Raw genomic sequence first — 57,578 nt, forward strand, 5'->3', positions numbered from 1 at the left:
CATTCTGTCAGATTAAAGCAGATATCATTTTTAGGTAGAATGAGCTGTGTTCATGTAATTTAATATTTTATGTGTGTGCTGCTGTTAGACAGATATGTATATATCTGTTTTCTGTTCAGGGTTCGAAAGCTTTCTAGTTGCCCTCTTAGAAAAGTTTGTTTTTTTTGTTATACATAGTTCATTCTATTTATTTAAATGTTGCTTTTATTTGAAGCGCTCAACCTATCAAAGATGCAGATGGCAATTTAGAGCTATGGAACCAGGCTATTTTTTTTACTTGGCACTTAAAAATTCTTCAGTCACTAAAAATCCCTGGGAAACACATTAACCTTTTTTCATGCAAAATATTTTAAAATGATTATTTATTTGCTTTTTGACTTTTTGACACAGGCAGATCCTTGTACTTAGTAGCTCAGAAAATGTGCTGTCATCATCATGTTTGGAAAATACTTTTTTTTTTTCCATCTCAAAGGAATTTACTATGATTTAGCTAGATCATGTCATTGCATGCTTAATTACTGCTGATTATTAAATATTAAAACTGTCTCACTGTCACAGCTTGTTGGTGGGTGTGTGGCTGTGAGGCGTTCATATAAATGACTAATAAATTATATGTCTGCCAATCCTGCACATGACAAATGAATGGTTGTTACCTTGGCTCAGGCCTGCAGACTAGGGGGTCACTAGCTGCGGGGCAGACCTTTACTTTAATTAAACTACCTGTCACACTGAGCGTCTAAATGTGGAGCCAGTCTGGAATCACTGCCAGGAAATTACTGTACTTTACCTTCCAGTCTACAACAGAAAAGGGGGAATAAAGACACCTAAAATAGATTTATTTATGCTAATGTTAAGCATATTTTTGTACTTCTCTACAGCACATAAAACAAACCAAGATGCAATATATTCCATGTAGTGTTAACAAATGGCCACCAGAGGGCAGCATAGCTACTTAATGACAAGCTCTTGATGCTAGACTAAAAAGGAAAAAGAGGAGCCATCTTTACTTTTAATGGAATAGGGTGCAGCCATTGTATAGTGATTTCATGTATCTGCTAAGTAAAAAAAGAAAGAAAGAAGGAAAGAAAGAAGGAAAGAAAGAAAGAAAGAAAGAAAACTGATCCAACATTGGTTGGTGCAGGTTCTTCACTTCCTACTAAAACTGCAAGCTTTTTGATGGGAACAAAAGGGGAATAGCCTACCTGCATCTTAAAGTGCATTTCAGTACCTGTATGCCTATGCAGCTCCATGGTTACCTGACAAAAGCTTAGTGCACTTCAAAACCTTCAGTCAGATGTGGAGAGGGCTCGGCTCCACGGGCAGCTGCCTCAGTGTCATTCGTCTCTCTGTCACTGTGATTCCAATCACTCGGATTTTAACAAGATTACCGGGAGCGAGTGGAAGCAATGGAGTACCAGTGTAATGTAATTATCAAGTGATGGAGTGCTTGAAATGGCTGTGTTATCACTTGCAAGTCGCTTAACCCCTGTCAACACGTGAAGGATCACAGCCTCGCTCCCTGTGTGATGATGAACAAAGATTTATCAGCGTATATGGGCATAACCGTGGGTTAATGTTTTCATTTGACATTTTTGCAAACACAAACAACACATGGGTGGATGCAGATCTTTGTGTCAGAGCCCTTTATCTTTGTGGATTTGTGTGATGTAATTAGCTGAAGTACAATTACAGCAGGAGCTTTAGTAGAAAAAAATTAAATATGAATGTACTTCAGTGTGTAGGAAAGCAAAGACCTCAACCTAGAGTCCACACACAAACACATGCATGCGCACACACTCGGCAGGCACATACACGTTCAGCCTCAACCTCATGGTCCTAGAGTCTCTCCTGACAACCAGATTTCTCTCTTTTGCCACTTCCTTTTTACACAAGTATCCCAGTCTCCATAGCAACTCATCTCAGTTTTAGAAACATGGACAAAAGACACATGGAAAAAAAAAAAGGACATGCACAAATAATACATGTGGACGCACATTAATCAATAGAACATGCACACAACTGCACACACAGTATCTCACACACATACCCACAGATGTGCATAAGCAGAGGTGCAGAGGCACTAAAGTATCACCTCATCTATACACCCTTCATCACTGAGAAAGCAGGAATAGTGTTTTGGATTTGGATAAGCTGATGTAAAGCTGCTCAAAAATCGTGTTTTCTCCGTGGTATTGACAAAGTTTTATTTCCTTAGTCACAGAGGGATGTAATATCAGCGTCATCGAGGCATTTGTTCGTCATAATGACATCACTCCAGCCTGAAAATGCTGTGTCATGGATTGGTCATGTCTCATCTAAGATGAGACAGAACTTTTAAGATATCTTTCACCTTCTGTCTAAAAAAAAATCAATGTAGCAGAACCAGAAACATTGTCGTTTTTACTCCGCAGATTGTTCTTCAGGCTACAGCGGTCTGGTAAGACCCACACCTCCAGATTTCTTTCCACTTTCAATTGTGTCGTCTTCACGCCCAACCAACGCTGCCTCAGGTGACATCACTTGAGGCAATTCATCAGATTTAGCGCAGTTCCCTCTGCAGTCCCAAAAAACTTTATACAGTTTATTTCACATATACGGTAGCACTCCCCAAGACCTGTAAACAGACTAGTATATGTAAAATCATATGTAGTGTATAAGAAGCAATCCCAGATATAGCAATATGCCACCACAAGTAAAAGTCCTTAACGTTTAAAGTGCACTTTAAGTTTCAAAAGTGGAGTAATACTTGCACAGAATCCTCTCTGGCAGTGTTGTGTAGTAAGTGTAGTTAGTTACTTTCCATTCCAGGGAGCCTTCTACCTTAACTGACTTGTTGTTGTTGGCCATAGAAGAGAAAGACTTTACATGTATTTATATTTGTGTGTGTGTGTGTGTGTGTGTGTGTGTGTGTTTGTGTTTGTGTTTGTATGTGTTAAGACAGAGACAGAGTAGGGTGTGTAAGTTGTTGAAAACCTTCAACACCACGTCAAGGAACCGACTGCGTTTGAGCAGAAGGGAGAAAGACTGACAGATGGACAGAGAGAGCGAGGGAATGAACAAAAACCTTGCCCCTCTGTGGAGCAGTGGATTGACAGATTTACTGTGTGTGTACAAGTTTCTGTGTAGCAGCGGTCAGGGCGGTGTGAAGGGAACACCATTAAAATCGGCTTGTTTGTTTAGTCAGGAGCGTAGGTGCAGAGTTGAGCCTGAAAATAAGTGTTTGATGCATCGATCATGGCAACTCACTGACTGTCTGCCGAGCCAAAGCCAAATCTGCTGGAGTTTGAGTTTGAGTTACAGTCTTTCAGAGGTTATCACCTGTCAATGTGTGCCTGTGCAGGGTTCATGTATTTGTACGTAGAAAAAACTTTTTCCAGAGATGGACAGCGTCCGACCGGTGTGTGTGACTCATGCTCATATCATTCAGATGTGGCATCTCTGCAGTGTCTGAGTCACCATGCAGTAGTGACAGAGGGAGGAAGAGCACGAGGGAGGGACAGAGAGCCAAAGGAAGAGAGCAGATAACAAAGGAGGCTGATATGATGAAAGAAAGATCATGACATTATCTTATCCTTTTCATCTGACTCTTTTCTGCAGCCTACACTCAGCTTACTTTAGTCTGTCAGAGGCGTAATCTAGTTGTATGACTGATATCTTGTCAGTCTAGTCTGTCTGATGTTTTAAACTTTAACAGAATATCTGGCTTAAATGATGCAGTATATATTTCTAATAGTCAATTATATTTGATGCTGAAAGTAGGTTTTTTCTTTAGTATTTTTTAAAAATATTTACAGAATATTTCTGATTATGTAGAGAAAATTAGCTGAATGAAGAAGGTTATACCAGTAATCCATGAAAAAACATTAAATATGCAACAATAGTTTTTAAAATAATTTCTTAACTCTATAATTCTATGTTAAAAAATGCAATCCAAAATAATAAAACGTAAGCCTATTTTGTGTAATATACGAGTCTTGATATAAAATCAATGGGAGTTGTAGCTTTAGCTCTCTGTGAAATATCAAGCTGCCCATTTTACCATCATCCTTCCAAAGCAAATGTCAGAGGCAGTGTCTCCTGTGTGCTTTATCCTATTTGTTTATTGTCTGTCCCTTTTCTCCCCACACCCTCGTCCCAAGGTGTCTGATCTCACAGGCTCCGCTCTTAAAGGCACCATGCATCAATATTTTATAACTGCGGTGACACAAAACAAAATCCATTAGACAAATGCAAATGTGTGCTGTTAAGTTCTCATTAAAATGGCTGCAGGAAGGGAATAACAAAGAGTGAAATGAATGACTGTTTGTATTAGGCTTTTTTTTTCAGTTGAGGCGCAAGTGCATGGTTACTGCTGTGGATGGAGAGTAATTTCCTGCAATTGCAAAGCAATTTCTAACCCTAATGGGTAAATTGCAGGATGTGAAAAGGGGCTTGGTGTTGTGCCATTCATACTAGCAATTACAGTAAATGGTTTAACATGATATAATAAAAGGCCTGTTTTTAAGATTAAAATTGTTGAAGGCGTTTTTTTTTTTGGTTTTTTTGGACGGGTCCGTGATTATTTAACACAGTTGTAGAAAATGGATTAATCACAGTCAGCTCTTGCAGGCAGGAGCGTGAACTGAGCCATCTCTCTAAAAGGGCAGACGGTGATAGTGTTGTTCTTGTATTATTGCTCCACTTCAAGACCTCTCTATCAGATGTGTCACATCACTGTGACTAATGAAATCAGATGGACAAGTATCAGCAGCAGCGTGAAATCAATAAAGCATCAAAGGAAGTGTGTGTCTGTAAACATGTGTGGTTTACCAAGTCTATGTTGAAATGTCCGGTTCTCCTTATTTTATTGATATAAATTTCATGTTGTAACTGTTTCTGTTAAAGCTAGAATTAAAGTCAATTACAGAATGTGAATGTAGTGATAATATAAAACAACATTGCTTGCACCAAGTTATTATGCTTCCTCCAGTCCTATTAGACATGAAAGCACCCCCCCCCCATCTCTCACTTTTTAATGAGATTTGGAGTGTGTGTGTCACCCCACTGTGAAGCCATCGGTGACAGGCAAGAGGACAAAAGGAGGCCTGATGCGTGGATTTTGGGAAATACCCCCCTCCTAACCAGACACCCACACACATACATTCATACACACACACACACACACACACACACACACACACACACACACACACACACACACACACCTACTGCTAGCTCCCATCTGGTGATAGGGCATTAAGAGACAAGCCTGAATAAAGAACTACTGGCGCACACACACACACACACACACACACACCCACACACACACACACACACACACACACACACACACACACACACACACACACACACACACACACACACACACACTCTTCAGTTCAGGTGCTTTAGCTGCATTAATTGAGAGAAAAAGGCTTCCTCTCCTTCCTCTCCATGTTCCCAATGTTTTAATCCTCGTCATCATACTGCAAACTGTGCTCTCTTCTTATCAGCAACAAGTAATTTTTGTTTTAGAAAAACAAAATTAAACCAATAAATGAATAAATTAAAAAAAACAAACTTTAATATGAAATCCTCAGATGCTCCTAAAAGACCATTTACACAAGCTTCCTTGTATCCCTCCAGACATAAAATATGCTTTACTCTGAATAACGGAGGAATTTGTCATAGAACCAGCAGTGTCCTTTAAGTATTTTAGGATGACGGCATGCTCATTTCATCCTCTTGAAAAAAAGTAATTTTTTTCCCATTTCTTTTTCCGTCTATTTACCTTTGGAATACCTTCATTCTTAAAGACAAAGACCAAAGGAAGAACATTTTGTCTGCCACCATGTGCAGTGTGCACATGCCTATATCTGCACGTCTTCCAGCTCCGTGTACATAATCTTGCATCATAATGTCGTGTTTTAATTGTCTTTCTGTGCGTGTGTATATGTATGTGTGTGTGCGTGTGTGATCTTGAAGGAGGCCTGATGAAGGAGAGTTTCTGACTTCCTAATATTAGAGTGCCTCGCCCCAGAGGCTCCCCCTTGACAAGCCTATGACGCACTTCCTTACAAGGTGGTGGCTGCGTATGTGGAGAGAAGGAGGAGGGTGGGGGTGGGTGGGGGGGGGGGGGGGGGGGGGGGGGGGGGGGGGGGGGGGGGTGGATGGGCTGGGTGGTGTTGGGGGTGGTGGTGGTGGGGCGGGCAGCTAAATATCATACAAAGCTGTGCTGATAGTGCTTGAAGGCTGGCATGTGCAACCAATCATGCTTCCTGACTCGTGCAGGAGGAGGATCCTGCTGCTGTTTTCTGAGCCAATCGGCACTGATCCAGAGCCTGTTGTGAGGGTGGGTGGGTGGGTGGGGGTGGCGGGCGTGTTATCCAGCATTAATATAGAAGTGCGATGTATAGAACATAGAGGATCATTTAAGGTCTTGAGTACCGTGACGCCATGCTGTGTTTTATCTGCATTTTGCATATCTATGCACAGCTCAGTGAACACGCCTGTAGTCGTGTTATGCAGTGATCCTTCATTGAGCACCATGGACAGCTCACGTGTGGATGTATGTGACTCCAGTAGAAGCTACACAAAGTTAAGACAGTATTAATACCAAAACAAAGCTGTGTTTTGTTTGCAGTTGTAATTAAAGAGTGATCCTGAAAGATTCAAATTATTTGTGAGATTTAGAACAAGCGAGGCTAATGCAGTGTAAATGCTCTGTTTGTGACACTTTTGGGATAATAATTCCTATCATTAATTAATTCAAGCCGAAAGTGATATTCATGTATCCATCTCGGCCTTAAATCGATATCCTATCCAAAGACATCCCTTCTCATCATCCTGTGACCAGCTCAGAGGTGCTGGAGGCACATTGTGCAAATCAGGAGCTTATTTATGAGCCACATAGGATCTCAGGGGCCCCCAGCACAACATGAGCGCAGCCCCCCCGAGTCATTAAAGAGTGATTTTGGCATCTACTTCCACTCCCCTCAACCCTCCTCCCCTCAGCCCCCTTGAGGCTGTAGCAGCACCTGCCCCCCACCCACATTTGAACAGCCATTTAAGATGCTGAACATATGCGCACGCATTCTCTCAATTTAGCATCCATGCTGTCAGACACGCACGCCCACATGCTGTATTTATATATATATATGATGCAAATGAAAACATTAAAACTCAAGAGAACTTTGAAAGAGCTGCTGGATGACGTCTTTCCGCTCAAAGACTTGCAGGTAGATACGCTGGTAGAATGGATGATTTTTTTTTTTTTTTTTTTTTTTTTTAAACCTATTTTGGTGGGGAGACAAAGTGGCAAGTTTTGTATAATTGGTGGATTGATGGTCAGAAAGGGTTATGGGTCACCTCCCTCACTTGCACGCAGACAGGATGACGGTTCTGGCTGGTTGACTGTGCGAAAACACCATTTAGGGGTGGCTGGTGACACGTTTATTGAGCCTGTCAAATTAACAAAAGCAATGAGCTGAGCCGGGACAAGAGTCACAATAACACACACACAGACACACACACACACACACACACACACACACACACAACACAGACAGAGGATGAGGGACACAGAGCATGTTTTTAATATCACCTGATGCAGAAGTTGTGCATCAATCAAACACTGATCTCTGTGTCACCTTGGGCTTTTCAGAGCTCCTGCAGAGCTGTTTGACGTCAGTGATGTTAGGAAAGAAAATGCGGTCTGAATTTTACTTTACTAACACCGCTCTGCACAGTGCAGGAATCCATACAAAACGACTTTAAAAACAGACAGCAAGGCTCAAATACAGAGGAAAGATATGAGACGTCTGCTGTATGTGTTAAATTATGCCATTTATCATTATCTTATACCCTTGATCCTACATTAATATTTATGAATTATATATATCTATAGCATTTTGTAAATTATTTAAAGACCCTTTTTAGACATGTTTAATATGTATAAAAAATACTTTGCATTAAATAGGAATTTGTGCATTGTTTGGCTTTTCTACAAAATTGGAATTATGAGTAGAAAGACGATTTTCTCCTGCTTGACAATTATCTGTGTGTGTGTGTGTGTGTGTGTGTGTGTGTGTGTGTGTGTGTGTGTGTGTGTGTGTGTGTGTGTGACACTTGTGTAAGTTGCATACTGGACCACGATTGGTGGTTTCCAAACTGACGTCAAAAAGTCCTGCTTAAAAATGTACTCATTAAATGCAGGTTTTTAGTGAGCACAGAGAATCATTCCCCCTTTAGCAGATGAATGTGAAAACAGCCTTCAAGTGTCAAACTGTGTACAAACATTATTCAGGTTGACAATCCAAGTGAGGTAACAATTAGTGAAACACATTTCTGAGTAAAGGAGGACTTGAATATTTCCTCTCTGGTCAAAAACAGGCTTAAAAGGTTGAGAAGATTCTGGATCACTAGAAGTAACACATCAACCAGTGGCTTTTATGAATTAGACACTGACTTTGTGGACACTTTGTGTAGCCAAAAACATTTTCTGAGGTAAAGGTGTATTTTTTGTGTCATATTTATCAGCCCTGATATCAGCACTATATCGTTGGCTGTGTGTAAATGATCCCATGTAACAGGACGCCTTGTAATCATTATTGTTGGATCTTAGTTTTAATCTTTCATTCATGACTGTGCTGTCATAACAGGAAGTAGATGTTTTTCTTGTAGTAGAACAGTGAGCACAATTAGTCAGAAGACATAACTAAAGAAGGCTGCCCTCTCGGCCAAGTCTTTCTTTGACGCTTAATGCTTTTCTCAACCATTTTGTATAGGGCACATTTTGAGGTGTGATATGTGAAGATTTATGAGATAAAGATTATTATTTTGTTGAAAAAATTTGTTGTACTGAACTTAACCTGACCCATCAACAGCACTCTGCTGAGGCATATTAGACCAAAAGAAATTCCCAGAGTGCACTACATATGCAACATAATAGTTATGAAAACTGAAAAATAGGATATGGAGTGATACTGACATTGATAATAATGATACAGGAAAAGTCAATTGATAAACATCACTCTTGGGTCAGTGCAACTCCTGCCCGAAGGATGTGTCCAGACTATAGGAAATACAAAAAGAGGACCCATCACGCAAAAAAACTTTTATCTCAATGATTCATTTACATGAAAGAAACAAATATAATTTATCTTTACTCAGGCTCAGGTGTAGTGTTTTGTTTGGTGGTATCTCCTCTGATGACCATCTGTGAGAACTGAGCACCGAAGCTTTGTTGGTGGAGGTAGGGGTCGGCTCCTAAATCGAAATAACACCTCCAAATAGCTCAGTAAGTGCTCCTCCTCCCTCTCATCTCCATTAAGAGGTTAGAACAGTCAATAGGTCCAGCCGAACACTGGGGACTTACCCTATTGATTTCACCGACAGCGAAGGAGGGCAGCCATTAACTCTGCACTTCCTGTGGCCTTGGTGGAACAGCTAAGACTCAGTCTACTGAAAACCCCACTGTAATTATATTACACACTGAGCCCATATTTTTTTTTTTTAGTAAATTAAATTCTTATTGTATGTTGTGAATTTTCTCAACATACTCTTTCACAATATATGATAGAGAAACAACCAATTGAGATGCAACATGATGCATGCTTTGGAAATCAGGCCTCATAAATGAAAATTTTTACATCCTGCATATAATTAGCATATGAAATCTGTCATGTTTACCACAAAGTGCAGGGTAACGTATTTTGTCTGGCCTTACAGAAACGTAAACTGAGAAAAATGCACAAATATTTTGTCTTTTCTTTCTTCAGCGTGTATTAGTTCTCCACCTTCATGCTCTGGTCCTTTTAACTTTTCATATTTATTTTGGCAGATTGATTGTAATATGCAACTGTGATTTCTGTTGGAACAGTCATTTTTGCATGTCACACAGAAAAAAATAAAAAAATGGTGATGATTTTTGTTTGGTCTTGTACCAAACTAACACGTTCCTGGAGAATATGATCTGTCTCTATAGCACAACAATTCTTATGGTGATAAAAATGAAGAAAGAAATTGCAGCTCCTACGATTTGGATATTGCACTTGGCCATATTGCTATTCTATGGCATTAGCTTTTTTTGTGGATCACTGATAATGATCGTGTAGTTTTCTATAACTCCGCTTAGATTTGTAGTACACTGTAGAAGGTGCATATTTTTGTGTAGGCCTACTATTAAGTATTAGAGACCAAAAACAGCTAGAAGGGAGTGAATATTGGAGTTATATTTGCCAATTGATCAGAAACTGGACTCCAAATCAATCACTCCATAACTGCTGGATGTGTAGCAACTCTTTGCTTCACCATGTGTGTTAAATGTTAATAACAACACGTAAATACATAATTTGTCATGTTCTTCAGTACAGACTAGTTTCTTGAATGGTCTTCCTTTGTTGCCAATACAAATACTCAGGACACACACAAATTTGTTTGCTTTTTTTTTTATCAAAAAGGATATAGAGTATTTCATGTTGACATCAACAAACCTCTCAATTTACACAGCAACAGAAGCCATAGAATCACACTTCAGAGGCACAAAAACAGGAAACTTTTAACTACTTCAGGTTGCACATTTGTCATTTTTGAAAATGTTGAATCACTTGGTTAAGTTTCATCCATAACTTCGATGAATCTTGTTACAATGAAATCAGGGGTGTACAGAGGGAGGAGGAGGTACATGTGGTTAAGTAGGGCAACGAGGGTCCAGCCACTTAATGATAAACATGAAAATCAAACTAAAACCTGAGAGAGAGAGAGAGAGAGAGAGAGAGAGAGAGAGAGAGAGAGAGGAGAGAGAGAGAGAAGAGAGAGAGAGAGAGAGAGAGAGAGAGAGAGAGAGAGAAGAGAGAGAGAGAGAGAGAGAGACAGAGATATCCATGTGGACTAAAACAGAAACATGAAGACGAGCGCCCGCCTCTCAGACGGAGCTCGTTTTATCATTCTCATCTGGTGAGCAGCCCTGTCACAAACTCCTTGCACTTTCTTGTTGTCAAAGACGTTTGTGTTGGACTCTATTACTATATTTTCATACATACAGTATATTTCAATGCTTTTTTTCTTTAAGTGTTTATTTTCTACATTTGTTATCACAAAAAACACGACTTTTAAACAAATGCATAAAAAACAGTTACATAATGACTGTTCATGACGTTTGACCAGAACTGTTACTATGGATTTATTGCTTTGTACACTGAGTAATGTTTGGTGCCACCTGCACACTGGGGGGCCGTAAGCTGAAACTTTGCTGCTGATGGTCTGTACTACCTTTAAAAATATGTGACTTCCAGCTAAAACCCAGCTCTGCTCTTCACCTTTGGTTAATTGTGCAAAGAAATTGAAGCATCAGTAACAGTTTCTGAGACAAAGACAAAGAAGTTTGAAAGAAAAGGGAACAAAAACAAAAGGACATACTACAAATTTCACTTTGTTCCATGCATAAATACACATCCACGCACATCTATATTGTGAAGTGCTGACTTAAAGTCTCCACAGACAGTGAAAAATTAACCAAATTGGCCCCTTCAGACCTTGTCAGTCAGTGTAAGTGCAGAATGAGAACAAAACAGATCCTGAAGATAGGACGTGTTCACTTGGTTCCTCCCATTGAGGAGCCTGAAACACTTTTCATTCAGTAAAGACAGGTCATTACATTATACATTAGTTCATGAAATGTCTCATCAGTTCTGTTCTGTAATGGAAATGGACAAATGGCTGTCCAAATTGCACACATTTGCGATTGCCTTTCGTAGTGTATCTTTTCAATAACTGTAAATATCCTGTTTTGGTGAACTCTATGCAAAGTATAGATAAACGTAAACATTCAAATACTTGTTTGGGAATGTTCACTTTAACTTCTACAATGTCATTTGACATTTTTAAGTCTTATCCCTTTAGCTTTAAAGGCCCTGAAAATGTATTTTCTCAGCTTTTCACTTTAACCAATTTCTGTTTAAGTTAGCAGTTTTGGTTATTTCATAATTTCATTCATTTTTTTGTTCTATTCACTGGTTCACAGTGGGCGGAGCTCAGCTGAGTTTAGCAACATTTAAATCTGATTTGATGGTTGATGGGTTTTGTCACTGTCAGTCAAATTTGTTCAAACCAAACCCACAAAGTCCTGATGAAGCAGAATGAGCAAAGAGTTATTGTGTGTTCTTTTTTTCTTTAGAAATATTTAAATATTGGATGTTATAGAGAAATACTTAGTTTTCAGGGGCTTTAACATTAAAAATTACACACCTATCCCTTTTATCATGTAAATATTTTAAACATATAGGCTTGCTGCTCTAATATGATAAGACTCTCATATTGACTTCGGCTGGTCCGTAATTTCTCAGTCTTTATTGCACAAACTCTTCTTAAGGTCGTGTATGACCATGAATCTCTTCTCGAACAATATTGAATTTTTATCTTTAAACTCTTACACATCTTTACTCTTTGCACCTATAGTTATCTCTATGAAGGACAAAAAATTACATAAGTATGAATGAATAAATAAATACATTTTGATAATGAAAATTACATTTATTTATTCATTTCTGTATTTCTGCATTTATATAATCATTTATGTATTTACTCATTTATTTATTGGTGGATTTCTAGATTTCTCTACATTTATTTATTTATGGGTCTGTATGTTAATTAGGTAGGCGGTCCTACCTCAGTCTAACACCAGACTGGTTATAGTGGTGTAATCGATTGGGTGCCTTGACTTGACTGGTACACAGATTCTTTGCCAAATCTTATAATACATTATCTCAAGGCACTTTACAGAGTAAACTTACAATATTATAGAGAGAAACCCAACAGCTCCCTCCACGAGCAAACCACTTGGTGACAGTGGACAGGAGTATCTCTCTTTTAACCCCCAACACCCTGATTGCGCCCACCCTGAGTCCGATTCTGTCAGACTTAACATGTCCCGCCTGGGCGAGTAAAGAGGAGAGAAATGGGGGAGAGAGGAGGAAGAGGGGGGAGAAAGACTAGATTAATGTACAGAAATAGTATTTTTCTTTACCAAAATGTATTTATGTATTTAATTGTCTTTCTGCATTTATTTATTTATTCTTATGTTATTTTTTTCCTTCATGTATCTCTTTCATATGTTTTATTTAAGACAAGTCTTTCAACAATGCATTGGTACAACTAGACTTTTTGTGGCTTAACAGTAACATGGAGTATGATAATGAGAATGGCTTTACTCCTGCACTACACTGCTGAGATGTGGCGGATCGCTAAATGCTAAACTGAAACTCTTAATGGCAGAGGTACAAAATGGATCACATATAGCAAAGTGTAACCAAACAGTCATCACAAGTCGTTACGCCACTCTCAAATCAAATCTCTACAGCAGGTCACTTACATGTCAAGGACGTAAAGTTACACACACAAGAAGCCGTGGATAAGAAAACAAAAATCATCATATTGTGCATTAAGAGGTCACACTACTCTGAGTGCATTCAGGAGAGATACAGTACAATCTATATCAACAGAGTGTCTAGTTTCTGTTTACAATGCTGTGCAGTGACATATTCATACACTGTAATGGCTGGCTTGTAGGACGTCGGACTGTAACAGTTAATTTTTATAAATAAGGGGCTGGCTCTGATGGACAGCTTCTATGTAACCCTACAGGCTTCAGTGTGGACAGGAAGCCTTGGCTGATGGGGATGAAAATGTTCACGTCTACACACGATTGCACTCCAAATAAATATATCTATTATCAATATGCATAATAATACATTTACATACTGCCAATTTGATATGTGTTACACCTCTATTAATCAAATATTTTTAAATTTTCTATATATTTGAGTAATTTTTACAGTAGGTTGATCATTTTTTAGATTTTCTTTTTAGAATTTGTGCAAACAATACAACAATGGATTGTAGTTTTCTTGTTTCTCATTTGTTGATATTTTTCATGACTAAACTGAAGCACACTCAGGAAATGAAGTCTACTCATGTCAGTGAATGCGTGTTTGGTCTAGGAGTATCCCTCATCCTGCCTGTATCCGTAGCCTCCTCCCTGTGCTTCTTCTTGGACGTACTCCTCTGTCTTCTCCCAGCCGGCAGCCCAGCCTCCATTTACCTGGGTGGTCGCGCCGTACGTCTTAGCTGGACCTCCAAAAGCACCATAACTCTGAGTAATGTCGCCTGTCTCTTCTGCCAGCTCGTCCTCATCGATGAAGCCACACTTCTCCTCACTGGTCAGCTCTGGGTCGGCCCACGGCTGTTTTTCCCCCGAAGCAAAGAGCCCATAGAAGATCACGCCCCCATAATGCACCAGGGAGGCAATCAGGAACACATACTGCCACTCCTCTCGAGTCTGAAAAGGACATGAAAACATAGAAAAACTATTCATTTTTCTTATCATCAACAAATCCCATGAAAATAACTTAAAACAATAATGAATTGATCCTGCTAACAAGGATTCCTTGTGTGCTGTAGACATTATTGTGCAAAACTGGTTAAAAGCAGCCACACCATTGGACTGGGCGACATGTTCCTTCATTATCATGAACACATACTGTCCTGTGGCTGCAAATACTCACCAGTGCACTAAATGTGTGTTAATACGCAGCTGAAAATAGTCCCCAACAAATGCACATTTTCCTCCTGTTTGAGTAAATTGCTTTAAAAACTACAGTTCCCAGCTGTTTTATAAAAGCTGATACAGAGTACATATAGTACCATCACACAGTTTGGAATAAGATGATATATTAACAACATTCAAGCTTCTTGAGGCTAAACAAAAGCAGAAACTATATGTTAAAGGACTAAATTAATCTATAATTCATAGGCTAAATGAATAATACATGTAGCCTATATAATTACATATTTTTACCATCTGCAACAACTACACTAGGCACTAATGTAATATTATGATACCCTAAGTCAAGCTTAACTTAAGTAGTACATTTTTAACAAAAAATGAATAAAGCTTTACAGTCACTGAAATTTATAATGTTCTCCATGTTTTGTTAGTGCATCGGGTCCCAAAATCAACAAGCCCGTGTTACCTATTATGAACTGTTAAAATGTCTATACAATCTAGTATAGTTCAACATAGAGGGAGTACGCATTGACCAGACAGATAAAAGTGCTGCTGAAAACAATAAATGCACTTATTGATGAGCCTTCGTGGGAACATCTAACGTATTTCACATTCATAACATAAACATTTAATAAATGATTTATAACACACTGTAATGTAGTTGTATGTAGCTATATGGTCATTTTTAAAGAACAGAATTTGTGAGCAATTATGAAGACTTGGATGCTTCACAGGAGGACTTATAGTTGTTGTCAAGTACATTAATGAACACTTGGATCTGCTTACAACTACATTATAGTTTACAAACTGTGTATTAAACAATGTATACTGTATATATTGCTTACAAATAATTCAAATAAAGTGTTGCCAATTTATTTAGATCTCCTTTAAGACTTATTGCTCACATATGAAATGAGAGGATCTTTATTATGTTTGTAATGTTTGGAGCCTGAAGGGGAAAAGACCTTACCTTATTCTTTGTCATAGCACCAACAATCAGTGGGCACACCATCCCAGACAGGGTACCCACACCATTAGAGATGCCCATTAGGATACTGGCATAACGTGGCGCAATGTCCAAGTGATTGACGTTAAAACCTAGTGGATTTAAAAAGAAAAAAAAAAAAGGGTTACATTAAAATATTGTTGATAAAATTAACCATGTGAATTATGACAAAAGAAGGAAACACTGTGACCGTGTAAGTAAGTAATAAGAGCAACAGATTGAGGACATAGTTGTGGATAAAAGCAGCGCAAGTGGTGACCATCGTGTTGGAGTAATAGGCAGTAACTTGCCACACATCTTCCTCCTCCCCCACTCTGACTGGCTGAATGAGTAAGTGTCCTCGCCGAGCTGCCGGCTGCCCGGCAAATCCCCCAGGACAGCTAGCACTGAATTATTAAACACTCCAGGAGAAGGCTCAAGAACAACGGGCAAGAAACTGATTTTGCTCTCAGTCACAGACCTCTGCATCCTCTGTAGCCAAGCATAAACATAAAAGATCTGTTGAATAAACGGCAGCAGGAAGCTGAAAGGTTGATTTTGCCAGCAAGTGAAAATGTGGCATGATTGATATCTGAAAAATGATGTTATAAAGAAGTGTTTAGCGACACAGCTAAGTTTGATTAAGCTCTGTGCTGGTGTTATTTGAATGATGTGAAAAATTTGGAAAAATAGCACTCTAGAGTAATACATGCATCTGCAACATCATATTATCAAATAACAGCAAACACACCGGTGCTCGCGACATTGACAAAACTACGTAATTTCAAATACATTTAAACGTTTGTTATAATATCATAATATAATAATACTCACAGCTGAGCCAGTGGTCAAATAAATAATAAATAAATTACTAAATGATAAACAACTGCAATGACACAGCAACAGTCTGTTATCAACTGCTAAATTATAGGAGTAGTTTGACATTTTGGGAAATATGTTCTCTTTCTTGTCAAGAGTAAGATGAAAAGATCGATACCACTCTGATGTCTCTACAGTTAATATGATGGAGCCAGGAGATGGTTAGCTTATCTTAGCTTAGCATAAAGACAGGGAGCGGAGGGAAACTGCTAGCTTGGCTCTGTCCAAATGTAAGAGAGGTCTTCTTGGAAGTCAGTGCCTCCGGCCAAGAAATATTCCAGCACACGACACCCCCATAATACCACAACAACTTTCTGTGACTTAAAGAAGTTACAATACAAAGCTTTACAATTGCTGTTTTTTTTGTTTGGTTTTGTTTGGTTTTGTTTTGTTTTGTTATATATATTTTTTTCAAACCTCTGGACAGCTACAGGCTGGCTCTTTCCCCGTTCCCAGTCATTACAGTGAAGCTATGCTAACCATCTCCTGGCTGTAGCCTCATGTTCATATAAGAGTGATATAAATCTTTTCACCTCAGTAAGAAAGGAAATGAGAGCGTTTCTTTAACTACACTTCTGAATTTCATTGTTCACTTTATTTACAAAGTGAAAATCACACCAAGAAACAGTTCAGTAAACTGTTGTTGTGAAAGGTATTCTACATATTCATATGTATATATCCCATTCAAATCAAATGTGGCTTATTAACCTTCTCTTTAATCGCAAATCCTCTTGCCCCTCTGTTGTGAAAACTATACAGAGGCACACTACATTAAATCCAGTATAGCTGCCCACTAACAGTGATCCCATCATTTCAGCTACAGTACATTATATCCTAAATTGTACTTAACTTACGTTCTGAATGAGCTGATAATGTGTGTTTTACTTGTACTAACCTGATATAGCAAATCCACTGAAGCCCACTGCCAGCACCAGGAAGGAGATGGCCACCCCTTTGCTGTGGGAATATCCTACCACCAGCAGCAATGTGGCCTCCATGCCAAATCCTAACAGAGAGAGACAGCAGGTCACACACACACAAACGCACAAAAACACACAAACCCACGGGCTGTTGGTCATGGCGGTGCCAATTGAATTAAGCATGATACATGGTCTGCACTCAATTACGTCAGTGACGGATACAAAATCAATGCGCAGTCACAATCATCAACTCAACTTGTGTACAAGAATTGAACAGATGGATTTTTGCAAAAATACAAACAGGAGCATCTCTTAAACCCATCTGGCAGTGAAGAGTGACTGAAAAAAGAACAGAATGGATCCAACACCATGAGAATAACACCCTGTAACAGTGCAGAGAGAAGGTGTGGAAAATGATTCTCAGCTCCGACTTCTCACCTCCACAGTTCATCATTTTCCTGACAGTGGTAGTTGTCACGATGTTCCTGGTGCGCAGGTAGTCGGCCAGTTGGCCGCCGATGGGCACAATGATGGTCATCACCAAATGGGGGAGGGCAGACAGTATGCCGACCTGCAACCACATACAGAAAATCAACTGAATAAGCTGCAGCACAACAAACTTTTTTAAGGCAACACAGTAGAAAATTATTTTCAAACTACAGATGTTGCCAGTTTAAAACTATTTCATCTATTTTTATATTTATTATAAAGGTCCTAACAATCATTTTTTAATCAGCTTCTTCCTACATGGACATAAAATAATCTGCAAAAGTTAGGACAGTTTTGGTTCTTTCAAATGAGAGAGTGCTGTATTTGTATTTTTCTCTGTGCTGCTCTCACTGGTTTGAAGTGGTCAGGACTCAGATGGAAAAAGGTTTTTCATTCACCACTCAAGATTTAGTGACATTTGAATCAGGGACAATAAAATAATTCCCTCATTCACTACTCCCCAAAAAACTAATTTACAAAATAATTTATTCTGTAGTGAGCAGTAAATGCACATTTCAGACGCTAGTGAATCATCATCACTTTGTGTCATCACTGACAAGTACAGTGTCGGCCAACCGTTCATTTTGCAGCTATGAAATGTGATGAGTTGAATTGTGAGATTTTTAGCAGAAAGTAGTGTATGTCTCATGGACACAACATTTTTTGTTCTACTGTGAGAGCTGAGGGCACCATGTAGTGGTTCATTTTGGTATGAAACCAAGCTTCAAGAGGCTTTAAGGGACTGTGTACAATACTAAACAGAAATTGTGACATTTAATGTGTTGTATTATAGCTAGCAGAGGTAATGTATACCTGGTGTTACTTTATTCACTGCTGATCTTCCTAGGCTGTTTTAGGAAACACAGTCACACTGACATTGATTTTGAAGTGTTGCATGCTCAGCATGCGAACGCTACTGTGGCATTTTTTTCCATATCATTTGAATTTTATTGATTGCACAATTCATGCTCCACATCTGTCACTTGTCTACTGACTTGTATTGTAAGTTCACCTTGCTTATCTCAAAGCCAAACACTTCCTCAAAATAAGCAGGTTGGCTGATTAGCAGCAGGTAGAAGGTCCAGCTCCTGCAGAAGTTGGCCACAATGATTGCATAGACAGGCATAGAGGTGAAGAACTTCCTCCAGGGGGTCTTGAATTTCTGGAACAGATCATCACAAAGGATTAGATTTTACATTGCCTTTTGTGTCTCTCAGATGAAAGACAGGAGATGGTGGAAATGGCTGATGGTAGTGTAACTTTGTATTGTGTTGGTACCTCTTGTACCAAAGGATTGAAAAACATATATATTTATTGTTTAAGTCTAGTTATCAGGAGGCTGTGTCCTCACCTCAGAAGGACCCGCTAGCTGGGCACTCTCTCCAATGCTCTCCTCAATGTAGCAGCGTTCCTCATCAGTAATAGTCGGATGTTCAGCAGGGCTCTCATAAGACACAAGGATCCAGAACATATACCAGAAGATGCCAAAACATCCTGCAAATCACAGACAGATTACATGTCAGAATTTAAGATAATTATAGATGAAGTACTGCAGCTAATTTTGACCTCATTGGTAAGCACACACATACACACAGTGTTTGATAGCCTGATCTTTCCAAAATGCCCGAGAGAATAAAACCCAGACAGGAAAGCTAACTGTATTCAGTCCAGAGAGAAAGATCTGGGATTATTTATTGACACACCAAAACATTGGGGGGGGGGGGATCAATACACAGTCTGCCTGGATAAATCCATTTGACTTTCACTGGACTCTCTCACTGTCAAACTCTTAAAGTTTAAACCGAGCTTAAAAACACTTCAGATAAATTCTTTTCAACATATGTGTTGATGTATAAATACTGTATATATCGTATTACACCTCATCTCCTATTCCCCTGCGCAATAATACACACATGTATCACATGCGTGCCCTCACCGATCAATCTTACCATAGACATAGAACACTGAGGACCAGCCTGAATACTGAACCAGGATCCCGGCAAGAGGCATTGCTATCACAGCACCAGCGTAGGAGCCTGACAGACAGTGAGATGAAGGAGTCAAAGCTTGGAAGCTCAAACTTCTTAACCAACATAGTAACATGCAAAACATCAATTCTGAACCCAATCTATAAAGGCCAACAGGGAGTATTTACCACAGAATGATATGGTGGCCAGACGACTCCGCTCCAGCGGAGGAGCCCACTTACTCCAGATGCCATGACAGGCCGGGTAGGTCACTCCCTAAACACATCACAGAGCAACAGACTGTATCAATTCAGAGTGAAGAAACATGCAAAAATGGTTTGCAAGAGACTGGAAAACCATGTTCTTTGGCCAATTATTCTGAGCGCTCAGTCTTCTGGATACGAACGGGTTGCTTTGGAAATGTGCATTCAGTGAGAGTGGACAATGCTCATGTCATATGTCTTCCGAGGAGCCAATGGGATGATTTGAATTCAACTTACCAATATGTTAATATAAATGTATAGGTTTGTGCAATAATTTGCACCCAACACAGTATTGCCCCAAGTAAATAATGTTCTCAAAATACATATAATAAGTAATAAAAATTAACATTTACACCCTTGTAATTAACATGAACAAACTGAGCAAATAGGACCTCGTGAGCTGTTCATGGAGCAAAGCTGCCCTGCAGCTATTAAATGTTCATCAGTCACTAATTTGAACAAACTATGCTGGTGTGAAATACAATATGCATGGGCTATTGAGGAGAGCAGTGCAGTGCCACCAGTCTTTATTGGACGAAATATTAGATTATAATATTAGATTGCTTTTATTCAGTCTCCACAAGATGTATAAGAACTATTGTTTTTTCTTCCAATTAAAACGAGCTGCAGCATGTTATAGGATGCTAGGCTGCTACTGATGGAAGACTTATTTCCCATTATGATTAAGCGTTTCACACTAATTGCCCGAAAACATTGAAATAAGATTGAAAAGCCTCAGCCAGACCTCCCCCTGTCCTAAAAGGGGATCTTCTAAATAATTCTTTATCTTAAAATGTCATTATCTCTTATGATATCTCTTATATATTATATTATATCATAATATTTGCATATCGAAAAACAGTAGTATCATGTTTATGTATTTTTCACTATGATAGACAAATTTCATTGAACATGCCAAGATTTATTATACAGCAGGGTGTCTTGTTCCACTACACAGCCAGAGGATTGATGTGCTTTTGCACATCAGCATGTTTCTTTTCATCAATCTGTATACAAGCACTTTGCTGCCGTGTATCCAGGATATAATGTGTGACAGTAAAAAATTAACTGGACTATCCCACAAACACTCAGCTATAGTGGACTGGATCAGTACAGCTCATCTCATATTTCTACTGGCTGAATATCCAGTGCACGGCACTACAGTACCTTTGGCTCTGGAGTAAAATTTGCCGTAAGCCCCTTTTGTCTAGTGTATCACTACAAATCCCCAGTTATTCCCACATCCCCTGATGTTATCCCCACATCAGACACGTGTAACCTTTGTGTTCTGTTAATGGTGAGAATAAATGCTGTTTTGTATTTACTTCACACACTATAGTTTTTATTAAAGGGAAGAAAGGTACAAAAATACCACACCTTTGGATATTAACAGTCTCTTACCTCTACCAGCCCTTGTAATATCCTGACAAAAATGACACACCCATAATGGACTCGCGCAGCCGAGGGAATGAACATGTTGAGAGTCGAGGTTAGGACAATGGCTGCACCAAATACCCTGAAAATGATAAAAAAGCATTTTAAACATAGCATTTAGCACCTCCCCTTATAGTCATTTCAACTGCATTTATTTATGTATTTTAGGTTTGGTGGTATGGTAGCAAAGAACACTGCACTGAAATATCACATGAGATGAAATATAGCCTACCTTTTGTATTTTAGGAAAATATTAAAGTATTGTTGGCCTTGAGGATTTGTGATTGCACTCTTCACTGAAAATATCTAGTTGTGGAAAGTAACTAGGTACGTTTATTAATGTACTGTAGCCTACTTGGGTACAGTTTTGAGATACAGTACTTAAATTTGAGTAGTTTCATTTTATAACATTTTAGGAGGACATTTTTTTACTCAAATACATTTATTTTACAGCTGTAGTTACTAGTTACTTTACAGATTCACATTATTGAAACAAAACATAATCAACAAATGAATTATGATGGATTATTATAGATTATGATACCTAGAAGTAGCCTAGTATATAAAATAGTTATGAGATTAGCCTTACATTTAACATTTGAATTAAAATGATATTTATACACTGCATCACTAATTTAAATCAAATAATAATAGCCTATATGTTATTCTGCAATGGTCCAATCTGCATGAATGCTTGACTCTTACTTGTGTATTCTACACTCTGATTTTTGCAAGTTATACTTGATTTGGGCAGTTACTGCTACCACCAGTGAAAATATCTGTGAAACATAGTCGATCCATATTTTTACATAAAAGGCCAAAGTGTCCTCTTTGTCCTTATCTCTTTTTGAAAAAAAAAGACAAACGCGTCACATGTAAAATCTCTGTATTGTAAAGAGTAATCGTCACAGCACCATAGAAGAGCGCAAGCAACGCCCCTGTAACGGTCACAATGATTGTATGTGTCGCCTAGCAACCATTTTCAAGTCGGTTACCCTTCAAGAAATATGTTTTTCATGAAAAACAACATTTGAGTTTGATTTGACATTGAATTTGAGGAAAATAGAAGATTTACTACTTATCACATTTTTTGCAATTAGGCCTACTTTATTTATTTATAATGACTTTGCTAATGATCTGTGAGAAAAAATGATTCATGTAGGTTATAGTTGTTAAAAATCTTTCTTTTTTTCAATTAAGTATCCTAAAAGAAGAACATTTTTTTATCGTAAAGAAGCAGCTGAGCCAGAGACATCGGGCGCAGGGAGGACCAAGCCATCCATAAACACCGAGCTATTTCTCATTTCTGTCACGTCTCTCCCGCCCCTATCATCTGCACGCGGGGGGCAAGCCCTAATCCGGTTGAGACTACTGTTGGGCACGAGACCAATTGATTCGAATGCCTCCTTGTGTCAATCAACAGGGGCGAGGTGCAGAGGCAGGGATTGAGAAAATGTAAAATGTTTTTTTTTAAGGGATGCCTACATTAAAGGCGGCTACAGCAGGTAGATTCATAATTGGCTGCCCTGGATGCACTAATTATTATTAGGTAAGCCTAATATTTGTTTTGTATAAACCTACATTTGTAAAAGCGTGTTCAAGATTTAGGCCTCTACTGCATTTTTGACGTTATATATTGTTATATTGTGTGTGTGTGTGTGTGTGTGTGTGTGTGTGTGTGTGTGTGTGTGTGTGTCATTGTGTTACCAGTAGCCTAAAATCCTACATGAGCAATGTAGCTATAGCAGTCTATATATCAACATTCAATCCCTAAAATGCGCCTTTGTCTTATTGTATGGCCTACTGTCTGGAAGCTATAACGTAATTATAATGACTTTATGCGTTGGCAGTGCTCATGTGAATAAAAGCCTTTGGCGACAAGACAGGGTCTGGTGTCCTTGCCCTGAGAGAGCGACAGATTAAACCCGGCTCCCCCCGGGGAGCTCATTAACAGGTGGCAGGAGGCCCTGACACCAGGAGCTGCGAGGCTGCCAGCCCGGTGCCGTGCCTGCAGCCCTGCATCACTTCAGAGCAGCTGACTGTCTGCTGCCTGTATGTAGCGATGCTCAGCCTATAACCGTGAATTGCTCATCCAAACAATTCAGATAAATTTTTTTTTATCTATATCTTGCCTTTGCTGTTTTACTCAGATTTTTTTTTTGTTAACTGAATTCATTCCAGTCCCCATGTGTTCAGTTTCGTTTCCTATCTATTTTTAAAGAAAGAAAAAACACAATGTAAGTGAGAGGAGTGGAGAGTCGCGCCAACTGTTCAGTAATTTCGTTTAATAGGCCAAAAATCATAAAATATCACGGGGTTTCATCTGCGGAAATGGATGGGGCTGTGTTGTGTTTATGGTAATTCAGGGTGAGTGCCGCCTACCTGTTTGCTGCCAGCCTGGAGGATATGTATCCTCCCGGGATTTGTGTCACGATGTAGCCCCAGAAAAAAGATCCGTGAATCATTCCCACCGTCTCTGGATCCCAGTTAAACTTGGCTTTCTGGTAGATAACATGGAAAACAACACTAGGGATAAGAAAAAAAATGAACGTAACACTGGGGTTGAATATATGACTATGCATTTCTTTTGGCTTTCAATCGAGAGATAAACGAAAAAAACATTATTGTCTGAAGAGGCTGGTCTAAAGGCAGGCCTGTTTATTAAAGGCCTGCAACGGTTTATTTCGATGGGATGACAGATCTGATCACCAGTGATTCATCTGTTCTGTAATGTCACAGAAAAACTACGGAGAGGCTGTGTGAGAAGTAAATAGCTGCTCAAAATGGGTGTAGATGATTATTTGGTTAACACTAAAAACGCAAAAACATAATTGCAGAATTAATATTTAGAAATATATATGGTATATTATGGATTCACTTATTGAGACGTCATTTGAAAGGTGAGTATGCCTTTTTAACCTGGCATACATTTGCTCTTTCTGCAAGCATGTGCTTTTAGGGAAATGTATTTTAGATTATTGTCAGCTGTTCATGTTTCTGCATGTTTTAGGCTTTTAACTCAGGATAAAGGATTTGACTTTGAATCTATTTATAATTAGGCCTACATGATGGGCCTATAAGGCTGACATTATAAAACGTGATCATATATGGTTCATTAAAGATTTGGGCATGTTTTTAAATGTGCAGGCCTGTTTAAATAGGAAGAGAAATCTTACAAATGTCCACTTAATTTTTAAAAAAAAATACGTTCAGTCATAATTATTGGGGGGGTCAGTAAAGATTTTGGGAATAATTGCATGGCCTGATATGGCAGTAGACCTTCGCATATCCTGTAGACTTTCTCACGTGTGGAGAAATTCATTCTCCCCTCGCTCCCTATCCTTTCCTTGATAAAATAAGAATGGGGTGTCTTGGCTCGTGAGGCATGCAGCCTGCGTTGTTTTTACGTCAGGGGCTCTCGCTGCCGTTGCCACACCTCTTTGATGATGATCTTGCCGTTCTGGTGGATGGTGCTGTTGTTGACCATGCCCACTATGGCCACGCCCAGATTACACCGGATACCGAAGGAGATGCAGAAGCCCAGGCCGCTCATGATGGCGATGATGTAGCGGCGGGGCAGACCGAAGCACTTGCAGTCGCACAGCGGGGGTTTCTTCTCCGCGGCCTCTCGGGGCCGCCCATCCTCCGTCAGCTCGATTACCTCCCCGGTTTTCTGTTTCCTCTCTATCACCCTGCAACAGCCAGGTGAGGACAACACTGTCTATACTCATTCCCCAAATAAAACAACATCATATGAGATGACGATGCTCGAAAAATAAATGCATAATTCCTCCTCTAGTGGAATATATTTCTCAGAAGGCCCTTTATTTATTTCCACTGTGTATGACTCTTCTATTATGGACTGGATACTTGGATCTTGGGTGGTTTGTTGTGGTTTGTTTGTCATTCCAGTCAAGAAAGTGCAGGAAGCAGTTGTTGCAGAATCAACATAATAACAGCCCATAGCAGGGAGGGTGGAGAGGCCTCTACACTTTGTTTTCTTACTGAACATTTTCGTCTGTCACACTGAGAAGCGTCATATCTAGGAGCTTCAATTAGATGATTCAAAGAGACATGGGCGACGATTTCAAACCAAATAAGTTCATATATTTGCGTTTAAGAAAACAACACGTTGAGAGAAAAACAGCGAAGAAACAAACAAAGCCTGTAGAGCTGAAAAGAGGCGAGCGTGTCCCTGACTGTACCGCATTGCAGCAGCCCACTCACTTTTCACACTAATTAGCATTCACGGGACCAAGCAGCAGCTCCAGCCTCCAGACACACGTCTGTGGGCATCCCTCAGTCCTTTTTTTTTTTTTTTTCTCAGGAAAGTCACATTTATCCACCACACGTTGTTTGTCCAAACGAAGGAAGCAAAATGACAAAAACCCCAATCATTTAAATTGCAAACGACTGAGAAACTTCGAGGCTGATTCAAAAAGGTCAGAAAAGGATCGAATAAAATGTAAATCGATGCAGGACTTGCAATGAAATCAAAGGCCTGACGCCTCAAAAAATGCATTTTTCTTAAAACCTCATGACAATCAAATGTTGCCTGATCCGAAATAAATCTGATACAGTTTTACTCCAACTTTCCTGCAGATTTGGAGAAATTACACACAGGAAATGCCCCAAAATGTTTGAATTGAACATGGTCGATAAATTCACAAGGGAATAATCTAAATATAGCTGGAAGTCTAACATTTCATTCATTCAGCTGCAGATGCAAAAACTGTCATCATCAGTATCATCTCGAGTGAAAAGAAGAAAGTGATGGTTTGAAATTAATATGGGGCACGGGCTGTGTAGGTTTATTAACATGCGTGCGTCACTGGCCTTTAAGGATAATATGAAATGTTTCATAAATTATGAATGAACCCCAAAAAGATTCGCGCGCGGCCTGTAAATGCTGTATAACCTGTCTGCTAATGAGATTCACGTCCGGGCCCCTGCATCAGGAAGGACTGACTGCGTGCACGTTTTCATACAGTGGCATCTAGGTTCATCCAAACCCCTGCCAACACACACACACACACACACACACACACACACACACACACACACACACACACACACACACACACACACTTGATTGCATAATTTTCTTCTCACTTGTAGAGGCGTGACCAGAGATCCCTGTAAGTTGTAAAACAGTTTTAGGTGGCCTTCACACCCACACATCACCGTGATTCGTGTCTAGTTCAAATCCACCATGCAAATAATGCAATTGTAAAGATCAGGTAATTCACACGCGCCAATCAAGATGAAAAAAAAAGCCTGTCCTTACCTGTACATATGACCCAGGGTCTTCCCCGCAAATTCCTTCACCCCCGCCGCAGCTCTCGTCCTCACTGACTCCATATCCAGTTTCTGTGTGTAGGCCTGTTTTCTTCAATATTATTTTACTGCTTAATCGTCATGTTACGGCGCGGGATGGCCGACTGCAGCGGCTACAAGGAAAACAACGAACGAACTTCTAACTAAATCTGAGCCCAGGGAGGCGACGATCCAACAAACCACTCTAATTTTCACAATGAGAGCGCTGAAGCAAAAATACCTCGGCGTAGCCTACACAATAGGAATCAAACGAGCTGTGCGCCTTCATCCACCACCAACTCATCCCCTGCCTGGAGTACAGTAGCTGCGCCGAGTGCCATCACGACGAAAAGGAGTGAAACTGAAAATCAGCGTCGTCGACCGATATGGATCAGTGTCCGAGACAAAAAAGAGAGAGAGGGAAAGAGAATGAATGGAAAGATGAAAAAAAGCTCTCAAGTTTAGAAAGCAGAAGTGGTTGTTTGAAGTAGCTTCAATAAATCAAAGAGGGAGTGAGGCTGTATCGTGTCTCCTGTGGTGAGCGCAGGTTCATCTGACGTCGTGTTCAGCACCGAGGTCAGCGACAGCTGCTCCGCTTTCACACATCTGGCCAGCTGCTCAGCGCAAATGAAGGCCAGAGTCAAAATATAACATGCTAATGGACACACATGAGTCTGTTTCTATTAGTAATTTCATAAAACACTACGGGAGGTGGGAGAAAGAGGGAGGGAAATGTTTTACAGTTCAATGCGTCGCTTATTTAAAAACTTAAATAATAGCCTAATACAATTCTACTTCCATTATTTAATTTTATTATTTCGATTTTATGCGTAAAAACGTTTTTGAAAAAAACAAAACAAAAAAAACAGCACAGTAACCCCATATATGAAAGCTGCAGCTCTCACGAGGGCGGTGCTATGGAAACCAAATGAGCAGGAGTAGACCCCCCCCCCAACAGACTCCTCTCCTCAATGTAGAGATCCATCAATAATTTAAGCGTCTCCCCGATTTTTACCCCCCCCCCCGACAAACCACATCCTCCCACAGACGCATGAACACAATTTTGTATTTTGTAAACGTTTTTTTAAATGTTGATATAGCCTCACGTGATACCTGTTCCTCTGCAGACCGAATTTAGCCAAATAATAAAAAATGCATGTTATAACAACCTGCTACTACTACTACTACTACTACTACTACTACTACTACTACTACTACTACTGCTACTACTACCACCCTACTACCCTACTACCCTACTATTACTTTACTAGCACGACTGCTACTACTAGGCTATTAATAATAATAATTATAATAATACCTCTAATTTTAAGGTAGATCTTAGATGTGTGATTAAAAGATAGAAGAGATGGGAGAAAAGCGATCAGTGCCTTTCTCGTTATTTGTGGGTATTGGCCGCCACCTGGTGGTCACTTATGACACTGAGGTTTACTGAAACATTAAGATACGAGCCTTAAACACAATTACATGGGTTTTTTTTCTTCTTTTTTGTGTAATTATTGAGTTGATTGGTACTAAATTACTCTGTTATCATTTATTTTCTTTTTATTTACGCTATATGTAAGTTTTTATATATTAGTTTTTCTTTTTACCCCTCAACTATAAGATAAGTTTTGTATATTGTTACTTCACTGTGATGTTTGACCTTCGCTGTGGACAATGGTGTGTGTGCACAGTTGGACACTACAAAGCCTTATAGTGTTTTCACATCCATCTGCTGAAGCAGTAAAGTTTCTCTGCGCTTACAAGTGCATTCAGAAAAGTCTTCAGACTGCTTGAGTTTTTCACAATTTGTTACATATGTTGTAGCCTTATGCTAAAACCCTTTTCCTCATCAATCTGAACTCAACACCTTATAATGGCAAAGCAAAAACAATTTTAGAAATGTTTGCAAATTTATTAAAAAGGAGAAACTGAAATATCATATTGACATATGTATTAAAGTATAAGTAGTATTATAAGTAATATACCCTTTGCCATGACACTTGAAATTTAGCTCCTGAAAGTTTGGAACAACCAGGACTCTACCTAAAACTGGCCACCCAGGTAAGAGGGGTGACCAAAAACCTGATGGTCACTCTGACTGAGCTCCAGAGATCATGTGTGGAGATGGGAGAAACTTCCATAGGGACAACCATCACTGCAGCACTCCACCGATCTGGGCTTTATGGCAGAGGCCTCTCCTCAGTGAAACTTTGCAATAAAGCTTCTAAAGTATTCTCAGACTGGGAGAAACAAGATTCTCTGATCTGATGAAACCGAGATTGAACTGTTTGGCTTCAATTCTAAGCGTCATATCTGAAAGAAGTTTTTTCCCCCATCTCCACACAGGATCTCCAGAGCCCAGAGTGACCATCAGGCTCTTGGTCACCTCTCTTACCAAGGCCTTCTTCCACTGAAGAATTATGGAGCCTTCTACTGACCTGTGCCTTGACACAATCCTGTTTCTCAGCTCTGCAGGCAGATCCTTCTGCCTCATGGCTTGGTTTTTGCTCTGATATGGATTGCCATCTGTGAGACTTTATATAGACAAGTGTGTGATTTATGAATCATGTCCAATCAGCTGAATTTACCACAGGTGTGCTCCAATCAAGGTGAAGAAACATCTCAAAGACATCTCAGTCAGTATGGGGCAGATATATGAGTGTAAATTGATAAGTGAAAAATATGTTTTTTTTTAGCATAAGGCTGCGACAGAACAAAATGGGCAAAAAATTGAAAGGGTCTGGAAAACTTTCTGAATATACTGTACATGAAGTATGAGTTTAAGATGATATGTACCAGAGGGAATATGCAACATGACAACTAATTTGGAAGCCAGTGTGGTTTTGGAAATAATGAGAATGGCCTTTTCAGTGTAGAAGACATCTTGTCTCCACCAGTATAACTTTTGTGACAACGTTTGCATATTCATATACTGTGTTTTTATGAATGATTAGTAGTTTATTGAACTTTTTTTGTAGAAAAGACCCTTGGAATTTTTGTAATGTCTTGAAACATGTCTAGAGGTGACCTTTAAGTTGGGGGAAGGTGCACGTAAAGTACAAGCCTTTAACTGTCACATCTGTTTGTTTTTGTGCTCTTGGGTTTTGTGCAAGTGAAACTCAAACTCAAACTAGTTGTTTCTTCATTTATTGTGAATATTATTTACTACATTTCTGTAGAATGGGCTACAGTGAGTGTACCTATGTAACAGCATTACATAACAGCAATTTCTGCACATCCAACCAGACAAAACAGCTACTTTGCAAAAACTAATGATATGAAACAGGTTTTGAATTCAGATAGGAAACTGTCATTACAAAATCATACAAAAACAAGTAAACACAGACGTTTAAGGCATTTGTTTGCTGGGAAATACATTTTGCATCTTGAAGGGATCATGCACACACCCTTGCCCACATCTGCATATCATGTCACCAAGTGATGCTCAACAAACATTGGGAGATGTTTAATCCTGAGACTGGAGTAAGTCAGGCTTTTACTGACTTGACTGTCAAATGTAATTTGCTGTTAGCTGGAGTCACAACTGCATCAGTTACAGTGTAAACCACAAAGACGTCTCAATAAAATCCACATGCATGTTAAGCTAAAGCAGATTAAAAAAAAAAAGTCTTACAGTATCTGATAAATCACTTATCTACTATGAAGAAATATAATCAGATCTCTGTCTCCCACAGAATGTGTAGGATTTTTATTTGTCTGGTCCCTTGACAAAGTAGTAATTTATAGCATACATTGTAGGCTACTTGAATAACTAGCACTACTTGATGGTCTTTAAATGAGGTGGTGAATAGCAGAAAATAGGAAATTGGGTGTTGCCACTAAATTGATGAAAAAGAGGATTATGAAGTAACTCTAAATACAAATGCTTCAGGCTACATAGAAGAAACGGATCAATAAATTAATGGCTCTACAATCCATTTTAAATAGATAACATTCTTTATATCTACAGCAACATTTAGTATCCAGCTAGAGAGTATGAGCAGGGTACTAAAAGTCATTAAGTATTTATTTTTTCACTGAAATCCTCACTCACACGTATTCCAACCAGGGTATAAAAACTTCTTCTCTTTTCTGTGTATCTCTGAAATCAAGGTTACAGTTGTTTGTGCCTACAGCATATGGAGACACAAATATCTGAGAACAGATATATAGGCCATTTATTATCCCTGTGTAACACAAGGAGGAGTAAAGCCGACGCATGATCAACCTGAACTCATCCACACAAAATGATTGTATTAAAACAGAAGATCTGTTCACAGCTCTTCCAACATTTCCTTCATGTAATCTGTTCTTTTGGTAGAAGTCTTATAATTGGTCCCGTAGCAAGTTGGAAATACATTTGGAAGATGAGACATGATGAGCCTGCAGCTTCTGTCTCACCACAACACTGTTGAAGCCCCCTCCCCCCCAAACGCTGCAGTATAATGGAGGTACTTGGTTTTCAAATGCACAGTTTTTAATAGGGGTTTTCCCTAAATATAACACACTCTAATAACAAAACTGACAATCTTATAGCCCAGCTAAAGATCAGTGGAACTAAACATTACGTAGCTACCAATTTGAAAGACGATTCAAAAAGAAACTGTCTGAGGAATAAGCACCGCCTATTAATTTTCTTACATATAAATGTTTCCTATCCGATGTATTTAAACATTTGTAAGTTTGAGTGTTTTCTACATTCATAGTTAAATGATATGAACTTCCGACCACAACTATCATTCAAACAAATTCACAACTGACAAATACTCTAAATTCTTGTCTGCTCGGTTCAGTCCTTCATCTTGTATTCTCAGTAAAAGAATCACATGCAGCACGTTAGAATAATATCATTTCCAGCTCTTTAAAGGGTGATTACATCTAATGTATTATGTTCAACACCACAAACTTTAACTCTGTCAACACATACAAAGACATTCGGTTATGACTAATGGAGAGTTTGATTGCATTACATGGGGAATGATACAAACTACAGTTACACTATTTTTGCTCCTTGCTGTTTTTTTCTGTCCCATCACTTTCCAACATTTTTTATGGCACAGAAAAGTTTCATCCACCCAAGAAGCTGCTTTAAAGTATGTAAGCAAAATGAAATGTTGCATTGGATTTTTTTTTCCTTTTTCTCATGCCTCGATGCAGATAAAATTAGTATATCTTGATCATACAGTCTATTTAAAAAGAAAAGATAATAGCGTTTTTATCCCCAAGACAAAAGCCCTTGCATATGCATGTTCTCAACAGGGTATTAAACTCCCAGACATGTCCATTTTTGGCTTGGTTAGTTGGAGGAGTGAAGCAGGGGGCTACAGGCACTCAGACAACACTTCATGCTTGTCTGTCATCAAGGACATTTCTGACTGTGGCTCTGTGATGAAACTGGCACTCAGCTGGAGTTTTAGCTTCTCCACCTCGTAGTTATGTAGGTACTCTTGAATCAGGTAGCGTTCTCGCTTAATCCGCGCCTTCACATCAGACGGGATGTCTGGGATCATCCACGCCACAAAGAACTTCACCACAAAGACCACATGCTGCAGGTTGGAGGGGATAATCACATGATATAGAGTTAAATCAATTTCCTAAATTAATTCTGAGCATTTATTCTTAGGGTGTGATGTAGAAAGAAACTGTGTTGTCTTACTTCCATGATAATAATGAAGGCCATTTTGGCTGCCAGGATGTGCCAGAACTGCATGGTGTGAGTGTACTTCATGTTGTGGCCTGGAGGGTAACGGTAGTCACGGTATCTGTATAAAACAGCAACAGGATGGGCATCATACAGGGAATAATGTGTACATTCACATAAAAGTGTACTGGTACAGCACTGGTGCACAGTAGCAAATGCAACAGCGCAGAACTTCAAAGCTTAACTCAACGACAAGATACAAACACTACTAACTATAAACGCAGACAAAATGTATCCTCCTGGCATACAAAACATACAAAACACTAGAATGGAAATGTTTAGTCAATTAAGCAGTTTAGTCAACCAACAAAGAATTAATTGCCAACAATGTTGATGATCAATTACTAATCACAATTTTCATTATTCTCTGGTTTCAGCTTCAGTTATCACTATAAACTGCAATGGTGCACAACAAGCTCTTTCCCCAATACCTGCAGGTGTCGGTCACATTGTCAAGCCAGTTGTTGCGTTCCTCCGGCATGTTTTCCATGGGGATTTGTGAGATGTTGTATATCGACAGGCTGTTGTTGACGTAGCCCTCCATGCTGGCATTTTTGCTGTAGGCATACAGGTAGACCATACGGGGAATCATGTCTGAGGTGAACGCCATGATAAAAGCCTGGAACGAAGGGAAACACAAAAGGCTGTTGATACAATGTTTGACGATGAGGTAAAAATTCTGATTCTAATTTGAAGCTGCTGCCAAACATTTATTGTAAGTGAAGATGTAAAAATGAATATAGATTTAGAAAAAAAAACTCACTCAATGTCTATAGTGTTTTACATTTCCTGACAAACAAAACTCACATTGGTAACAACGGATAAAATGGCCACTGCGTTGAGGATCTCTTGCCACGCTCCAATGTTTCGGGCCTTGGAAGCCACCGGTCGTCTGAACTGAGTGGTGAACTTCCAGGCGTCCACCCTGATCTCCAGGATGTTGTTGAACAGAGCGAGGAGGGGAGCCAAGGGGAAAGAGGCCACAAACAGAGTGATGAAGCCAAATTGGATCACTGAAACGACAGACAGGGAGAACAGTTGGAGAGAGTGAGTGGTGAAAAAGAAAAGGCAGAAAGTGGAAAACAGGATAATGAGACAGCTGGCTGTGATCAGTTGACATTCCCTGATAAGTCTGTAAAAATATGTGAATTGTAATTTCATATATCATACAGCCAGACCAGTTTTGTATCTCACCCATCTCCAAGTATTCATAGAATAAGCCCAGTTGGGTGAAGTTCAGCAGGACGTTGTCCTGCTCCCAGCGGCTGTAATGGTTTTCAGGATTGTGCCGCCCCTTTCTACTACTCCACCAGTTACGCATCAACCTATCAACGAGCCCATGAAGAAGAACTATATGTCAATATGGGAATAAGTAAATAGAGGTAAAATCATATTTTGGACTTTGCACAAAGCCTATAAGAAATTTCCAGAGAGCAATGACAGTGAAATGATCTCTGTTTTCATTGGCTGAATCATACAGTTCAAAATGAAAATCAAATAAAATCCTGGCAACAAGCTCCATATGTTCTGCACACAATGTCTTTATCTAATGGAAGAAGTTATCTGAAAGTTATTTGGAGGATAAAGGTTTGATGGACTCACGGCAGCAGGGCTTCCTGAATGTTTCCCCACAGTTGTTTCCCAGCCATGACGATCACCAGCTGCGTGGTCAGCTCGATCAGACAGCCACCAGGGTCGCACTAGGACAGCGAGAGGCTACTAGTTTTATATAACACACTTTTATTTTATTTGACTTGCTATTTTATAGCCTTCAGATTATGAAGCTGCTTTTACTTGTAGAAAAAAAATTCACCTCCTCATTTCTCAGTTTGCTCCATTTGCCAAACATGTAAGAGTAGTCACCAGGGAAACCCACAAATTTGCCTTTGAAGAAGGCCACATAGAAGCATGAGGAGTAGTAGTTGACAAACTGGAACAGAAACATCTTCATGGTCAACCTGTTCTCATACTCCAGGTGCGTCTTTGGGATTTCTGTGAAGCAAAGGGTTTGCAGATGATCTCATGTTACAAGCAACATTCGATAGTAGAGCATGAAGTTACATAATGATGAACCCGACTCTGTTGTACACTCCTGGCATTGGTGTTTAAGCTCTTAGTTAGCCTGTTGGGAATGTCAGGTGAAACCTCATTACCCATATCAGTGATCCAAATGGCCACCCTCTCATAAAAGAAGTTTAGGATCATGATGATGACAAAGTTGATGCAGGAAGCAGTGACAGAAGTCGCTAACTGTGGGGTGATGAATCTGCCCACCACCTGGATCTTCCTCATAGGGTCTTTAATGATACTTGCAAAGGCAGCATACACAGCCAGCCTGTATGCTATGACCCCGATGATACAGGCCACTATCAGAGAAATCTGCAGAGAGCACACACATAGAAAGCTTGTTGACAGTATGTGACTGGACATAGAAATTATCCGCTAAAGGTATAATGTACATAAGACACGCACGCACGCGTGCATTGTGTGTACTGAGGTGAACATTCAGTTACCCAGAATAAAACCGTGGCTGCAGAAAGGCAGAAGCGAGCACACTTGCTGGTGATGGGGAGATAGGGCTCCATTTCCTGAAAGATTAATTACTATTATTATTATTTTATTGCTTTAGAATTATTGTTTTAAAATTGCATATTTGTCATGTTTATTCTCATTGTCGAACGTTTGTTCTAAAGCACCTGAGTGATCTTGTTGAGTCTCCTGTTAGTGCATCTGATCTCGAACTCTGGTCGGATCTGAAGCTGTTGCTGCTCCTCTTCGAAATCCACCAGGTCCCACTCGTACTCCAGCCGGGCCTGACGCCGCTTCCAGAACTCCAGGAACAGAGTTACTGTCAAATTGATTTGAGGAAATGAAACCTAACATAGATTTTGTTGTACAATGAGAAATTAGTCTTTGTGTGAGCGTGTTTGTGTGTTTTGGAGAGATTTTTTTATGACTTTAATCAAGTTGTGGCTTTTGCACCAACTTTTTTTTTTTTTTTTTTTTTTTTTTTTGAAGTGTAATGTGTTTCAGCTGTGCCGTGACTCCCGTCACTTCTTGGCTAACTGCTGCGCATGAAGCCAATTTTCAGGCATTCTTTGTCCTGCACTGTGCTGGGCAAGCTATCCAACTGCCTGAGCATAACAACATAATTGTGCTGGCAAGTCGTTCTGGGATGAAGCAGTATGGGTGACGGTTGATGCATCAGTGTGAACAGGCTTTAACTGTGAAAATCTGTCCTACATTAGGAGGGGGTATGATGGATCTTAAACAAAGTACAAGTAGCACAGACTGACACTTACCCCAAATCCCCATAAATATGGCAAAGAACACCGTCCCCTCATTATCAAACAGATGGGATTGCTGGGAGAGGGAATATGAAAAAGGATGAGTTCCTTAGAGAAGTAGAGGAAGTGACATGCTGGGCATAAAAAGGGTGACATACTGCCTTCTCAGGAGGATACTATTTACAGTATTTACTGTATTTGTAGGATTAAATGTGGTTGACAAAAACATTTCAATCATTGTAAGACATAAAAGATCTGCGTTATTGAATTTCACCTATGTAATATAAAGAATAAGTGTTACTCCTGGCTTCAGAATCATGCCTAAGTAACGTATGAAGTCAAATGTTTTACCCAGGATGAGAGACAAGTAGAGTTGAGCTTCCAGAAAGGGCATTTTTTATCACAAAGAGGACACATCACAATGCTGCCTCCAATATAGGCATCACATATTTCTTTGCTAAAAAGAGAATAAACACAAATTAACATAAATAAATATAATCAAAGGTAAACACAGCAGTATTTGTTCAAAATGCGATGTTAAAATATGATGATGTACATCTAGAATCAGGTTCTGAGCAGGCCGTCTTCTAGTCCTGCAGTGATGTTAACTTCCAATTAAGGGAACTTTTAATGTTAAAGCATACAGTGAGATTTTACATAATGCTGTATTTATAACTGTTTGACCCTTTCCTGTTTCAACATGAAGATGCCTCTGTGCACAAAGCCAGGTCCATAAAGAAATGGTTTCCACAGTTCTATAATCTTGGGGAAAGCGTTCCCAGAAGAGTGGAAGCTGTCATAGCAGTATATGAATACCCATGAATTACACCTATGAGTTTAGTGTTTGCTTGTCTACATACTTTTGGCCATATAGTTTTCAGCTCCCTGATGCCCTCTGGTGGTACTAACCTTGATATGTTGTCATCATAGCTGAGCACTCCATAGGTGAAACATATAAGGCCCATGACGGCTGCAAAGAAGAGCATCTCTGTGTAGAAGCCCAGCCAGGCAAAGTAGATCCCAATCTTTTCTCCATAGTACTTCCTGCAGAAAAAGAATTGTGTTAAAGTGGTATCTAACTCAGATTTCAGATTTCAATTTCAGTCAGAATCAGTGATAAAAGTAAAAAGTGTCTGACTGCATTCAGATGCGGTTCGTTTACCTGATGAGGTTCAGAGGCTGCTCTTTGTAAAAGCAGAGGAAACTGGCCCAGTTCTTGTACAAGTTGTAGCGCTCACTCTCACACTCAGCATTTCTTGCCCTTTTCCAGTATCGACACTGAAAGGAAAACAACCAGTGGAACAACATCAAGCAAAAGATGTTTGGAAATAAAAGAGAAAGTTCTTGGCAAGAGAGTGAATGAGCGTGTTTCCCAAAATATAACTATTGCATCAACCCTCTCTGAACATCAGCATTATCAGAACTTCAAGTAGAAAGGGAAAAAATAAACTACATAAACTACTGATATGATCGAAAATAATCACTGTAGTAGTAGTAGTAGTACAGGTAGTATTGAGAGTAAAATGTACTCATTCTACAGAACTGCTTGTGTCAATGTGTTTTCATCATCATGAGTTAATATATATATATATATATATATATATGCAGCATTTTAATGTTGTGTGTGATCCAGGAAGCATTACTGCTGAGTTCTTAATATGGAATTGTACTTATTTGTGTTGTGGCTTTTGCATTCGTGTTGTAGATTTTTCATTCGTGTTGTTGCTTCTACATTGTTGTTGTGGCTTTTGCATTCATGTTGTGGCTTTTGCAATTGTTTATACTCTATGTTTCATATCATAAATCCTGCACGTTGAATCATGATCTGCAAGGAATTACAGATAAAAATAGTAGCTGGACACAGTGATCTCCCTCTGTAATGCAGTAGTTGTAAAAGGTCTGGGAGTGCTGAAGTGGTACTATCTAAAAGTTGCTGTTTACCTGAGTGAATCTACTTTTATTGTTTGACATCTACATAGTAACGTTCCTTTATTCTATGTGGGCTTACATCATGAAGTGGGAAGGCGGCTGTGTAGGTCCCATTGCTGAGTAATCGCTTGATTCCCGTCTTGTCTCTGTCTTTCCGACCCTCTTTGTAGTACGGGCAACGAGCCAGGATGTAGAACACCTAGCAACAAGGAAAGGATTTAACCAGAGATTAAGGGATTTGGATTCATTTGAACTTTTTAGCTAAATGCATTTTTTTTTCTTCATTGTTGCACAAGCATTTCCTAACACTGTAAAAACAACTGTTAACTTGTGAGAGCATTTTCATACACATACAGTATACACTGAACAAAAATATAAACGCAACACTATTGCTTTTGCTCCCATTTTTCATGAGCTGAAATGAAATATCTAAGACACACACACATTTTCTTCATAAATGTGTTTAAATCCATGTTAGTGAGCACTTCTCCTTTGCCAAGATCATCCGTGCACCTGACAGGTGTGCTGATTACACAGCATGATTATTGAACAGGTGTGCCTTCGCCAGGTCATAATAAAAGGCCACATTCAAATGTGCAGTTTTATTTTGAAAAAAGACATTTATTAGGTTCTGAACTGTGTGACTTGGGCTACAGAAGTGTGTTTTTGGATCTGAAAATGAATCTGAATCTGGTGTGACCACCATTTGCCTCATGCAGTGCAACACATCTCCTTTGTAGAGAGTTAATCAGGTTGTTGATTATGGCTCGTGGAATTTTCGACTGCCCCTCTTCAATAGCTGTGCAAAGTTGGTGGACATTGACAGGAATTTGAACATGCTTTTCTACATGCAGATCCCAAACATGCTCCGTGGGTGACATGTCTGGTGACTGCCTAGGCCATGCAACAACTGGGCTGTTTAAAGCTTCTAAGAATTGTGTACATGATGCTGCACTGTGAGGCGATGGTGGCAGATGAATGGCAATGGGCCTTAGGATCTCATCACGGTATATCTGTATATGTGTATTTTTTGTGTTTATAGAAGAAATCTTAGATCATTTATTTCGACTCAGGGAAAGACAGTGTTGCATTTATATTTGTGTCCAGTGTATATACTAAACTATGAGACCCAAGAGAAACTGGCAATGTAACAAGTGAATTCTGATTTGAGAGAAGACATACTCACAATCCTGTTTCTTGTGGATGGTGGGAAGAACGTATCCTTGTCAGTGATGAGGAAGAAGTCAGTCTTGGTCTTGTCAAAGGGGTAGGTGAAATAGTCAGGTTGTGGGTGCATTATGTGTTCTGGCAGACGGAAAGGATGCGAGAGCCACTCCAGTGGGACCTCCTGACCATGAGGGATATCACTCTCCTTGAAGGGAACTTTGATCTTTAAGACATCAGCGTAGGTTGCCAGTACGTCCCATGGAGCATGGATCTTCAAGAAATATGTCTTCTGGTCTTTGGAGTCCTGATACAAGCATAAATAGATTGTAACTATTTACACTATTGCCTTAAAATAAGTAAGGATAGCGGTTTAATGTGTCTAATACTGAGCCATCCCTTTAAGACTTTTTCTGTAGGAAATGATGTGCCTCCACAAACTATCCACTAGGTGGTGCAGGTACCCTGTGATTGAGTTTCTTACTGATTTGTCCTCTGTCTCCAGCTCCAGTCCTGCTTTCTCAAGGTTGGCTTCAAACTCCCTCCTCCTTTCCTGTGGACACAAACACACACCACAGCCATGAGAGCCACGCAGACTTGCACAGCCTTAGTGTGTATTCTGCTTCACCTATCCTCGTTATTGAAGCTTAAAAAAACACTTGGTTCCTCTGAAAAAACGTGTCTCTTGTTAGATGACGCATTCTGCAGTTCATCCTGTCTGACTGTTTGTTTGATATATCAAACTCTTACAGACTTATTACAAAGAGAGGCCATGGCGACTGGTCCAAAAAGGGGCTTGAAGGGGGGAGATGGTGGGGGATTTATTAGCATTTATAATGACTGAATTTTGCTGATGGCTCGTTAGAAGTTGAGAAACCTGAGTTTTTCCTCTAGATCAACAGCTAGTTGAACTCTGTGGAGAAGTTAATAAATGCTTATAGGACATAAATCATGTTGTATATGTTAAAACAGTAAGCTAAATTGATTTTTGGTCCATATGTTCTGTGGCCCTTTTCCAGAGGGCAGGCAGTCAAACTACAGTGCTAACTTACAAGCAGAAGTTATGATGATGAGTAGTGCATATCTGAAATCTCAGTTTACTGCTGACTTGAACCTGTGAAGTCTCTGTTATAGTGCTGAGCAGTGTACAGTGGGTTTTTAGACCTCTTTTTTGTTGTTGTTGAAAACAGCAGCCTGCTGCAACCAAAAATAAAGCTATGAGAATGAATCAAAACAGACAGTGCACACAGTTTAACAATGAGCTGAAGCTCATTATAAATTCTCCATAAAACCCAGTAGAGCTGCAGAATCAGATGATAATTCACTCTGGGTTCATCACTGTTTTCACATTCTGACTGTGATGGTGAGAGACAGGCACAGAAAGAAGTGATTTAACTGGTTGTGACTTGTGAAAGTACACCTCCTTCTTCCTCCAGTCATCCTCAGTCCTCCCGTCATGTGACTGATAATCACAACATTTACTTCACACGTGATGTAAACTGCATGTATTCATGCATACCCTTTATCTAACATTTGTCTGTCGGTAAACAGCTGGTCTCATTATTACAAAATAATTAAAAATCTGTTCATTTCAACAATTGTGTCAGATCATGAATGTCATATTGCTATGGAAAATGTGTTCTCACTTCCTCTTTGTGGTATGCTTTCCTGTTCTGGATGTAAATGGTGTAACAATGTGTGTCACACTGTGAAATACTGAGTAGTCAAGCAACATGTGACTTTTCTTTTACACTTACCTGTTTCTTTTCTCCATCTTTGTCATCTACATAAGACAACACAAAGTCTACTCTTCGTACTCCGTCCCTGAAGAACACGGTGTCTTTGTTTGGTTGTAGCTTGTCTGTCTGAAGGACAAACAACAGACATCAAATGACACATTTCGTTCTCTCACAGAGTATGGGAAGCAAAAGCAAACAGAAACATGCAATACTTGTAAAACAGATACTGAGAAATGAAACTGTCAAGATCTTGATGACAAACATAACAGGCTCAGACCTGTCAACAATGACAGATATATAGTACAGTATTAGATACAGAGGGAAGCGCACTGTGTCCCAGAATTATACATGTAAGTTAGGTTTACTGAAAACCGCTGACTCCAGGGTTTAGACAAACACTGTACACGGGATAGTAATGAAAAGTATTTCAAGAGAATGTCAAGAAAAGTTTAGAGGGAGGCCATGATGACTGCAGAAAAACCTCATAAAACTGTTGGACACCACAATCACAGGCTGTCATTATATAAAAATAGTTGATGGTGGAGGAGAAACATGTACATGTTCTATATCAAGTTTTGTATTTCAATTATTTTCTTAACTCTGAAACTTTCACATAATTTTTTCCCATTAATGTGTAAATGCTTTTTTATTGACATGACTGACATCTAAGGCCATTCTGTATAAGAAACTTCCACTCTTTGCATCTAAGACATGAACTGTTATCTTTACCCCTTGAAACAGCACTCTTCGGGAAATGATCAAATCATGGAAATGGATACAAGATCAAGTGATCTAGAGAATGTAATATACAATAATGCGGATCGGTACATCAGTACGAATCTCATAATCTTTAACCAATCTTGAATTTAAGATACTGCTATACTGCTTCAGTCTATGCTTGTCATTTTGGATTTTATGAGACTGAACTTTTGTCAAACCAAAAAAACACATTTACTTGTCCGTCCACCAGCAATAATAGTCCCCCGGCAACCAAGACCAATACTATAGAGCTCACTTACATTGTGGCTTTTGCACTCGTGTTGTGGCTTTTTGCATTCCTGTTGGGCCACCGTAGTTTAGTCTCTTTAATTTGAACTTAATCTGAATTATTTTTTATTGACAGAACTTTACTGAAATACGATGTATTCTTAAAACCTATAGTTTATGTAGTTATCCATATCAATAAATGCTTCACTTAAACCTGACTTTAAAAAAGGGTCTACTCTTTTTCCAGTTGGATTTTTGATGTCATTGTTTACAGAAAGACACATCAACAGGCAGAGAATAACTGGTTCCAGTTTGTTGATTTTTGTGCGTCTGTCTGCTGTACATTCAGCCATATTATGAAAGCTTAATAACAACATGGAGTACGCAGTTATTGAACTCCACCCAGCTCACACTGCACTAAGTGATTTTTTGTATCAGAGACATGAACACTCGCTTGTTACAGTTATTTAATCATGTTCTGACTTAATGAGATAGATTAGCGCTGAATGGAGTCTGTTCCATTGCTGCACCAAATCCTGAAGTCATACATCACAGAAACATAATATAATCAGTGTTATGAATAAGATGGATAAACCATCTGCTTGATGGCCTCATTGTATCACTGAAAACCCAGCGGACCGACAACAGGCTCGTGTTTGAGCAGCAACAGTTTATTTCTTTCTCACTGTTAGAGGAATGAGGGGAGCTCTTTGAGACACAGAGGTCTTGTGACTCAGCAGTGAGTTTGAGTCAACAAAAGATCAGTGAATAAGTCGACCAAAATCACACAAACATAAACAATGACATAAACAATCTGGTGGCTATAAAGAAAAGAACATAGGCTTTGGAAATATTACACAGGCACCTTAACTATTGTTGAAAATCTTATGTAAGGCAGTTGATTTTGGATTGTAACAGATCAAATCAAAATAAAAATTATTACTTAACAATATGACAATTAAAAGAATAGCTCAACATTTTGGGAAATATGCCATTCTTCCACACAACTCTTATGTTGGTAAAGTACATATGAAACTACTACCAGCAACCAATTATTCCAATGTATTCAACCAACCAATAAAAACAAACAATATAATGTGTTAACTTTTTTTCCCTTCACACAGAGCCAGGCTATATCTTTCCACCTGTTTCCCGTCGTTATGCTAAGTTAGTCAACTGATGTAGCCTATATGTTGAAACGCCCAGAGATGCAGCAAAACTTACTTCTTTATGTCCAGGCAGTGTCCCTCTTTCAGATAGTGAATTGACGCCATTTCCACTGTTTTCATCTGCAAAAGAAATACAACAATAATAAGTATAGAATCATGTGCAGTATGTATCCAAAGTGGAATTTTGTGTAAATAAGTTTTCATAAAACTGAGTGCAGTACCAATACTGTTCACAATTGAAAAAGTAGTCTTAAGTATGCTATTGTTGTGTCGACAAACAATAGTGCAATTATTGTTGCTATATCCGTTGTGGGGTTAGTTTAAGTTGAGTCATTATTTAATATATGCGTAACTTCGATTGCTACTAAAGATCAGGGAGCACAATTTAAATGGTCTAACAACTTAAAGATGTTCATTTTGACTTACAAGTGTCTGTGTGCATTGTAGTGCCTCATATTTTCCCTGTGACACTTGTCATGCATGTGTCTTACACAGTAAAAGGTTAGTTCAGCTTTTTTTGGTTCATTTTACATTTGAGTGGTATCAATTCATCTCTTATGTATGTTCCTTTTGTTTATAGGCCGTGTTAGTATAGTCTGAATATTAGCCCAGTCATTGGATGGCTACACGATCAGTATGATCTGAACTCTAAGAAAGGCCCAGAGACTGGTGGCTGGTCAAATTAAACATGTAGAGATGTATGTATTTACACAGTTGCAGATTTTATGCAAGAAACTTTTCTTTAAAGAAAAAATGTCAACATCCATTTGTTTACATGCACCCACACCAAAGGAGGGACAACAATAGTTACAAAAATAATGTCATGATTATTATTTCACATGTTCTTGTTTATATATTTTAGAAAAATGCTAATGCTAGACTAAAAATAGACAGTGCAGGATCAAACCTTTTAGCAATGGAGTAGGCATTCTTCTCTTCCTATCCCACAGACATGCAGTAATTTAGCTAAGCTAGCTTAAGGTCTGTTTATATCCACACAGGATATGTGATATGCAGAATAATAATAAGGTTCACTCCGAACCACACTGTCCCTTTAAGAGCATTGGCCACACATGCATCTCAGACAAACTCAATTTAACAAGGACCCAATAAAAATCCTAGTCTCTTGGCAACAGCAGCAGATACAGACTCTTAACATATTGGTAAGCTAAGAATGAGAGATGAGAAGCACAAAGATACACACACACACACACACACACACACACAACAATGCAATCACACAGCACATGCCACACGACCAGCACACAGACACAACAGCACGCACAGCACACACACACACACACACACATACACATACACATACACACACACACTCCTCTTCCTATGACACACAACATTCCAGCAGTGCCTCTCTCTTGCTGCGTGGCAGACTCTGGCAGAGGGAATGTGCTCATGTAGCACTGCCCTGCTCGCTGCCTGCGCCCCCTATTATTTCCTGAATGGTGGGAAAGCTGCACTTCCTGCATGGGGGTGGCTGGAATATGCATCAGTGAGGAGGAGGGACATGGGGCTGGGGGTAGCTGTTGTACCAGAAGTCCAACCTTCCCCCAAGATGACACACTCTCAGCTCACAAAGGAGACAAAGATCTCCAGCCTCAGCTTCAGCACAGACTCACGAACAGCCACCTCTGATTAGACACAATGATCTGACAGACAGCAGTGTGAGCCAATAAAGGAGGGACTACGGGGTCTCCATATGGACTCACTAGGATGGAGTGTAAATGAGTTAGACCATAGGAATCCCTGAAGTATATAACGAGCAAATGGCAATGTGATTTTTCCATTTTGCTCGTGGGAAGCATCACTGACTGTGTTTTTTTCTCTTTCCTTTTTTGTCTCACTTGATTGGTCATACTCCAACTTTCCACAGCCAGTTATCAGATTCTGGCTTGAGCAAACAGAAGCAATGGGCCTGCAGTGTGTAACGTTTACTGCTTCAGAGAGACAAACAAATGAAAATGGGTCAAAAATGCAGAGTACTAAAAATAACAACTGTATATTGAAATCACACAGTTATTCATTCATGCAAAATTACCTCGGCAAATGTGGCTTATGAGGACTCAAATTAACTAAATTACACTCATTTGAAAGTAAAGCTCAGACACTCTGTTTTCCAACACACTTTCCACCCAAGCAATCTAGTTACACTTCAGATGCTGTCTATTTACAGTAGCTGAGATATTCTCCTGTGAACACGTTCACCATCAGAACAACAGATTATTGAAAAAATACACCAGTAACCTCCAGTGGTCTCGAAATCAAAGTCACACTTTTAACCACCACCTAAGAGGGAACTAGTGCCCCAAATGGTCAACTGCTGCTGAGCTTTGCTCCCTGATATGGCAGTGACATATATTCATAAGCTGTACTCTATGAATAGTATGACTGAGATATACTTCTCTCTTGCTTTTGATCTGATGTCATAATATGGGATACAGAGACTTTTTACCTCTTTGTATACCAACTCTACTAAAATCTTGAGAATGTGATGGACAACTTACTAGCGCAAATGTCCTGAATAAGGAAACTCTTAAACCCGACTGGTAACACCTGGTGGAGTGTACACACCACCCTGCAAGAGAACAAAACAGGAGCAGACGTGCAATACCATCAATGAAGCAGTGAGAACCATCCCCCCTGAGAGGCTTAGTCAAGGACAAAATCAACTAGCCTCTCATCCTAAATTCCCTTAATATATCCAGAGACACATGCAAAACACAAAACCACATGCATATCCAACCATTGCTGTTCTGTAGAACAGAGTTTTAGGAGTTGGACTTCAGTGTTTTTCTTTTTCTTCTTTTTCACAAGGGACAGATTTAAAAAAGAATCGTCAAGACTGAAGCAGCAGAGGTTGAGATATGATAAGTTTTAGTCCCTGGTACAGGTCAGGTCTAGCTCCAAAAATACTGGATCCTACACTTCCCATAATGCAACACCCAAGTCTGTGAAACTCCACTGCCAAAGACTTGATTGTGATTTTACCCAGGTTATTTTTGGCTGGACCGCAACAGCGGGGCCAGCCCTATAATCTGGAATGTCCCTGACTGACTGACTGAATGCAGTAACTTTAACACGGCAAATGGGAACGACTGAAAATGAGGCTTTGTACTAAAATACTGCTATGACCAATTAAACATATCAAACAGAGGGAATTAGAAAAAAAGACCTGCCTCAAATAAAAGTCTGTTACATTCTGGAGTTGAGGTAAATAAAGGCTAAACAATTTTTTGTGGGTCCCACACTGAGACTGAGCTGTGTGAGAGACTAAATTAGACAGATAGTCTGTCGCTTTTCACTTTCTCTCTGGTTGATTATTTTATAAGTAAATATAGCTGAAATCACAGCACTGTCTTCTGTCATTTGACCATAGGCAGTCTGGTCATACACTAGGTTTTGACGTAGTCTTTTTTTAGATTTAAGAAAGCCTCCAAAACCACAGAAAATATCATGTGAATGCTCTGACAGGCTGAGTATTACTCTCCTTGACCAGTCAACTCATCTCCACTTATGAGATCAATGTTCCTTTTCAGGACACAAAACTGGGTTATAAGCTCCAAGGCCACCGTCAAACTCTCTGAGGCAAACTGAACCTACACAAGGTGCACGCAGTAAAAAAAAAACACTTTTCCACTTTGCTCAGCGCCCCTAACAAGGCTGTACTAAATGACAGCAGCTTCCTGTGTATTAGCTCAGTTGGCTCAAAGGAATGGCTGGTAAGAATCTGGCATTTCCAAGGAAGGAAATAGAAATATGCTTGAAAATGCCTCCTTCATAAAATCAGCATGTTTGTTTAACCAGAGAAGACTATGCTGGCCCACAGTCTCTGCTTTAAAATGTTGCCAAGCAATGGAAAAGCACTTCTTGGGTATTACCCCACTTCTCCTCAAATCGTCTCCACAGTCCTCAAGTTAAAACACTCACAGGTCAGGTCCATAGAGAAATCTGTGTCCATGTTCCAAAGACAACAAGTTCACAATTGCTGCTTCGCCTCTACTCACCAGAGTATTGGAGGCCAGTGAGGACTGATCAGAATTGGGACCAGACAATTCTCCCTCACTCTGAATAATTAAAGAAATCAGAGGAGGAACGCTACAGTATAGGATAGTATAGTATATCAGAATAGGAGGCCACTCGTGCCAATGTATCAACTCCTAGAGGCATGTGCTGATCATGCAGAGAGAAATAAATCAGCAGAAGCTGTACATTCTCTCAACCTAAACAAATCCACTTTCACCCAGCTGCATTGTGACTAAACCGGATTCACTGCAACCTGGAAGAAGAAGTTTCCATTCCTTATGATGGTGGCTGCCTCTGGGAAGAAAATCCACCTAGATTTTTACACCTCTGAAACATAAAGTACATGGCCCCCAGATGAGATACACGTTTAGTGCTCCACAGTTTCACTTTGCCTGCCAGCATGAGTAATAGCCAGGAGAGGAGAGCGGCCCTCTTCACTGAATCCCTGAGAGTGAGTCATCAAAACAAGAGGGGAACCTGCATTTCTCAATCTGAACTGACATCCAGCAACTAGTTTTTGTCTGACAAGAGGATGTGAAAGGATGTGTCAGCCTCCCACACACCCACTTACCCACACAAGTACAATACATAATGCATAGTTTTCAATATCAAGAAGTTATCATAAACTTGTCATGTATTTATGACACTGGACAGGCTAAAAGCACATGTACACCAGCAGTGGTGGAATGTAATTTACTTAAGTATTATGTAAGTTCTGTACTTAGGTACAATTTTGAGGTGCTTGTATTTTACTTATGTATTTATATTTTATCCTCCACAAAATTTATTTGACAGATATAGTCATTATATTACATGGTCAAATTGCCCATCCCCAATTGAAACATTACCACGTGCACATGCCTCACTGCAGTATATGAGTACATGCATCAGTGCTGATCTGACACTCCAGCCATGAACACAGGACACAGCACACTTAACTACCAGGAACCTGGCTCTGCAGATACGACAAGAAGCAGAGACAGAGGCTGAAAGATCAGATACACAGACACTGGGTGTGATTAGCAGACGATCCACAAAGCAGCAGATAATTAACAGCCAAAACAGAGACAGAAACATGGTCAATTATTGAGGAGAGTTCAGCATGAAGAGAGAGCAAATGGATGAAAAGAGAATCAGCAGAGGTCGACAATGAGAGGACGGACAGACAGGCGTCACATAAAGCCTCTGATCTGCCCGTACCTGAGTGAAGGTTTATCCTGAATGCGGTCAACACTGCAGGACCATCTTTAAAGGACAGACAGACACAGGTTAGGAGGTGGTTAGTATTGAACTGTTGGTCAGGAGAGGTAAACATTCATGATTATTAATTGCTGTGACATTCTTGTCTTCTTAAAAATAAACAACCTAAAATCTGAACGAGCGCTGCTGGTAGCGTGCTGCGTAGTATACATCTGATTCAGTGAAACACCAAACTGTTTTTTATAATGACTCAAGCAAGCTGTGTGGGTGTGTTGTTTGCACTCAGTTAAACCACAGATAACACCTTTTTTTTTTCGGTTTGTTAACTCTTCAGATCACTGTTTTGCCTTGCACATCAACAAACGCAGACTAATTAACCACAGACATTATGACAGCATTGATCTTTTCTCAAGGGAAGTGACGCAAACATGGTACAGATTGCTCTACAACTTCCCTCTAGGCAGGAGTTTTATTAAGGCCAAAAAGGCTGGGCTGAATTGTGTGTAGATGTGTATGAAATATTGATTTGATTAAGGTTAGCACTCTGGTATAAATGTAATGAATCATAGTGTGAGTCAGCCACTATACAATATCAGGAAAGCATGAGTGGCTTTCTTCATTATTAGGGTGCATTAGGTGAATGTGGTAGACCCTCGCATATGAAATGGTAAAAACACTGAAATATTAAATTTCATATGAAAACACTTGAGTGAAGTAAGTCATGATTGTCTCAGAGGCATGGTGCACATCATGCTACAGTGAAACCACAGCATCCTGAGCTCGAACTGGGCCTAGGTCTTCAATGAGAAGACATCCTCTCTATCTCTCTCAACACACTTCCTGTCGAGTGGGCAAATACACACGAAGGGAAAAATGTGCACCAGTCAAATGTGAGTTTAAAACACACATTGAAAATTGTGGAGTCAAATTTGCTAAGACTTAAAAACAAAAACTGTAACAAATTTCAAGGTTCATTCCTGATCTTGGAAACAGCAGCTGATGAAACAATCTCACATCAATGTCTATTCAGTAGGTGTTCTGGGGCTTTCAAACATATCACATGATCTTCATTTGCCAATGTCGTTTGCCCAGTTGTCGCAGAATTGTGGACAATTAACAAAAAATATCCTCCTGACAAAGTTGTGTGGTTAAAGTGTGAGTTGTTTGTTTGTTTGTGTTAGGGTTGTATTGTCATTGTTGTGTCATTTCCTTTCTTATCTTCAGGATACTTAAGTCCCAGACGGGAGATTTCCTGACAATCCCCGGAAAGCTTGAGCAGTGTAAATATACCACGATAACAAGAGGTCATGTGCAGGGTAGAGGTTATAATGTATTATCTTCATGAGACACCATGTTTGATATGCTTGACAGTCTGTTAGGGGATGCATGTTTGAGGGAAAGAGTTTCTAGGGAATACTGGTCAGCACAGACAGGACTCAGAAAACAGCTCTCTTGCTTGCATTTAATGCATCTTTGGATGGTTTAAATGGCAAATTGATGAAAGTATGTTTGTTTCTGTTCCCTTATTTAATCAGGTTAAGCTACAATTACCTAGAGATACTATGCCTTTACAGGCACAGTTTTTTCATGTACAGCTCATACATAAAACATAATTTAATGACCTACCAGAGTGCTTGTTTTTTGTTTCATGTCCATGCACCCAAAGGCCAAGCAAATAGGCCAGAGCAAAAATGGAGGCACATGGAAGCCATGTTGTAAACACAGACCAGAAGATTTTATTTTAGTCTGAAACTAGAATTACCACCTTGTGGTTGTATGCCTTCACCATCGAGTCAAGCGGCAGAAAATATGGTCACAATCTCTCCGTCTGTTCCTGAGTGTGTTGAAAAGTGGCCAGAGGTGTTTGCACAACATTATTGTCACAGTGAAGTTGACCTTTCACCATTTTGATATAAAATATCTTTGCATGTTAAATTGTGTTGTAATTGGAGTATGAATTCTTGAGTTATGGCTAAAAATGTGTTTTGTGAGGTCACAGTGACCTTGACCTTTGAGCACCAAAATCTAATCAGTTCATCCTTGAGTCCAGTGAAAGTTTGTGCCTGCAGTCAGCTGTCCCTCACCTGGAGACATAAAAATAAAGTCTGTAACTTGTTCTGGCTCAAACACAAAACAAGCTCTAATAGTTCGACTGTATCTGTCCTCTAGTTTGCTCAGAGGAGATCTTGGTTTCTTTCCACATCTTACTCAGTATCATGGCTCCATCAAAGGGGGTAATACAATTACAAGGCCTGTTTCCATGGCAACTCTTTGGCTCTGCTTCACCTCTGACTGAAAGATCACTTGACCGACTAGGCTGCAGATACAGAGTGAATTCACCTTAAATGGAAACAAATTCTTTAAAAATATGAGTTATTTCTATTAAAAGCATTTAAAAGGGGAGTCATTTGATAAGAGTTATTGCCTAATTATCCCTGATAGATGCCAAAAAATGGCAACCTGCTACAAAAAGCTTTGAGTCTAGTTAAAAATGTGTTACTGAATGAAGGTATCACCAAGTGCCTGCTACGTTTAAGTGTTTTAGGTTTAAATAACCACCCACCAAATTATATATAATGTCACAGGACATCTGGTCTCTACCCAGTAGTCCCACGTCAGCCATGACTTGCTGTGAACCAGTGTTTGGCCAGCTGTGAACAAGAAAACACACTCCAAACACAAGGTGAAGACAGACCCCTTCCCCTCTCTCTGGTTCCTCTCTGTGGCTGAAGGTCTGCCATGATAAGTGCCTGGACAAAGCTTTTGAAGCTAAGTCTATTAAACCACAGCTCACCCTAGATAAACAAGCACGTGTCTTTATTAACAACTCACTGATTAACACAATAAAGAGTGTAGGTTTAAAAATTGAAAAGGTCTGAGATTTCATTATGTTTACTCAACACACTCCGATTCAACATGAATGCCGTGGAATAAATCATCTTCATATTTATTTTGTCTCTTTAACTGAAAATAATTCAATGACATACAATACAGCTAGCTAGAGATGTCTAAAAAATGTGGTGGGTGTATGCAAATGAAAATGAACGCTTCGAGAGCACAGACATCATTTTAGTGACTTTTCATACAACATTCACGACCACTATAATAAAAACCTGAAATGAGCTTGACATACAGACAATCGATATGTTCACATTTATAACAGTGCCATAACTACATCTTCTTCATGAATAATGTATCTGAATGAATAACTTGCTTGATAAGCCGCTAAGCTAAAATGGGCATGTGGACTCCTGGATTTGATTCTCATCTAACGGCAAACGTCAGTCTCTCGTTCTGTGGACTATCTTCATTAAAATGCAGCACTGCTCTTATCGTAAGAGCACCAGACTTTTCCTTTGCACTTCATCTTGTGTTCTGACAAACAGGGGTCAAAAGATAAGGTCAGTCAATACACGCCATTCACTTACTGTATCTCCAAGAGCGCCTATTCTTTCATGTGTGCTTTTCCTGTTATGGATTCACAACCTGCAGATTTCTGCTGGAAACCAATTTGTCTTCTGACCTATTTGACATGACACAGTTACTTCTAGAGATTTCTGTTTTGAAAATGATATGAAGTTTACCACTGCATATTTGACTATGGAGTTTAAAATGTCAACAAGACGGGTTCGAAAGAGGAATTTTAGTCCCTGACTTAAGTAAGACATTGATTATGTAAACAGGCATACGACATCAAATCAGCATGTTCTGAACAGAGAGCCATTACTGTACATCAGACTGATCTAAAGGCGTAAATAGAAGTTTTTGGTTTCATGCATTGTTAATAAGAACTTGTAAGTGAGCCTCTCATTATTGCAGAGCAGTTAGTCTTTAACCACAGTAAGTGGCCTGTTCCTTTTTTTCCCCACACTCAATTTACTTTTCATTTAACTGTAGATGTACGAAATTCCAAATATTAGGGAGAACACAACCTATGTGGTTTTCCCATTTCTGGCCAAACAAAGAACTGTTGCCTAACACAGACTGAACTGTCTTTTAGTATATAGGTCAAATGTAAGAAGAAATTCTGTGCAACCTCAGCACCTTTTTCTGTTTGGCAGCTACCGGATGTTACCACAGTAATGTCATCGCCACAACCTGTCATGCTGTGGGAGCTATGGGAGCCATAATGCTCGAGGTTTCTGCCTCTTAAAAGGATGTTTTTCCTCGCCACTGTCGCGAGGTGCTTGCTCATGGTGGTAATTGTTGGGGCTCTGTAATCAATATTATAAAGAGTAGAATCTAGACATGCTCTATTTGAAAAGTAACTTGAGATCAATTCTGTTGTGATTTGGCGCTATATAAATAAAATCAACTTGACTTGAATTAAAAGACCATAGCCCTCCATTATGGATATGAGCTGCCCTATGGAAGTGGAAACTAAATTTCAACTCATTTTCCTGTGTCCTTGGAGATTACTGTGCTTGGAAACAACGAATACCCCAGGAATTCCATCACGCTAATGGAGGACAGCATATCTTCTGTCCAGGCTGTTAACCTCCAGATGGAACCGTGTGAGGATTCTGAGGATGAAACCACAGACTGAAAAATGTTTCGCTGTTTAGTAAAGAGTCAGTGAAGCCTGACTATCTTACACAAGGGAATCCTATTCTATAAATACTGAGCTTGACACATCACAGAGAGGAGGAAAACGTGGATTTCTACAGGCGATCATTTTGTCCTTTTGTCAAATTAACTTCAACTTGACTTTAACTACAGTGACAATATCTGGGTCCTATAGGTGTGACTAATGAACCCAGATCCTACAAATGTGCCTCAGTTTGGCCAGTCTGGCCTCACAGTCACAAGTTTTAAGGGACACCCCCTCAACCAACACACACCAACAGTATGCACGCACAAACACCCAGCATGTCATGGGATCACTGCTTAATTTAACTGTCAGTATAAACTCTCCTGTTTTACAGGAAAGTCATTTCTACATGATGGGCTTATCCTGCTAAAGTTCTGACCCTAATTTACCCGAATCCTTCACCCACTTTATGCTGCTGTATGACGTCACTGTGCGCGGTCTCGGTGGATAAAACAGCTCCGAAAATGGCACAAAGTACATAATTTAAAAAACAACATATTTAATTAGGTTGTGGACAAAACATATGCACAAGCCAAGTAACCAAATTATATACAGACACTAAAATGAGTGTAAAAATGACATTTTGATGTAAGGATTTAGTTTGTCTGCTGAATTGGGAGATTACTATGTTTATTGCATCTTTTAGGCCTATGTTTTGCTATAATTGTGTTCTAAGGGGCTCCAATTTTGACATGAGGATATATTCTTCATAACCTGAATTTAATTGGATTAAATAATCAGTTCTGTGATATAAGCATTACTCTTGCACCATCTCATACTTTCCCAGAGAGGCTACTACAAGCAGTATAACAGCACTGATCACAAAAATATAGCAATTGGACACAACATGGTGACCACCACATGCTGTTAAAGATTAATTAGAGCATTTTTATATTACCTCCAGTCTGTGAATCCGTGGCGCTCTGCAGCTCGATCAAAGTTTCATCCTTCGCCTTTCCTGTTATTCGCCTCATAGCGGATTGCGGTGTTATTATAAAGGCTTCACCTTCTCGCGGAAAGTGGGGAGGGCAGTGAAGATGCCGCTGTGATCCCGTCGGGTCGATGAAGGCTCCACCATGCAGTCATCGGCTGATCACACACTGAAATCAACGAGTTCGATCCTGATCAATAGATGGCAGATGGATCATAATTCCATTATCACCGATCCCCAATGAAACTGTGCCCCGCCGGGTTCCCTAGCTCTACCCGAGAAGACCAGCCACACATAAAGGGGAGTGGCAGGGGCTTTTTTTTTTTTTTGGTCGGCAGAATGGTGTGTGTGTGTCTGAGAGAGTGAGAGAGATGATGAGAAAGGGGAGAATTTCTAAACCTATGTAACATCCAGGGAACTAAAGTGTAATCCGTAAAGTGACCTACTGAAATGTGGGTCATGTTGATGTGATGTCCGCTGACTTACAAAGCAGGTTACCTGTATGAGCTTTCAGAGAAAAAAACACCATTATTGGAGCTGGCAGTATGACTGAAGTGTTCAATACGATGAGGACATCTTGTGGCCGTTTCCAATGTTGCAGACATGTTCGCTTACTATGGAATCTGTCATTTCATCGTTTAAATAAAGAGAAGTTAGTTTCCCAATAAGCCATTCTTTATGAACAATTTGTAACTAATGGTTTTAATAAATGATTAACAGATGCTTTATAGATCAGCTAGGCCTATAAATCATTACTAAGAACAATATATGGGTTTCCAGGTTGTGAAAAATCTCTCTGGCTGGTGTTTGTCCTCCTCCAGCTGTGCCCTGGCTTTTTAGTTCACTTCAGTCTGTGGGAGTTTTGCAGGAGACATTTGTCTTGCTGCCTGGCACAATCAGCCACACCAAAGCAAAAGAAAAAGAAAAAAAAGGAATGTAGGACCATAAGATTGGGGCTGTTCTTTTGGTAACTATGGTGCAAATTATTTGCTAGAGTGCAAATTAAATTGTTGCACATGCATTAGTTCATATACCCTTGAACGGACCATTTGAACCACAACCTTCTGGAAGAGAATTGCAGGACATCAGGACATCAAGCCATTTATTAACTATTTACTGATGCTTGGTTATTGTAAAAATGCACATCAGTGCAGATGACTTATTAACCTTTGCTGGTTGCTTGTTGAGAAATCAATGGTCCTTTATAAATGACTTTTAAACAATTTTATTTGCAGACATGATTACTTATTGGAAAGTGACAAACCAATGAGCATTTATTAATGACTTGATGATAAAGAACTCATCAAAAGACATAGTGACCGTGTTTTTTCTAAATGCTAGAAGATACTAGGATAGAGATAATGGCTTATAAATGATAAAGTAAGCCTTAGGTTGAATGATACAGACATCGGTTAAGGCCTGTGTAAATGGTGGTGCATGCTTAAGTGTATATGACAGTCCAGTACAACCACACTGCAAACTGCAGCCTCAAAAGTGGATCGATGAGCATTATAGGCTTCCAAATAATGGCAGGGTTATTGTATTGGATTCCATATTGTATATTGTTGTTCATCCTCTTTTATGTATTCCATGTGAATCGCACTGCAACTCTCAAATCACTTAGAATTACATCACAAACATCACACAAGATCCTTTTAAAAAATCACCATTATCACCATCAGCATAATCTCTCTCAGAACAGCTTTGGGATTGCACAAAGCAGTGCAACAACTCACAAACCACACTGTACCAATTACCAGAGGCAGAGGTTAATGGGACGGCTGGCCTTTCTGGTTTGAAATACCTCACTCAGCAGATTAAACAAATACCAATGATGGCCTTAATTGGTGTACACTGTCCCCAACCAAAATAACACCTGCTGTTTTCAGCTGATACTGAAGCTCTCTTTATGACTTAATGGAGGCCCTGGCCACAAATCCCAAACTCCCCAAATAATAAGCCAGTAGCGAAGACTATTTAATAAAAATAAAGAAGGTCTCCCTAATCTCCCTATTATTGTCCAGCCTCACTGTCAGGGGTGTACTCTACTCAGATCCTTTACTCAAGTAAACGTACCAGGATAACAGTGTAAATACACAACATTACAAGTTCTACTTAGGTAAAACTAATGATGCACATTGAAAGTAATCTTCATACAGAAAAAATGGCTCCTGAGTGGTATACTATTATATACAGTAGCTAAGACTTTATTAGATGGTTAAAACTAAGGCATCAGTGTGTAACACTGAGCAGTACCTGGTTGAGGTGGAGCTAGTTTTAACTACTTTATAGGTAGCTCAGTAGGCTGTCAACATAAGTTGGCTCCCAAATCTGTGGGGTCTTGAGGTGTTTAATGGGACTGAAAAGAAAAAACTAGAATCATTGCCTCATGGTTGTATGCCTCCGCCAAGTTGCAAGAAATATGGTCACAATCTCCCCTTGCTGTGACAGCATTGCATCACAGCATTGAATAATGACCAGAAGTGTTTTTGCAGAAAATTATGATATCACAATGAAGTAGACCTTTGGCCTTTTAACAAAGCTCTGCAACACAAACTTCGCATTCATTTTCTGGATTTTCCACAAAATTTTCATATCTAGAGGATAAAATTACTGGATTTTCTCTGGAAAAATGTTATTAACTTGTGGTGTACTGAACACTATAGAATGGTACCAGGATCAATAGAGCAATGAGGTACAGGTAACTAATTAAAAATTTACCAAAAAGGTTGTTGTCTCAGGTGCATTTAGGGGAAGAAAAAAAGAAAAGCCCTTCCATGTCAATGTGCCCTTAGATTGATGCTAATTTATAGATTTCATCTAATTTTCCCTTCCGGATACTGTACATTAAGTTTTATGGATGATGGGAGACCCAAAGTACACGTTTGCTCCACTAGGGGGAGCTAGAGTACAGCTAAACAAACAGATATGTTGTGATTGCATGTTAGAGGTTTACCTTGTTTATTTATCATTATACATTCACTCTGTTATTTTTTGATTGACTTTTAATGGTCACTTCACACAGAGGTTCTGAACAGATCTGCGGCAGACCTGTTCAGTAATCTGTCCTCGTGTTCACTTACATTGCTTTACATAGCTTTAAATTACAGCAACACGACATACTGTTTCATCCTATACTGATACTGTTGTTGTTATTGTTCTCATATTCCTCTCTCGTGTTTCATTGCATAATGTCTACACACAGTATGTGCCACCACTGACATAAATCTGTTTACAGTAAGCATGCTGAGGGATCTCATGATTGTAATTAGGACTGAAATGATTAGTTGATTACTTGATTAATCATTGAGCAGAAAAATAATCATTTGTAACTGTTGTGATAATGGATTAATCCTTGTAGCCATTTTTCAAGCAGAAATAGAGAAAAAAAGATAATGGTTCTCTGATTCTGGCTTCTCAAAAATGAAGAGTTGCTGCTTTTCTCTGTTTAAAAATGAATGTCTTTGGGTTTGGACTATTGGTCACACAAAACAAGACATTTGAAGATGTCGCCATGGACTCTGGGTAATGGGGATGATATTTTGTCAGCATTTTCTGATATTTTATAGCCTGAAACAGTAGATAATTTAATCAACAAAATAATGGTGAGATTCATCAATCATAAAAAGAATCATTAATAGCACCACTAATTGTAATAGTTTATTAAATTTGTTAATGTAGCCTGATTACAGATAAAAGCAATTTCAGAAAGTGGAAGTGTGAAGATGTGTTGTCCATCTATTAGGATTTTTGATCAGTTTATCATAACATTGCTTCATGCATGGGACTGGACAATGGCAACTCAAGTAGCCAAATTGTTGTTGTTGTTTTTTTTTGGAGAACCGACGTACATGTTTGTTCCACGAGGGGGAGCTCGAGTACAGCTAAGCAACCGCTGCTTTGTTGTAATTGAGTGGCAGAGGTCCTCCTTGTTTATTTATCATATCAGGTTCACTAGTGCTGAACCATCAGCTTTAAATAAAACTCATCCACCAGGTGGAATTTCATAACATTGTTATTATTGTGTGTGTTTGTGTGTTT

General features: G+C 39.4%; 2 protein-coding genes across 3 annotated transcripts; both read right to left on the bottom strand.

The window, feature by feature from the left end:
* Positions 1-12,558: 12,558 nt before the first annotated feature.
* Positions 12,559-27,351, bottom strand: LOC111238428 (vesicular glutamate transporter 2.1). The gene is made up of 12 exons (XM_022767920.1): positions 26,767-27,351; positions 24,916-25,171; positions 23,862-23,980; positions 21,447-21,561; positions 19,971-20,058; positions 19,765-19,851; positions 19,167-19,309; positions 18,828-18,977; positions 17,765-17,897; positions 17,302-17,412; positions 15,513-15,640; positions 12,559-14,314 (listed from the first exon to the last, which is right to left on the bottom strand). Exons 1-12 carry the CDS (start codon positions 26,838-26,840, stop codon positions 13,973-13,975), a joined length of 1,746 nt encoding a protein of 581 aa, XP_022623641.1. The 5' UTR covers positions 26,841-27,351; the 3' UTR covers positions 12,559-13,972.
* Positions 27,352-29,929: 2,578 nt separating this feature from the next.
* On the bottom strand, positions 29,930-53,814 carry LOC111238361 (anoctamin-5-like). 2 transcript variants are annotated; one of them, XM_022767822.1, is made up of 21 exons: positions 53,505-53,814; positions 48,016-48,060; positions 42,830-42,894; positions 40,637-40,744; positions 39,364-39,432; positions 38,902-39,186; positions 37,795-37,914; positions 36,949-37,064; positions 36,696-36,830; positions 36,138-36,243; positions 35,802-35,862; positions 35,196-35,347; positions 35,013-35,087; positions 34,653-34,878; positions 34,313-34,491; positions 34,102-34,199; positions 33,694-33,824; positions 33,307-33,512; positions 32,931-33,118; positions 32,455-32,560; positions 29,930-32,344 (listed from the first exon to the last, which is right to left on the bottom strand). In XM_022767822.1, exons 1-21 carry the CDS (start codon positions 53,578-53,580, stop codon positions 32,120-32,122), a joined length of 2,772 nt encoding a protein of 923 aa, XP_022623543.1. In that variant the 5' UTR covers positions 53,581-53,814; the 3' UTR covers positions 29,930-32,119. The 2 variants fall into 2 exon arrangements, with proteins under 2 accessions (XP_022623543.1, XP_022623544.1); XM_022767823.1 differs by lacking the exon at positions 48,016-48,060.
* Between the last annotated feature and the right edge of the window lie 3,764 nt (positions 53,815-57,578).

Source organism: Seriola dumerili, unplaced genomic scaffold (genome assembly GCF_002260705.1).
Source record: "Seriola dumerili isolate Sdu_G_001 unplaced genomic scaffold, Sdu_1.0 BDQW01001299.1, whole genome shotgun sequence".
Taxonomy (NCBI): Eukaryota; Metazoa; Chordata; class Actinopteri; order Carangiformes; family Carangidae; genus Seriola; species Seriola dumerili.

What these genes read in the sequence shown, in the direction of transcription:
- LOC111238428 (XM_022767920.1), bottom strand. Translation starts at nt 26,840, where the DNA reads ATGGAGTCAGTGAGGACGAGAGCTGCGGCGGGGGTGAAGGAATTTGCG. An exon ending in GAAAATGATGAACTGTGGAG is followed by an intron (nt 17,413 to 17,764) that starts GTGAGAAGTCGG and finishes TCTCTCTGTTAG; the next exon opens with GATTTGGCATGGAGGCCACA. An exon ending in GTGCTATGACAAAGAATAAG is followed by an intron (nt 14,315 to 15,512) that starts GTAAGGTCTTTT and finishes TGTCCTTTTCAG; the next exon opens with ACTCGAGAGGAGTGGCAGTA.
- LOC111238361 (XM_022767822.1), bottom strand. Translation starts at nt 53,580, where the DNA reads ATGAGGCGAATAACAGGAAAGGCGAAGGATGAAACTTTGATCGAGCTG. An exon ending in CATCCACAAGAAACAGGATT is followed by an intron (nt 37,915 to 38,901) that starts GTGAGTATGTCT and finishes CCTTGTTGCTAG; the next exon opens with GTGTTCTACATCCTGGCTCG. An exon ending in CTATGAATACTTGGAGATGG is followed by an intron (nt 33,513 to 33,693) that starts GTGAGATACAAA and finishes CTGTCGTTTCAG; the next exon opens with TGATCCAATTTGGCTTCATC.